Source organism: Emydura macquarii, unplaced genomic scaffold, assembly GCF_026122565.2.
Source record: "Emydura macquarii macquarii isolate MOO-44397 ecotype Brisbane River unplaced genomic scaffold, CSIRO-AGI_Emac_v2 contig_2924, whole genome shotgun sequence".
Taxonomy (NCBI): domain Eukaryota; kingdom Metazoa; phylum Chordata; order Testudines; family Chelidae; genus Emydura; species Emydura macquarii.
This window is the reverse complement of record NW_027133061.1, coordinates 4,263,048-4,330,720: the sequence shown is the minus strand read 5'-3', so window position 1 is coordinate 4,330,720 and position 67,673 is coordinate 4,263,048. Positions and strand designations below refer to the sequence as shown.

The window sequence follows — 67,673 nt, the reverse complement described above, 5'->3', positions numbered from 1 at the left end:
CTGCTTCCACCAACTTCAACAGGAACTTGTGCGGAAGGTTAAAGAATGGGAATTGTAAGCGCTATGGCCCAGATTCTTACTCCTAGGTGCCTAAATACTGGGGTTGTGACATCCCTATTGATGATGTGGTACTAGGTCAATGCGTGTTGAGGACAACCCATAAATCTCCCTCTGCCTCAGTTTCCGCATATGTAAAATGTAGCTAATTCTCAGCTACCTTCCAGGGCGGAGACTGTGAAACTAAATTAATATTTATAAAGTGCTCTGAGATCCTCAGATGGAAGATTTAAAGTACCTATTATCAAATTACTTATATTGTGTATTATTGGTTGGGAATCCCCAGGATTAGTTCCATCAAAGGTTATTGATATTATTTTGTATGGTTGAGGTGCATGAATCCAGAATGAGCTTCATCCAAGGCTGTTAACTTTCCACCCCTTTATGCTCCCACCTTCCATCCCTTTGCTCTCTCCGCCCTATACTCAAGGGAGTGACATGGACGTGTGTATCCATTTTGTCTCTGGCCGAGCCACCAGGCTGCATGAGAAGAGAGGTGATTCTCTTCCTTCTCCTTTGGTGGAACCTATATTGGGGATTCCCAATAAACCTATTTGAGGCATCCATTGTGTTACTTAGGACTGTTCTACATGGGGAACTTACATCATCATAGCTACGTCTCTCTGGGGCATGAAAAATATATACCCAAAAGACATACCTATGCTGGCCTAGTGTAGACAGTGCTAGCTTGATGGAAGAATTCTTCTGTCAACCTAGCTATCACCTCTTGAGAAGGTGAATCACCTACGTTGACAAGAGAAGCCCTCCTGTCGCTGTCGTGTCTACACTGAAGCACTGCAGCTGCGCCACTGTAACAGTTTGAATGTAGACATTTTGTAATATTGGTATCAGTAATATTATAAATGGTCATCCATACCTCAGACAGCATCGCAGATGCAAACCATCATTTCTGTGGGGACTTTTTTAAAGCTGCAAGTGCAACAATTCCACATGGCTTCCAATGAGTGCACATTGCATGTCTGAATGAGTATCGTGCAGACTTGCTGAGGCAATATGAGCAGTCAGGTGATCCAGAGATTGCAGACCATCTTATAGAATTATTGGATGCCACTTGCTGGGCTCGACAGGAGGAAGTGACAGTGGTGCTTGACTTTACACAGTCAAGACTGAAAAGCTGGAGCTTAATTCGTCAACTAGCTGCTGCTCAACGTCCATCTGCACAAAGCAGGCCGGCAGTTACTCCAAATCAGATTGCCATACTTTAGTATCTAATACAGGGATCCCCAAACTATGGCCCAAGACCTGCATCCGACCCACTAACACATTTTGACTGGCCCGCTCCCTCTTCCTGGCCCTGCCTCTCTCCCATGTGGGCCTAGCGGTGCCCTGGCCAGAGCTGCACCAGTCCCGGCCCCAAGCAGAGCTGCATGGCAGCTGCTCCCCCCTCCCGTCCCCGCCCCTACCCCACTCACTCCTATGTAACGTGGGCCCAGCGCCCTGGCCAGGAGCAACTCCTGGCCCCAAGCGGGGCTGTACGGTGGCCGCTCCCCACTCCCGACCCTGCCCTCTCCCCCTGTGACATGGGCCCAGCTGCTCCAGCTCACCATAAAAGCAAGACTGAATGGTGTGGCTCTCGCAGCTGAAAGTTTGGGGACCCCTAATCTAATATTTAAAGGTTTATTCTTAGGGAAAAAGAAATGAGAGAGTTAAAATAGTCAAAGAATCACATACATAACATTTTTACAAAGTTCTTGAGTCAGGTTTTAACAGTGGTGAAATAAACTGCTGATTTGCAAAGTCTCTGGAAATTACCCAAGCAGCTGGGGGTCATCAGGCTTTATTTAAAGCTTCCTTGTTAGAAATCCAGTCCAGAGAAGTGAAGCGGGAAATGAAGACAAGATGGAGATGGTGCAGCTGCCTTATAAACCTTCTCCCATGTGGGTGGATGTCTTCAATCTCAGTTTGTGGAAAATTACAAGCCCAAAATGGATTCCAGGATCACAGGTCCTTGCATGCTTTGTTGAGTCATAGGAGCAGTCAATGTCCATGTTCTGGCTAAAACATGCAAGGAGAGGCCCTTCAGATGGGGACTGGCTTCTGCTATAGTCTATTGTGTCAGTTAAGTATCCTTAAATGGGCCATTAACTTGCATAGCCCTTTCACAATAGGCTGTTTGGCTTCAGTGTAGATTTTATCTGGTGGGTGTGACTCAGAAATGCAGCATCTATGCAGGAGGTCAGTACATAGTCAATATCTATAACTTCAGATACAAAATGATATATGCATATAAACAGGATAATCATACTTAGCAAATCATAACTTTTCCATTGACACTTTATGTGATTTATTTTGCATAGTTTGTTGCAATTGTATAACAGTGGTAGCAACAATGTTATAATGGTTGCATTTCAATCATATAATATCACACCAGTCATCTGTTGAAGATCACCAAAGCTCCTGTTGACAGAATTGTCAAGACAGGTACATGACGAGTGCTGGCATTTCCCTAAAGCGTAATCCAGCCACTAGTAAGATGGAGCCATTTACTAGTCTAGAATTGGATAAAATGCTGAATGATTTAAAAATGGGAACAACTCCTGGATATGATAGAATTGCTCTTGAATTCATGAAACATCTGGATTCTCGTGCTCAGGAATAGCTCGTTCGTTTTTTCAACAGAGTTTTGCGGGAGTCCAGACTGTCTAGAATCTGGCACCAAGCAAAGGTCATTGCCTTGCTGAAATCTGGGAAAGACCCACACTTTCCTTCAAGCCGCAGACCAATTTCACTTCTAAGTGTCTGCTTTAAGGTGCTTGAGCATCTGATTTTGCAAAGAATTTCACCATCAGCGGAAGGCATCTGGCACCAGAGAAGCTGGTTTTCGCCATGGTTGTAATACATGTGATGAAGTTCTGGCACTTACAACTTTCATTGAAAATGGATTCCAACATAAGCTGAAGATTGGTTTGGTTTTCCTTGACCTGACCATGGCATATGATACAATTTGGCACATGAGCCTTTTGGTGAATTGTCTCTAGAACTATGCCAAGTTGGTGAGTATGTGCAATGGCTCTGTTTCTGAGAAACCGCCATTTGTGTGTGCATATTGGTGATAGAGCAAGTGCTTGGAGGCACCAGAAGAATGGCTTCCTGCAAGGATCAGTAGTATCTCCAACATTATTCAATTTATATTCAAATGACCTACCATGTACTGGGTCTCACAAGTCTGTTTATGCAGACAACATATGCCTTGGCATTCAATCAGCCTTGGCATTCTGTTATTCAGTGGCGGAGTATTGCACTCCAGTATGGGCTCGCTTTTCTCACACAAAGATGATTGACGTACAACTTAATTTCACCATGTGTATTATTTCAGGTACACTTAAATCTACTCCTCTACCATGGTTACTGGTTCTCTGCAATATTGCTCTGCCCAGTGTTTGCAGAGAGGAAAGTGTAGCAAAGCTCATGATGAAATTGTGTACTATGCCACATCTACTGCTAATTAAAGACTTGTTTAATCCACCATATGGTTGTCTGCCCTCACGTCACTTGTTGTGGATAAGTTTACCAGATGAGGGATTTATGGTAGAAGACACGTGGCGAGCTTCATGGTCTGCAGACAAGGTGACAAATAATTATCTTGTCTCGGACTCCACTCAACGTCAACCTGGCTTTGATTTACCACAAAGGCAATGGCGCCTTCTGAACCGTTTCATACCAGACATGGAACGTGCTGCAGCGGAATTTCAGTGGCATTTTACAGATGGTCCACTATGTCAATGTGGGCAGCCACAAACCATGATGCATATTGCTGAGGACTGCAAAATGACTCCACTTCCTTGAGGTCTTTGTGTCTTGAACCTCATTGATAAGAATGCTGTGACTTGGCTTGACCGGATTGCATATGCCAAATAAATAAATAATAATTCTAGCTCAAATGCCAGGGGATTGTATTTCAGGAGCAGTAGATCGGAGCTCTGTACTTGCTGCTTCCAAGAATTTACCAGTGGCCATCTTCTGCAGCATTGCTGTAGCTGCAAAACCTATGGATTATTTAAAATAATATTTTTTTCTTCCCAAAATAGTAAAAAAAAAAAAAAAAGTAAAACTCTTTTTGTAATTGATTGAGTAACAAAATAAAAGCTTTTTTGGAGATGACAGATTTATTTTGGTCACTCTCTCGTGAACCGATATAATTTTAAATATCGTATTTCTGTGTTGTCATTTTACAATTATATTAAAGGACCTAAATTTTAAATGAGTAGAATAGTTAATTTTTTGAGTCAATTCAAATCAATGCAAAATAGCTGCACACATTTACTTCAGCATATGTAAGAAATCGAGCACTGTATTACTAAGGAAACATTTTAAAAGATTCATAGACTAGATGGTGATAAAAGCAAAATATTGACTCACTTTATCACCAGCAGTCTTTGTGCCATGACAAGGATCCAGACAAAAGTCCAAAAATCCCCTGGTGAGTGGAAGTCACTTAAACAGGTCCGTTCACTAAGGGCTTGTCTACACTTGAAATGCTATAGTGGCACAGCTGCACCGTTGTAGTGCTTTAGTGTAGACAACACCTATGCCTTCAGTTCTCCTGTCCGCATGGTAATCCACCTCCCTGAAAGGTGGTATCTAGGTCAAGGGAATGCTGTCTACACTGGGGGTTTGGTCATCTTAATTATGCTGCTCAGGGGGGTGTGGATTTTTCATACCCTTGAGCAATGTAGTTAAGCCGATTTAATTTTCTAGTGTAGACCTGGCCTAACTGGTATAAAGCAATAATCCTTTGTAGGCACTGATCACTTTGTTACCATGACAGATTCTTTCCCCCAACCCCATGTGGGATTTCTAATCTTGCTCTTGATTTTTTTTTAAAACATCATAATTAAACAAAAAATCTGTAGCAAACCAGTAAAGTGAATTTAATTACCGAAGGCATGCATGGTGATAACAACACAGTACTGCCTGCTGTCTGCTTGAATGAACCTGTTTGTACTGTAATTGTAGCCAGGATATCTTTTATTGGACCAACTTCTGTTGATGGAGAGAGACAACCTTTTGAGCAGGAATCTATGGTTTTGGGGGAGGGCGTGGCACATCAGTCGTCTAAAGTGGCAGATGTTTTTTATCTGCCACACCTTCAGAAGCTATTTGCATTTGTTTATACACCTTTTGTTTGCAATTACTTACCATACTGTAGCCAAACAAGAATTCAATTAAAAACTCACCCTTCTGCTTCCAGATCTCTCGCTGCTTGTTCTTTGACTCTCTCCAGATTTAAGCTGTCACCTGCTGTTAGTGTATTTCCCTTAAAGTTGGGCACTTCAGCCACAAACATACCAGCTGTGCTTCTGAGCCCATGTCCTTGCATCCCATTGGAATGTGCGTGTGAATGATAGACAGCTCAACATGGAAAGGCCAGGAGGGGAGGGGAGCTGGCAAGGAAGAGAACAGTGAAGCAAATGTATTTTAAAGTAACAAGTTAAAAAAGATCAGTGATCAGATACTACAGTGAGAAATGCTCTGGAAAAATGCCTGACTGACTTTGTCGGCCCTCTGCCTCTGTGGAATATCAGCACGACACCTGCCTCAAACAGTGATACAGCAACAGATCTAACCCTGCTGGCACTGCTGTGCATGCTGCAGTCTCCCTGAAGATTGATTACAATGGTCTGAAAAAAAAAAAAGGGAGCGAGGGAATCTATCATAACCTGGGAGGTGCAACTTTTGTAAAACAGTTCTGCCATCCCTTGTGACCCCCTCCCGCCCACTTTTTAAGCACTGGTGTTATCTGAATCCAGGGGATAAAAGCCCAAGAGACCTGCCCTGAGGTCTCTGCCCTTTTCTTATACATTATTTACCAATCTTCAAAGTTTGTGGTTTAGAAGTCAGATTAGAAAAGTGGGAGTCAGAAAACCTGGGTTCTATCCATGGATTAATTGCAAGACCTAGGGCAAGTCACTTTCTCTCTCTGCACCTGTTTCCTTCTTCTAACTTAAGATAATGTGAGGGTAAATAACTCAACATTTGTGTAAGTGCTGACTAAAACGCTTTGAGATCTACAGACGAAAAGTGCTATATCAGAGCTAGGGATTATCATTACTGTATTATCAATATTGTAAATGAATGTGTGCAAAGCGCTTTGAGATCTTGGGATCCAGGGTATAATTTCTTATCTTAAATAGGAGTTGGCGCCTCACCATGAATGGTCAGCACTGCGAGGAATGAACACTGTGCCAATGTCCTTAATGCTGCTTTGACACGTGTAGCATGGCCAAATGTTTAAAAACCATGAACTGGGCCATAAAAACAAAACAACAATCCCATTAGCTTTAAAATAAGGAGATCATTTAAAATACATACTACTTTTACAATTTGCCTTCTGTTTTTTAAGCATTTAAGGTCACGCTTAGGTCATGTTTCCAAGCTTTTACCTGTAATCATGAGTGTTAAAAATTAGATTTTGGTGTTTTGCTTTGATTAAAGTGGAGCGGCTCACCTAATTGCATGTCACCAGGAACTGGGCTTTAAGAAACACTCCAAAGATGTGACTAGTGATAAAAATCGCAGGAGTTTGAAACACTGTATGTAGGTACAAACCCAAATAGCTACCACCTGCCATGGAGGTGGAGTTATTAAGCCAAGGGGAGAGCTCTCCTGTCGGTTTAGTGTCCCCAGCAGATGTGCTACAGTGGCACAGCTGCACCATATAGATTTGTAGTGTAGACCTGTCCATAGAGTCTCAGGCCAGAACGGCCCATTCAATCGAGTCTGACCTCTTGTATAACACTGGCCAAAAGATGTCACCCACTTACCGCTGATCTTCAGTACTTATATCTTACATACTTACCTGCGCCATAGGAGTCCTGACAGGGAGAAGGGAGAAACGAGTGGGAGGGAACGAAGGAAAGAAATTATTTAAGAGGACAAAAGTGACCCCTGGCCCCACTTCCCCTTCCTCATTGTTATGTGCCCACCTCCATGGGGCTGAGGGGGGGGGTGCGCTGCATTTCAGGGGTGCTGTGCAGATGAAGTCATGGCGCTCGTGGGGCTGAAAGGCGGTAGGTAGAGCAAGCTAAGAGGCCAGGGGGAAGAAATGTATCTCGCTCAGCGGCCTTAGGTCGCAGTGAGAAAGCAGAGGGGGGGAAAGGGGCCTTGTATTTTGCACAGCACCAACAGTGCCCTGGGCACCTGGGAGATAGAGAAGCCCCCAGCAAGTCACGGAGGGAGGGAGGGAGACGGGCAGCAGCCGAAGGAGGCAGAGTGGGAAAGAGTGAGGAGGCGAGAGACAGAGGTGGGGACACTCGGGGCCTGCCTTACGAGTGCGGGGGGTGGCGTGGGCAGGACGCTGGGGAGGGGGCACTGGGAACGCGGCCTGTCCCCAGGCCCACTGGGGGACACTGGGGAGCCGGGCCGGTTCAGGGAGGTGAGAGGAACCTTCCTGTCCCCAGGCAGAGAAGCGAGACGGGGGAAGTGCCCAGCCGGGCTGCACAGGGAACACCAGGACCGGGCCCAGAGCCCGCTGTGAAGTGGAGGAAGCGGTGACGGGTGAGCAGGGCCTGCCCTGCCTCGGCCTCCAGCCCTAAGCCCGCGAGGGGACGTCGGGGAGAGGGCGGCTGCCCAGGCCTGAGGGAGGCACTGGAGGGGGAGGGGCGCGCACAGGCAAGGCGGGGCTCGAGTCGTTGCTAACGTCACCTGCCAGCTCCCCTCCCCCCCCCAACATGGCGGCGCCCCCGAGTCCTCCCTCCCTCCCTTCCCGCTGAGGAGTCACGTGAGCTCTCCTGCACGCCCCACCCAGCCCACGGGGCGGGGTGGCGCGCGGTGGCGGGCGTGGCTGTCTCACTGCGGGGGGGGAGGGGAGGGGCGTGGCTGACCGGAGCCCGGGCCAATGGCAGGGGCCGGGGGCGGAGCCTGGGGGAAGGTAACAGGTTGAGGTGGGGCGGGGAGGGGGTGGAGGAGGGAGAGGAAGAGGTGAGCAGCGAGCGGTCGCGGCGGGCACGGTGAGTGCGGGACCCTCCCCCGGTCTTTATAGGGCGCTGCCTTCCCCTATAGCTACGGTTCCTGTGGGGGCTCTGCTTCCCGGGATCTGCCCTGCCCCTATAGGGCTCTGCCTGTCCCCTATAGCTGTGGTTTCTATGGGGCACTGCCTGTCCACTATAGCTGTGGCTCCTGTAGGGGCTCTCCCACCCTTATAGTGACACCACCTCCTATAATGACTGCCCCTATGGGGACCTTCCTCCCTCTGTAGCGGCTTCCCCTATAGGGACCTCTCTCCTATAGCAGCTGCCCCAATAACAACCCTTTTTCCTGGGTGGTTCCCTCTGTTGGAAACCCCCCCTTCCCTCCCCCAGCTCACACCTTCCCCTGCCCTATAGGGCCCCATTTCCTCTGGTGTGCTCTCCCTCCATAATAACAGACCCCACAAGGCTCCTGCTCCTCTAGGACCCTTCTTAGTAGTGTCCCAGAATAGACCCTGTCCCTATGAAGAGACACCCCCCCTTCTCCTTCCCAAGCCCCAGCTTCCCTCAATTATTCCCTGAGAACCAGCACCATCCACTGAGGTTTCCCCACCCAGAATGGGCTCAGATAAAGTCCTGCTAGAGAGTGTGTGTGGGTGTAACACTACAGGTGTTTTACAAGGCTTATGACAGCAGCTGGGGACTTGGGGGAATTGGCTTGGGGGGAGTGGGAGGTGTCTGGGGCCTTTTTCCCCCGGGTCACCTGCTTGAGGCTGGTAGCGACTAAGAGCTATCCCCATTCAGTGGCTGTGTGTGATGAGTTTACTGGCTTTCGGTCCAGTTCTTAGTGGCCAGGTGCTTAGCCAAGTTTGCATCCTGGATGGCTATAGCAGGCCTCTGTGTCAGTAGCTTCAGCAGAGAGGCTGAATGAGAAAACTTGAGGACCCTCATTGGCAGTGATTCTGACTCAAGCCTCTGCTACTTCCACACAGCCTGGCCCTAGTCAGTGGATAAACAGGCATTTTGGTCTCCAGGTTTGTCATAAGGAAAGAAACAAGCAGCATTAAATCACCATCACCCTAAGCCAAACAAATAGCCCCCCATGCTTTAGAGACCCTCTTTAAACACAGTCCTTAGGACCTGGTTCAATTCCCAACTTTATTGTTGATAGCATGGTTCTGCAAGCGGTGATGAGAATATGGCATGTAGCCCTGTGTGTATCTTTCTCATGCTCAAATATGATGTCTTGTGACACTGACTTGGACACTGGTCACTTTTAAGGGGACCCAGTAAGAACAGCAAGAATCTTTTCCTGTGTCACTGACTACACCTGAAGTGATTAAAATCCAAACAGCTTTTAAAACCGTACATGCATTTTGCTAGTGTTCAGGCTTTCTTTTTTTTTTCCCTCCCTTCCCTTCCTCAAGCTGATGGAAACTAGAGGAAACATTGAAACTCAGTGCTCAGTTTCACTCTCTGGTTCCCAAGCATTAAACAATGCTGCTATGTCTGAGTGGTGTGTGGTGTGTGTGAGATGGAAATACTTTACATCCAAACAAACTGTTTTCACTGAAGATGAAGGAACAAGATTAGGCTTTGTAAAAACTGTTGTGTAAACACAAACCTGTAATGTCTAAGCCTGGTGTACCTCCTGATGGTGTCTTAAAGCAAAAAAAGCTCTCTCAGAAGAATTCTGTATTTATGGCAGTTGCCATCTGAAGCAAATGAGAACTTCTGTTTTAGCTGCTCTAATGGAGGGTGTTTGTAATTAATTATGAGCGGGCAATGAACTTGTTGCACTAGTTATTGTATTGTAAGTGTTTAGTGGTTCAGTTCACACAAAGTGAGTTTCCCACTAATAAGAGCTAATGCCACTGGCCTAGACATAGAAGCTGTGTTAACTGCATGATGTCATAGGAATAGGTTAAAGTTGTCTGGCTTCATCTTTCTGCTTCTAAGAATGAATGGGTCCTCTTTCTACCCCGCTGCCCCCATTCCCCTCCAAAACCCAACCTTGAGTACAAAGTGCTGGGATAATCCTAACTTCACATAAAACAAGACAATGAATATCATGTCAAGACTCCTGGTGGGACCTCAAGTTGCAGGAAGGAGGGGTTAAATCTCTTAAGGGAAGCCTTTATTTGAAAAAGTGTTTTGGACCCAGCAGATTTTGCGAGTTTTGATGTTGAGGCAAAATGACAGTCTTAAAGCACTATAATATGGGATTAAACTCTTTCACCTCCTGTTGTAGAATTTCTGTAATGCAACATCTTTTAAAATTTAATGTGCAGCTTCTTATACTGTTCTGCCCTGCCCTTCTTTCACCTTCATTCTGAAGGATGGTATTTTTAGCAATAGTTTTTCAATCAGAAGAAAAATCTGAGCCCTAGAGGGGTTTTATTTTGTGTTTTTGTTTTTGTTATACGCTCAGCAGCTGTGAATACTATGCTGTGATTTTTTTTTTTTAATTAATTAAAAAAATCCCTCACAAGATTAAAAAATTGCTTCTCGTTGTGTTAATACATACGGTTGCCGAACCTATTCAATGCCTGTATTGTTCTGATACCATATCTTGTGGCATTTATTATGTAGTTATATAAAAAGGTGTTCTGACAGCACACTTTAAAAAATACAATTTGTTCACAAAACATAACAGATACCAATCCTGCATAAACAGACATTCTGCACAAAAGACACCTGTAAACTCCCAAGTGTGTGTTTTCCAAGCTATGATCTATGGGTTACACAGGCTTAAAATTTTGTACTCTTAGAATTTATTGTACTCCGTTTCTCTTAAGAGCCTTCAGTTAGGAAGCTGTGCTAAAGGATGAAATAATCCATCGTGTACTCCGGTTCTGTCTAATTAGACTGCGCCTTTCAGCATGGTATCTGTTTATACACGGTAATTAGGAGGACCTTGTTCTTGCTTACATAATAAAGCAGCATTCCTGTCAAGTATTTTGGTAATGCCACAAACCCTGGCTGATGGCTGGTTGTGGAATCTTTCGCCACCAAGTGCAGAGGGGATGGATGGCTCAAAGATGAGGGCACTGGACGGGATTCGATACATTTGGGTTTAGTTCTTGTTCTGTGACTGACTTTGTGTGTGACAGTGGGAAAGTTGCTTAGTCTTTGTGCATAGGAGCCTCCTGGGGATGATAAGCCTTTTGCTGTCTTGATTGTGAACTCCTTGGTGGAAGGGACTGTCTCTAGGTATATAGATGCACAGTGCGGTTCTGATCTCTGTTGGGACATTGAAGCACTACCATCATAAAACAATAATACTCCTAACATATTTAAAAAACGTGTTTCTCTTTAAAAGAAAAAATACTCCCTAGTCTGCTGTCACATTAGCTGGTACCTAGAGGTCGGGAATGGGATTATGTCATGTGTCATGAGAGGCAGTGTGGCCTAGACTTGGACTGGAATTCAAGAGACTTGGGTTCAGTTCCTGGCTCTGCCACTTGTTTGCTGGGTGATCTTGGGCAAGTCACTTCCTTTCCCTCCCATATCCCCTTTAAAGTGGGGATAATGTTGCTGATCTCTTTTGTAAAGCACTTTGAGAGCTACTGGTGACAAGAGCTATATAAAAGATAGGAATTATCATGATCTAATACCACAATATTATTTCCTGGCTGGGGCCTTTTAATATATAGTCCCAGCCTAGGAATAATGTACAATACTGAAAGCTGATTACACTGTGCTTCATACATGGGCAGCTATTTCAAAGCTGGCATCTCCCTTCGCTTCTTCCCTTTCACTTAATGCTCTTAAATTGGCCTGCGGTATCTGTCTTCAGTAATAACTCTTCATCTTTGGCCTACTTTAGCAATCTTTGTTTTTTAGAATGCATTAAGTTCCTCCTAGGGATTTCTTTTTCTCTTTCTTTTTCTTCCCCCCTCTCTACCACTCCAACCAGTTAGTCTGGTTTTGAATAGGCTCGGTTTCTGTTTAAAGAGTTCTAGTAGATTAAAGTGCTATTTGTATGTCTGGCTATTCCTGCTGACAATTCCTTATCTCCCTTAAGAAGATCCATGATAATTATGGGGCTAAGAGTTACTTGTGGGATCTCTCTTGGGCCTCAAGTGCTTTTATCTTTTTGGAAAAAACTGTAATTGATCTGCATATTAGTCACATTTTATATTTGTGCATGCTCACCATACCTTTAAACTTAATATACATACAATAGTAATTGTGCAGCTCATACCACAATAGGAAGCAAACATAAGGACAGGGAGAGCTTCAGTCTCTACTGCCGGGCACATTGCCAAGTGATTATAAAAATATGTGTATTCTGCTGTGGTGTGAATCACTAAGAGGTGCAGGGCATTGGAGAATAGGGTTCTCCATCATTGTGCCAAAGTGGTTTATAAACCTAGGACCTGGTGCTGAAATCCTTGTTTGATAAATGCAAAGTAATGCACATTGGAAAACATAATCCCAACTATATACTAGCTGCTACTACTCAAGAAAGAGGTCTTGGCGTCATTGCGGATAGTTCTCTGAAAACATCTGATCAATGTGCAACAGCAGTCAAAAAGGCTAACAACGTTAGGAGCCATTAGGAAAGGGATGGGTAGTAAAACAAAACATCATAATGCCAAGGTATGTCCATACCTTGAGTCCTGTGTGTAGTTCTGGGCGCCCCATCTCAAAAAAGATGTATTAGAATGGGGAAAAAGTACAGAGAAGGCAACAAAAATGATTAGGGGGATAAAACAGCTTCTGTATGAGGAGGGTTTAAAAATACTGGGACTGCTCAGATTGGAAAAGAGGTGACTGAGGGGGGGATATGATAGAGGCTTATAAAATCATGAATGGTATAGTATTACAGAAACACAGAATTCTTTTTTCTTTTTGTCACGTTTAGTTTGAACAGTGATGACACAGGACAGGTGTTAGTTTCAGTCTGTGACGCTCATGCACTAGCACAAATGCTGCAGTGTTCGTTTTGGATTGCAGGCTCTTCAGGTGAGGTCTAACTCCAAACAAAAGTGCTTGGAAATGATACAAAGTGCATAATGAAAAAGCTGGGGGAGGGCGAGGGGGGGTTTGGGAGAGGAGGGGACCGAAATACTGTACCTCACATAATTTTAAAGATTATTCTCAGTCTGACTATTTCCCCTAGCTCTGTTTTGCATTTGTTTTAAAACTTGGGGGTTAACTTTCAGAAAGGCCAAATCCTCAAACACCAAACTAGTGATGTGCACATTAATATTCTAAAATCCTTTGGCACTGTACTGGGAGAAACAGCTAGGTGCAGATTCATTACATGTGCTGAGGAGCCGTTCCTCACTCCAGTATTTATGTCCACTATTAAATATTTATTAGTGGCACTGTGTGAATGTGAATAATTGTTTTCAAAAGCATGATTTGATTTGAAACTGACAAATGGGAGTCTGATGTGAGCAGAAGTCTGTGGTAATTTTAACATGATTCATGATTTGTAACAGGTTTTTCTTTTCTTTTACTGTTAAGTTAATGATTTATTTCTAAAATCTGGCATCTCATACGGATCTAGGATGTTGGAATTAGTATTTCTAGCTGCACCTAGCCAGGAAGTATTTGAAGAGACCATTTGGAGTATTAACTGTTTATGGCCCCAGGTCCTATTTGGGCAAAGCCCTTAAGGACGTCGGACTCCTACCAACATTAAAGCTGTACAGGGGCCCAGACCAGGACTGGTTTCATGCCCGTGGTTCTTTTATGCACAAGTGTCTGCAGGATCAGGTCCTAAAGCCAAAAGGAAATCCATGTTTGGTTTTAGAAAATGCAGAGTTTTTAATGTCTTGCAATTCACTGGCACCATGCTGGAGTATCTGAACCCAAAATGTGGAAACAGACAGGTCAATCTTCAGTAGCCAAACTGAATGAAATGCAGAAAGTGGGTAAAAAGAACAAATGGGGACAAGTAAATGGGGTTTCTTAAAAAAGCAACTTTCATAAGGCAGTACGGATTGATTTAAAGTTGGAAAGCCTTGATTTAACTCATACATTTTAATAAACGTTCCCATTTGTACATTGTTTGTTATTTTCTAAAGAAAGGTACAATGGTTGATGATAACCATTTAAAATATGTTGATTTACTACTAAATAGGGCTTTGACACTAGATTTGGAGCAACTTTCTGCTATCCTGGAGGGTGTGCCATAAATATATACACTTATTTAAGCGGTTATCTAGCTTAATATTTTCAGTTTCTTAATTGTACATGTTAGTGTGTTAGAAAATAGTGAATGATATATTTGCGTATCTACTAGATAATTAGCTCTTGCTCATGATTTTGTGTCAAGCTGTATTAGGATGATAACTGTAATTTAAAGAGACACACAACACATTTATCTTTTTATATAAGTGTTTTAAGAGATTATTGTAAGTTTAGGCCTTAATATATTTTGTATTAAATTCAGACAATTTTAGACAGGCTTATTTTTAAAAATAAAACTCTCAACCCCTCTGTCATGGGCACTTTTACATTTTTTTTTATCCTAAGGCCTGTTTTTTGTTTAAAAAGTGACATAGTATGTGTCTACACTGAAGTGGTGCTGCATCTGTAGTGTAGAAGCATGCAATGTTGACAAAGGGGTTTTGCATGGCTGCAGTAAAGTGACCTCCTCAAGAAATGGTAGGTAGATCAATGGAAGAATTCTTCTGTTGGCCCTGGTGTGTCTTCAGCAGGGATTAGGTCAGCCTAACTACGGCACTCATGGAATGAAATTTTTCACAGCCCTGCATGATGTAGATGGGTCAATCTAATTTTTAAGGGTAGACCAGGCCTCAGGCTCTGAAGCGTCACTGAAAGTCAATGGGACTTAGGCCTGGTTTGTGCTTAAAAGTTAGATCGACCTAGCTACGTCACTCCAGGCTATGAAAAATTTTACGCCCTGAGCACTGTAGTTACGTTGACTCATCCCCTGGTTTAGACACATCAAGGTCAACAGAAGAATTCTTACATTGACCTAGCTTCTGCCTTTTGGAGAGATGGATTAACTATGCTGATAGGAAAAACACCTTCCAATGGTGTAGGATGCTTCTATGCTGCAGCACCCATCACTGTGTGCCACTGTAACAGCTATAATATAGACATACCCCCTAGGCTCCTAAATCACTTGGGTCATTTTGAAAATTTAACCCATATTCTAAAATGGTGGTAACGTCTTAGCACCTCTTTTTTTACAATTGATCTATAATTTGTCAGTGTCTTATCCCTACTTTCTTTGGAGGGGGACTTCTCCAGTTTTTCTTAGGGATTGCTTAATACATTATACTGGTATAACTCTTCTTCTGGAATAAGAGGACCTCCTGTCAGTTCATTTCATGTCATTTGGGAAGGGATTTGAACCTAAACTGGGGTGGGGAAAGCCACTTTTCTGGAATAAGTGTGTTCACGTGGTGGATTCTACTGGTAAAACTTTCCTGTGTAGACACTTTCTAAGTGAAACAGAGCTCAAGTCCCATTGACTTCTCAAAGTCACTTAAATCCCTTTGAAAAGTCCCATTCTAAAATACTAGCATATGGTCCACGCTTCCTTGGACACTATTTCGGTGTAAAGAGTGTACCTATTATGGCTTCCTTTAGTAGAGTTTTTATGTGCCTGCCCCTCTTGTAAGGGTTAGCATTTCAATAAGCTTCTTAACCTTTTTATCTTTAATGTAATCATTGAGCTTTTTTTCCCACCTGCTTAATTTATGCACAGGCATAAATAAAACAGTTTGCGGCAAAAACATCTTAACTTGGCTTCTGTATAGAAGAGGGAATGCAGCTGTAGAACAATGTTTTCTGCACTGCAAAATATGTTGTAAAGCTGCTTATACATCTCCTATGTTTGCTGGAATGGTAGGAATTGGTCTTGCTTAATGTGGAATCAAAGACACTTTTCTGGTTTATTAATTGACAATAAAAGTATTACAATTCAATTAGCTGGCTTGTGGGACAGTGTACAGGGAATACTGGAGGTGAAACTAGAGGTTAGGAAACAGTGTTTCCCATTATCTTGTTGGTTGATGATTAACTATGGACTCTTTTTTCTTCCTTGTTTATGGGATGAGAGAGCAGCTTTGTTAGATGCAGGGGAATCTCAAAATGTGTGTAAGCATCTAGTCTCCCCTGCAGATCTCATGCATTTTTTTATAATGTTAGTGTTATCCTCACTTCTCAGATTCGGGGGGGGGGAGGAGTCTACACTGCAGTAAAACACCTGTGGCTGGTCCATGTCAGCTGACTCTGGCTGGAGCTGCGGGGCTATACAATCACAGTGTAGAGGCTGAGAAGGGTCCCAGAGCCCAAGCCCCAGTGTCTACACTGCAGTTTTACAGCCCTGCCGCCTGAGCCCAAGTCAGCTGATGTGGGCCAGGTACAGCTGTTCTAATGCCGAGTAGACCCTACCCTGAGATGCAGAGTGGAAGAGACTCACCCAAGGCCACCCAGCAAGTTGTTGGAGATAGAACCCAAGTCCTGACTCCCAGGCCCGTCGATGCGATCTGCCTTCTAATCTTGTGACAATTAGTGGTTGTTGCAGGAAGAAACAGCTGTGTAGAATTTCTCTTGTCCCCTCCATAGCCATTGGATGTGAAATACAAGGCTCTGTTGAAACGAAACTATACAGCCAGTTTTGGAAGAAACTAGGACTACAAAGAGATGAGTGCCTCTGAAACTATACATCTAATAAGCAATAGTTAATGAGCAGATGTTTCTGTTGCCAAGAAGAAAAATTGGCATATTTTTATTCCTGTGGAATACGTGTCTTGCCTCTTAATCATTATTTACCTTGCACTGCTGAAAGTGGTGCTATGGCTATGAAGTTGGTCATATACCTGAGATTCCAATCTGTCTGCTGCATTTGCAGGCCAATCCTGTATGACGTCAATGCAGGTGTGTTAGTTTCAGGTTTCTCTACGCTGAATCATTTAGAGTACTTATTTTCAAACTGTCGTGGGGTTCTGATCACCTGGCCAACACCAACTTCAAGGAATGGACACAAGATCCAGTCATGCTGGGGCCTGATCCTACAGTGTCTTCCACCTTCTACATTTTAATGCTGTATGTGATGTAGTTTTTCAGCGGCCCTAAGATCACTCAGACCTGTGGAATGAAGGGTGGCTGCTTTTCTGACATCACACCCACTCTGTGCAGGTGGATGTGCTGGCAAAAGGCAGTGCGGAATAGTGCCAGGTCTCACATGATGTGTGTAGACAGTATCCAAACATGTGACAGAAAATTTCAAATGGATTGCAATTCTTGTGGGCGCACGCTGGAAATGGCTTAAAACTTTGTGGAAGGTAACAGGAGGCAATAGTAATGGTTTCTTTCCATTATGCCCTCCTCTTTTAAATACAGTAGAACCTCAGTTACGAACAGCTTGGGAACTGAGGTTGTTCATAACTCTGAAACGTTCATAACTCTGAACGTTGACTTAATACAACTTTGAAACTTTAGTGTGCAGAAAAAAAATGCTGCTTTTAACCGTTTTAATTTAAATGAAACAAGCACAGTTTTCTTGCCTTGTCAAATCTTTTTTAAACTTTATTTTTTAGTTTACTTTTAACACAGTACTGTGCTGTACATTATTTGCTTTTATCGTCTCTGATACCTGATTGTGTACTTCAGATTCCAAATGAGGTGCGTGGTTGACCGGTCAGTTCATAACTCTGGGGTTTGTAACTCTGAGGTTCTATTGTAGCACATCTCAGACCACATTCAGAGTAACATCGCGATCTGGCCAATCCTTTAGACTATTCAGCACTTGAGACTTGTCTTAAACAACATTTCCTGTGTGTGATTCAGTTGTTTCTTCAGTAGCTGTAAGAGCTAAATTACGTACATTGAGCTGTGTGATCATCTAGATGTATTTTCCCATATCTTGCAGATGTTCAGACTCTATATTTCCTTTTTGAATTGAAGATTTTATATGCAACTCTCCACTTTTTTTTTTAATGTTTGTTTTCCGTTCTCTTTCTGCCAGTTGCAAAACACCCTCTTGGGTTAACCTGTTACCAAAGGCACTATTGTGTTGCTATCTGCGTGAACAGAAGTTGGCCTCTTTCCATTAGTAAAACAGTGATTCAACAGCCCAAAGTTGAAGGGCAGGGAAAGACCCCTTAGCTACCTACAGTTGCTCTTCCTGAGTTGCCCATACTTTATCTTAACTCGAGGGGCCAAATTAATCGCTGCGGTATAACCCTGAAACAGCTTGCATGAAATCTGGCATAGGCTTTGGTCCTTCAAGAGCTTCCAGTTGGAGGTACGTCTATACAGCAGCCAGCTGCTGCGTAGATGTGTCCTGAGAGACGGCAGTCCCAAAGTCTATCGTACTTGCAGTACTGCCCAACGCTTGTGCCAAGCCAGTGAGCACTGGAGAGGGTAATGCAGGCCGGAGTTAAGGTGCGGTTGTAATAAAACCCTAGCTTGGCCATGGCTGAGTGAGCAAAGTACTCCGTTTACTGTAACCAGGCATAATGCTCTTCTCTCCCTTCCCCCAACTATTTTTAAAAATCATGTCCTCTTTCCGGTTTGATTTGTACTATCGTGTACACACTAAAATCCCTCCTTTTGGACAGCATTAGTGGCTGGGACACGCTCAGAACGGCGCTTCCCCTTTTTTGTGTGGGAGCAGAGTCCAGATACAGTGTTTCTCAAGCTCCTTTTATCAGCTGAGCTGGAGCACTTCCAGGACTGTAAGAATTCCTGAGAGATTAAACATTTACCCTGGCTCGCCCACCTCCTCTCACGTCCACCTAGGACACGGTGTGACTCGGATGCCGCATTCTTCTCTACTAAGTACATAGGGGTAGCACCTCGGAGCCCCAGTCATGGATCAGGACGCCATTGTACAGAGACCCCCTGCCCAAAGAGCTTACAACCTAAGTAAGCCTATAGTCCCTGCATCTGTCCAAACGTGGCTCCATATGCAACAAACATACGAGCGTTACAAGGTGCAAGCTAGGGAGTTCTGGGGGTGTGGGCTGGAGGCAGTGTGTGTTCCAGAGGGGTGTTTTGCGTGATCAGTTTTCTTGCACTCTCTGGTAGTGATATTACCTCTGCTTCCCCTGGCACTTGTCCCTGGGATCTAGTATCTTCCAACTTTATTGCCTTTCTGCTGCCTGGGTGCTGTCCCAGCACAGCTGATGCATCTCAACTTAAACCAGTTTCTTCTCCCTCTCCCTTACTTTCCTTCGTGAAGTGGCACCTCATGCTCTGTCTGACTGAATCTTGAGGCTAGGGATGGCACCTATGAGCAGGGCAATCCTTGACCTGGCTCGACTCAAGTGGGTTTGACCGTGTCCGTTCCCCCTTGATGTGCTGCTTTCCTTAGACGAATCTGCTCTTTTCCTATTACAAAATCCTCTCACCACCTCCTGTGACCAGCCAAGTTCCTTTTGCTCCTCTCATGCATCAGTTCTTTTTTGGTTGGAGGGTCTTGAAACAGCTGTTCTGAATCCTTGATGCTGTCTTTCCACCGGCACTATCCCACCACTGGGTGTCTCTCACTAGGTGTTTATCCTCAGTTCGGTTTGCAGGGCCTTCTCTCACTGAATGCATAGAAGGAAGTTCTAGGACCAACTGGTGAGATACTTCCACATCTTGTTGATGCTCTGCATTGTCTAGCTTGTCCTGCCTATGGAAATAATAGGATTTGATTCAGGACATTGCTGCCCGCTTGTGATCTGGATATAATACAGACACTAGGGATAAACTCTCCTGGATAAAATCAATCCCATTATCTCAATGCTCTGCAGACTGTTCAGATAACAGGCTCAGGATGCTGGGTATAGAGGAATCTAGGATCGTGACGCTCTGGACATTGCAGGGGGCTAGTTGTCTTGTGGTGGTCAATGTCTGGTATGTGTCATGCTGACGACCTCAGGCTGGATTCAGCAATCTGAAACCAATATGTGTGGAAACAGATGCAACTATGGAGTTACCACATTTATGAGAATATAGACTGGGGATCATTCCCTGTCTCCTCTCTCTCTGCTCCATGCACTTATTTTTAACTAGACCGTGCTCCTCCTTCCACACACCCCGTCCCCCAAGGCACAGTATGGACAGATTTAAGGCTGGATTGCAAACCTTTATTCTGGATTTCCACTGAGGCTGAACCAAACACTGGGTGAGGCTGGGACTGTAATTGGCAGAAAGCTTTCTGCAACTCTTTACTCTTTCCCCAAGCAAGGATTTTTGTTTGTATGGGTGTGGGTAAAGTCCCAGCAGTTAGATAGTGGAGGCAGTGAATTGGGGCTGCCGGGCTCTGTAGTGTGTATCCTTTTAAACAACAGTGAGCCTACTAGTGTTGCCCATTGTGTTCTATGTTTGAAGCTGCAGAACACACACATGGATACAACCGGCTCCCAAGTAACTGTGCTTTTTGAATATACACAAACATGCCCGACCTAGTTACTCACATCCTCCTGCTCTGACTGGCTTCTTCGGCTTCTAAGTATAACACACAGTGAGCACCACTGGAGGGCTCACAAACTACTTAAAGGATCCTACCCTCCACTTCCAGTCCAGCTCTGGACTGGGAACCGTGGTATAGTGGTTAGCTAACTTCTCTGGGAACTGCTCACACTTCAGAGGGGAAGAATCTGCCCCTCTGTGTTGGTTTCTCCACTTGTACAGTAAGTGAAGAGAGGTACAAGGAATAGTACCCACCTTTATAAAGCACTTTGACCCAGTGCAGTGATCTGGGTGATACTGAAATACAAATGAAATGAACAGCACTAGATCAGAAGGGGCGGTGTACGGCATTTTCCTCTTCCCATAACTCTGATAATCCCCTGCACTCTTCATCCCTAGCTTTGACGCGTTTTACAATGGAGGTCAGTATCAGTATCCCCATTTTTACAGATGGGGAAACTGAGGCACAGAATGGGGACATGACTTGCCCAAGGTCACCCAGAAGTTCAGTGGCAAAGCTGGGGATACAACCCAGGTCTGGGGAGTCCTGTTCCAGTGCTCTTCTCTATGAGGCCTCACTGCCCCCCTGCACAGGTGTTTGTATGAGATCTCTCCATAGGTTGCACCCTCTCTGCATGTGCTTGCCTGTCCATGTCTGAGGCACATTCTGATGACTACAGTGACTTCCAGAACTTCTGTAGATCCTTAACCCCAGTAGCCAGAGTTGGCACCTGCATCATGACAGCTTTGTATGGACCGGTCTCTTCTCTTCTAGAATCTGCTCAAATACTTCATTGCCATGACCTGGCTGCATGAGAAAGGAGATCTTTGTGTCTGTCAAAGGTGGATTAATAACCCAAGCAGTTGCTCAGGAATAAGACTCTGCAAAATATTTTAGGCTTTTATCTTTTGTGCCTATTTGGAACAGTGACGATCAGTTGGCAGGTTTTTGTATGACAGAAACCATCCTATATTCCTCTTTCCATTAGGGTCTATGCCCAATTTTTTCCCTCCTTGCTTCTCCTACAGGCTCCCCATCAGACTGAAGATATTTCTGTTGCTTCCAGTCTCAGTTTTGGACCCTAGAAGAAAGTGTGTGTGTGTGTGTGTGTGTGTGTGTGTCTCTCTCTTTCTCTCTCTTTCTCTCTCTTTCTCTCTCTCCATCCCACTGGTTATTCCTGGACAGATTTGTGATGTGCTCTGTATCACCCTAGTTTCTGCTCATGGGCTCTGGGACTGGAGACTCTGCCTCGCTAATAGTGCTTGCTCTGTGGTGGTACCGTAGCCTGCTAGCATGTAGGCTTTTTGTAGGAGGGTTGCTACTCTTCTAGGTGCTTGTACCTCTTATAGGAAAAGCTGGATAACACCTCACTGACAGGAGCTGCTAAATCTTACCAGTGTTTAGACTTTAAATCCTCAGCGGAGAGTAGCCACAGTCCTCCACTTACAGAACAGGGTCTTTCCCCCTGGAGGTAGAGAGGAGGGGGAAAATGATCCCTATATGTGTGAGGTTTTTTGTGTCTTTCCATCACTTCCTCCCCACAACTGATTTGCACATGGAGAATTCAGAGGTCCATCTCTGGGCCCAGTCAAGCAGCGTGCTGGGCACATCAGAGAATCGGGTCCTTTTTATCAGCTCTCTGTGGTGCGTGATGGAAATACCAATTCTTAGCCTTCCTTGCAAGCTTGATAAGCTGAGAGCAAATGGCTTCTTTTCAGCCTTTGGAACAAATAGCTCATCGTGTTCCATATGTGTTCATGTGCATTCTGAAAACCGACTTGTGCCATGAGGACTGTCTTAATCTTAGTGGGGATGGTAAAGACACAAATCTGAAAAGGCTTATTGTAGCTTCAATTAAATCTCTTAAATAATCCAATTCTTTCCGATAGCAGCCACTTAACTGTGTGTGCTGCAGGTGCTGAAATAAGACCAATGTGTCTCTTTTCCTGTGTCACTGTACCTATTGCTAGCCGTTTTTAAATAAGTGATCTGCTGATTAACTTTTAATGGCTTCTCCGTAGCTGAATCTCTTTAAATGGGCTCTTTTTCTTTAGGCCTAGTGTTGCTAAACACTGATGCCAGCTGGTTAGTCTTGACACCAAAGAGTCTTAACGAGTCCTGATTGAAAATACCTTTTTGGTTTAGGAGGCTGCCTTCATTACAGAAGTACCTAGAGGTCCTGATTGCAGTCATCAGGGTCCCATTGTGCCAGGTGCTGCATAGACTGAGTGAAAGAATCCCTGTCCCAAAGAATTCACAGGGTAAACAGACAAAAGGTGAAAGGAAGAGAGTCAGTCATGATCCCACTTTACAGATAGAACTGAGGCCTGGAGAGAGAGGGCAAAGTGACTTGCCCAAGGACACAGAATCAGTGGCAGCCAGGATTAAATTGTGACCCCTTTGAGGGAAGGATTGTCTTTGGTTTGCACAGCACTTAGTGCAATGGGGTCCTGGCCTATGACTGTGTCTCCTAGGTGCTATGATAACTCTGCTTCTGGTGGGGAGCAGATGCTACAAGGTTCAAACTCATCCCTCTTCAAAGGCTTTGTATTTCATAAGACAGCCTGTTTGAAAGGCTCGTAAGCAAGCAAAGGGCAGGGGAATCATTTCAGTAATCAAACAAGGGATGGGGGCCAAATGGTATCTGTGCCTGGTCTGGGGAAGAAGGGGAGACGGCTGCTTCTCAAAAGTATCTAGGCTGGAAATGCAAACTGATGGTGATTTTAAAAAGTCTCCTTTCTGGATTTCCATCATGCACTTAATTAGGATAGCAACCAGGCAGCATCCTTCAGTTAACAGCCGGTGCCTATCGACTGCCTTTTCTCCTGAGCAGTGGTCTTGAGGCAATTTATTTGCAGAAAAATCTAGCATCATCGTGGCTGGAAGGGAGCAGGACTTTGAATGGAAATCCTTCCTGACTTCACAGTGCTAGAAACTCCTCCTCCCCCTTCCACCCCCCCAACAGTGGCACTTGCCAGAGTAATCAGCAGACTCTTTTCTGTCTCCGAGGTCCCTGCCATAGACCTGCAGGAAAACCAGGAGAAAGGTCATGTGCTGCTTAAAGAAACTGACTCAATGCTGTCCTGCAGGGATGCTGCCTGTATGCAGAGGTTGCAAGTAGGGATCTGACTCTGCTTCCTGGGGAAGACTGGGATTTTTGTTACACAAACGGTGCTACATATTCACCCGGGGTTAGTCTATGACATGGGCTTTGGGGAAAAATCCCTCATTGTCCATAGAAGTCAAAGAAACCTGTATTTGATAGCTGTTGCTAATCCATTGCTTCCATAGCACTGAAGAAGGATGGTCAGCGATTAGGCTTTTCCCAGGTCTCCCAAGTGTGAGGGTTCAAGTCCCTGCTCTGCCACAGACTGAGTGACCTTGGTCAAGTCACTTAGCCTCTTTGTGCTTCAATTCCCCATCTGTGCATGGAGGATAATGGCACTGCCCTGCCTCCCAAAGGGTGTTGAGGATAAATACACTAGTGACTTTGAGGTGCTCAGATACTGTGGTAATGAGGCCTGGATCAGTGCTTTCAGGTTGTCCTTAGCCATATTTACCTCCCAGAAATGTAATCCCTGAAGTACCATAATTATTTTGGTAGCAGCCCCTGTCATGAACCAGAGCCCCCTGGGGCTAAGCACTGTACAGAAGCATAAGAGATGTCTTTCAAGTGCCTGGCTCCCAACACATCCCAGTGAGTGGTGAAATGCTGTTGTAGCACCCAGGAGCTCTGGAAATGGACCAGGACCCCATTGTGCTTGGTGCTGTACAAACTGCTGCCATCTCTTTACCCCTGCATGTAATGTATAAACAATGCTGCTTGTGACGTGATCCTCCGAAAACCCATATACAGAGGAGTAAGGAGGCTTTGGGGCCTCACTACCTGAGATTCCTCCTCCGACATTCCCCATGCACCACCACAACAGCGAATACACCCTACCTAAATTGCTAAAAGCAGTGTATGTGTAAGAGAGAGAGAGAAATCACTGGTCACTCTGACAACATAGGGCTGGATGACACTAGAAAATTACACGAACCCAGCCGTGTTGCTCAGGGATGTGAAAAATCCACACCCCTATGCAGCGTAGTTAATCCAACGTAAACCCCTGCGTAGGCAGCCCGAGGCCAATGGCAGAATTCTTCCGTCAACTTAGCTTCTGCTTTTCAAGGAATTGGACTTACTACAGCAGTGGGGAGAACCACTTCTGTCGCTGCAGAAAGCATCTACACTGAAGCGCTGGAGCAGCACAGGTTGCGGTTGTGCTGATGTAGCATTTTAAGTGTAGACATAGCCTTAGGCTAGGATGGCTTTCAGTGATTGCCCAAAACTCTGGGATCTGCTTCACCTGTTTATAGAATGAGGCTGGAGTTGATTGTCCTTCTCCGCCCCGTGTATAACAGTGTCAGGTGCTTAGGCTTTTATCTTGGGGGAGTGCGTGGTGGTGGAATGATTGTTCTCTTCAAGCTGTGGTTGACTGTTACTTTAAGTTGGCTCTGGTCTTTAGCAGTGTGCTCTGACTGCTGGTCAGTTACAAGCTGGAGGGAATTCAGGCAGGCTGTCATTGCCATTATGTGCTGCCGGCCGCCTTCCCCTGCCTACGGTGAAGCAGTCTGTGTAGTTTATGGTAATTGCTCATCTAACGTATTGCAAAAGGAACTGATGCAGTGATGCTCACTGTATCCAATGGGGAGCAAGCAACTCTCCATGCAGGCTGCCTCTGGGACCAATGAGTGTTACATCACTTTTGTGCTCAATATGTCACTGCTAATATCTGTTCCCACCCAAAGGGAGTCTTATGGCTACCGAAGTTCCAGGGACGCTGGCCTGGATCGGACGCCGGTGACCGGGTGTTGTGGCATTCTTATTCGGGTCTCTTATGCGTGTCGGGCTTCTGCTCTCTGACCCAACGAAGGTGCTAACCTTCAATTGCAGTGAGTATGCAGCACTTTGCTAGTATTTCTTAGGCAAGCAAGCCAGAAGAGGTGGGCAGTTTGGGCTTTAGGATTTGCAGCGCCCGTGTGCACGCACACATGATTTCTCTAAGATCTAGTTAGCAGGGAAAGTATCCTACTTCTGTTTTCTACTTTCCCATGGGAGCATGTGCATGTTTGTATTTGCTGACACCACGTATTTTTTAATAAGCGCGTTCAGTCTCTGGTTCCTGAGCTGTACGGCTGAGCAGGATTTTGATCAGAGAAGGAGAATAGGATGGGTTGCATCTGGAATGCCATTGACCCACACGTACTCACTGTCAGGATAACAACCCTTCCTTGTGTGTAAAACTGCTCTGTCCTCTGCTCTCTTGTCTGTCCTATGCTTTTTGTTTTGGTTTCTCCAGCATTTTAACAATGGCATGTTTATCTGCTTTGTGGGGGGTGGGGGAAATTTGAAGGAAGAATGCTGCTTCCAAACTCCGGAAAGCAATTAAACTCTTGCATGGCTAATCCTTGCATGAGATGCATTGCTCTGTGGGACAAGTAAAAAGGAATCTTCAATGTTGTCTAAGGTTCTGCAGTAAAACATCCCCTTCCCCTTCCACCAGATATCGGAAACAACAAAAAAATCTTGCACTTCAGAAGAGTGTGTTAATTTATAAAAGAGGGGGTGTCTGTTGGTTAGAGAAGAAAAAGGAATTGGGACTCCTGGGTTCTATTCCTGGCTCTGTCGCTGACTTGCTGTGTCCTTGGGCAAGTTTCATAGGCCCCAATCTTGGAAGGGTGTCAGCATGGGTGAAGACTGATTTGTGGAGGGAACCCTGCTTCCTTCAGGGGTTTGCTTAGTCCCCGGTCTGGCAAGGGCTCGTTCTATGCTTTGAGAACCTGGCATTTCTCTGGGCCTGCTTTTAAAGGGCCCTGCCCCAGATGCCTTCCACTTGTACGTGTTTTTTCAGTAATAAAAGGAGACGTGTACTAGGAGTGCCGAACTTTAATCTCCTGAACATGGCTCCTTATCTCCAGTGTAAATAAACTCTGTATCGACACAGCATTCCAGATTTTAACAGCATTCAGAGAGAGAGTCTTCCTGGCTTGGTGGGTTATGCTCTGTTTTCACTTAGGTTAATCGCATGCCTTTGAGCTCTCTAACTTAAAAAAAAAAAAAAAAAAAAAAAAGCTTATGGGTGACTTGATTAGTCTACAAGTACCTATGTAGGGAACAAATATTTAGTAGCAGGCTCTTCAGTCTAGCAGTGAAAAGTCTAATGCGATCCAATGGCTGGAAGTTGGAAGCTAGACAAACTCAAACAGGAAATAAGGCGTATCATTTCTAACAGTGAGAGTAACTAACTATTGGAACAATTTATCAAGGCTCGTGGTGAATTCTCCATCACTGGCAACTTTTAAATCCAGATCAGATGTTCTTCAAAAAGATCTGCTCGGTTTTTTTGGGGCAGTTCTCCTGTTGTCCAGGAGGGCCAACTAAATGATCACAACGGTCCCTTTTGGTCTTGGAATCTATAAGTGCGGCTTCCTCAAGCGTACCCCTGCCAGCAGCTGCTCCTTGCTCCCTTCCTAAACCCCGTTGTACTGGTGGCATGAGAGTGCTCTCCTCTTTCCCCTGTAGGTGACTGGAGCGCTCCTAACCCCTGGGAATGGACCGGCATGTGAATGGAGCTATGGCTGAGAAACCAAACCCTGTGGACTATGGGGTTCAGATCCGATTCATAGATGACCTGAAGGAAATGAAGAAGCCCCAAAAGATCAGGCCCAAACATTCCAAGCCAGGCTCCTACGGGGTCGCGGTGAGGGTCCAGGGCATTGACGGCCAGCCCTTCGTGGTCCTCAATAGCGGGGAGAAAGGAGGGGATTCCTTCGGGGTGCAGATCAAAAGCGAGAGTAACTATGGGAACCCCGCTCGGAGCCAGTGGTCTGAGAAGCTGCCCTCTAGCTTCCCCAGGGAAGCCCCGGACTCAATCAGCTCTGATTCCGACCTGCTGGAAAACCCGTATGCGGCCAGACATTCCCAGTACAGCACCTCGGACGAGGAGCAGGGCTCCAAGCGCTATTCAAGAGAGCAGGTGCCTGTCAGCACAGAAGCAGCTAATTCCTACCGCAGCAATGGCTCCTTGTCCCCTCAGAGCAGCTACAGGCCGCCACTGCCCCAGCGGCCTTTTGGGGAGGAGCTGAGGAGGACTCAATCTCACAGCTCTCTCTTAAGCCCCAAGTCAGAGGAGGCCTATGGCCCAAGCCCTGCCAGCAAGCAGATCGGCGGCGCCTACCGATCCCAGTCTCCAGCCAGCAAGAGCAGCAGCACACTGGATATTGCAGGCAGGAAAAGGACTGACCACAACTTGGAATCCCTTGCAGCTTCTGGCCGCAGGGCTGTAGGGAGGCAGCCATCACCGGACCCAGAGTCCTCCGTGCCTCGGCAGTCTGCTGACACGAGCGACATCGACACGAAGCCCCTGTCCTCGGTAGATTCCCTGATTACGAAGTTCGACGGGAAGTCTCAGCAGAGAGGCCGAGCTGCCAGGAGAAGCCGGATTTCCCCGGAGGAGAGGAAGCGGTCGCAGAGTCTCGACAGCCGGGTGTCTTACCACGACACGGCCGATTCCAGAGAGCTGAGCTCCACCCAGCGCCAGGGTCGTGTCGGGGAAGGGCCAAGGGGCTTGGCCGCCCAGCAGCCTAGTGTGGCCAATGCCTCTCGTGCCGGCAGCCTGAACAGAGCACTCCAGGCAGATCTGAAGGAAAACTTGGTCAGCAAGGCCCAGCTGACACGAGACTGGATCAATAAAAGTGTGGAGGAGACTCTGGTTGAGCAGCAGCAGAATAAAGTGCAATCAGAACTGCAGGTAACTCTTTCCCTCCCCCATTAGGGGCTCAGTCCCATGCAATGCCCAGCACGAGTAGTCAATTGGAGTAGCAGCATGCTTGACTTTTTTGCAAGCCCAGCAAAGCACTGGTTGTCGGGGCTCAGGATGGAGCCATAATTCGTTCCCTTGGCCTAGGTGACGCCATTAGTCCCTGATCCAACGGGTACGTCCCCCCTGCAGTCGGGAGGCGTGACTGCTGTAACCATAGCAGTGACGCCACAGCTGCACAGGCTCGTCCCGCACAGCCCCACCTGGCACCCTGGGGACAGAGTCAAGCCGCTACAGCTTGGGCTGCTGAGACTTGGTCGCTGCTGCTGTTCATCTGAGCTAGCTCTGCGCTGCAGTCGCAGTGGAGATGTGGCCGCATGCAGTGCCAGACTCTGCTGGTGGCTGCAGCATTGTAGTTACTCAATCTGAAATCAGCATGCCCCGTCTTCTGCTTCTTCCCATCCCGGTGAGGAAGCTGCTGCTCCTCCTCCTCCTCAAGAAATGCTGTTTCCAGCTGGCCTGTTTCCAAGTGCTTTATGCACTAGAGTTGGATGCCAGCAGCGAAGATCCCAAGGTGTGTTTGACTCGGCGAGTTGGTAGGTGCAGCCCTTAAGCACCTCACTGCACATACATCTAGTTAAAGCGGATCCCAGCCATGTTTGCTTGCACAACTGCTGCTGTTGCCCTCTCCTAATATAGGGAACACTGTGACAATGTCATACATAGACGCAGATCTTCCTGCTTCAGGGCACCAGCCAAGCACTCACTGCCTGGGGTTAAGAAGCAGCTTGTTCTTTGGGTAGGTTATTCCCTAATGGGAGTGAAGGGGCTGGCTTTCCCCTTGCTTTGAATCACCTGGTACTGGCTGCCATCCGGCGGGATACCGGGCTAGATGGGCCTATTGGTCTGATCCAGTCTGGCAGTTCCTACTGCTGTGCAATAAGCATCTGAAGCCTCTTGTTTTGTCTCTTCTTAGCAGTTTAAGACCACTCCAGACCTTCTGAAAGACCAGCAGGAAGTTTCTCCGCCTGGAAGCAGCGAGTACACCAAGGAGCTGATCTACAGTATCCTAAAGGATGGGTGAGTGGTGGATGCCTTGGGCTGATCCTGACATATTTCAGGGAAAGCGTGCTCTTGGGTCCAGTGTTAGACAGTATAGCAGCGTTTGTCATGCAGCTTGCTCTGTTGGAGCACTGGGGACTAGCGGCATTAAACGCTTCACAGTTGTAAACTGTGGGTGACAAGGCGGCGGAGGTGAAACCTTTCATTGGACCAGCTTCTGTTGGTGTGAGAGATGCTTTCGAGCTGTAAGGTCAAAAGCATGCTTCTCACCAACAGACATTCGTCCAATAAAAGATATATTACCTCCCCCACCTTGTCTCTTTAATATCCTGGGGCCGATATGGCTACAACAGCACTGCACAGGGCCCCACATTTCTCTCAATGGGTGGGGGTGTGGTAACAGGGCCCCAGAGCTCTCACTGGGGAGTAGCAGGCAAAACTATCTAATCTATTATACAGGAGGTCAGACTAGCTGATCACGACGGCCCTTTCTGGCCTTAGAATCGGAGTGGAGAAAATCTGGCCCCTAGTGTGCAGGAAAATTAGCCCTTAAATATCCCCCTGTCCCTTGAAGTCCAACTCTGCGGTAGGAGTCTAGAGCCCTGGGCATCTTGCAAGAGTGTACCCTTAGGAACCCTTGAACTACAGCTTAGCCCATGAACTAACAGTTGTAAGCCTCTTGGCTAAGCTCTAATGATGCCAGAAAGAGATGCAAATTGTGCTCATGCAAACCTTTGAGCCAACAAGGGGAATTCACTCCTAGTGTGGTGGCTTTCAGTTTTAAATCTCTCGAATGTGGGTATTGTGTCTGTTCTCTGGGAAGTCTCCAGTTGGGTGGAAGCGCAAGGCAAATAAGGCAGCTGATCCGGTGAACTTACTGACTAAAGGGATTCTGGATGGGAAAGCTAGAGTTTAAAGACGACCTCTCTTCTCTTCTTGTCGTCTCTTCTTCTTCCCCATCCCTCGCCCACTTCCTTGCAGACAGTTGGCTGGAACGCTAGTCTTTCAGACTGAAATCAGTCTTTCAGATTTTCACTTGAGTGGTTTCTTGTAAAGAGTAACTTACCCCTTTTACCTTCAATTTATAAATTATGGACCTCATGGACTGCTGCAGGGTGATAGAACTTTTCCTCTAACTTGCCTCCCAAATACGCTCATCTTAAGTGTTACCTGCAACAACATTAAATTAAAAATCCAAACAGAAGTGTGTGTGTCTCTCTCTCAAGTACTTACCTGGCCCCTGTTACCAAAATACCTGAGCACTTCACAATCTTTAATGTATTTCATCCCCACAACGTCCCTGTGAGGCAGTGCAGAGCAATTATCCCCCTTGCACAAATGTGGAAACTGAGGCATGGAGGGGCTAAGTGACTTGCCCAAGGTCACACAGGAAGCCTGTGATAGAGCAGGGACTCAAACCTAAGTCTCCAGAGTCATTAGGAAGTGCCTTATGCACTACTCCTGCTTTTTTTTCCCTCTTGTGGCTGTGTCCCTTTTAACCGGAATGAATCTTTGTTTGGATTTGCTTGTTTCTCTTTCAGGAGCAAAGAGAGCGAAAGTTCACTGAAGAGAAAAACCAACCTGATGTTTGAGAAGATCCAAGCACTCACTGTAAGTTGCAGGACGTCTCTGTACCGCCCTCCCCTTGATTTGCAAAGAGTGACGTTCATCCTGGGCAGAGACCAGGGCAGGAGCCTGTGAGACAGAAGTGGCAATTGGCTCTCGGCAGAAGGGTGAATTTTTCACTCTGTGTTATCAAGCCAGGGTGGTACTGATAGGCCAGGATGATGGCCTTCTCTTAAGGTCCACCTACACTGCAGATGGAAGTGCAATTCCCAGCTCGGGGAGAGATGCACCCACTAGCTCGGATCAAAGTAGTGCACTAAAAATAGCAGCGTTGCCACAGCAATGCAAGTGGCAGGACAGGAGAGCCACCCCAAGAAGAGTCTCATGTGAAACACTAGCTAAGTACTGGGGTGGTTTTAGCTAGTGTTTCACAGGAGACTCTTCTTGGGGTGGCTCGCCTGTCCTGCCACTTGCATTGCTGTGGCAACGCTGCTATTTTTAGTGTACCCACTCAGTCCATGCAAGCACAGGTATGTTGACTGGAGCTGCAAACTTATAGCTCTAGTGTAGACATTCCTGCTGCCTCCCAGTTACCCTGTTTCTTCTGACCGGTACCAATGTGTTGAGTATCTCAGTTAAGCCAGTTAGTTCATTGCAGTGATGCAAATCTGTAGCAGGAATGGACCTGCTGAACCCTGGGGAAGGCCGACTTTTCGCCCTTCTGAATTGTTGCAGCTCAGTGCATCCTGCTGAAAGAACACCCCCTCTACCCATTTCTGGGCAACATTGGCAAAATCACAGTCTGCTTATAGCTTCATGCAGTGTATAGCCCACTTACGGAAGGCCCTGCTGCAGGAGGGAGCTGTACTGTGTCTGCATTTGTGTAAAGAGGGCTGCATATCCTAGTCTTGTGAGTGTTAAATATTCATGCCCATGCACGTTAACATGAAGAGTCAAATCTTGTACTTGAGGGTTTAAATTGGCTGTCCATTGCAGGGTCAAGAAGGATGCTTCTCTTTCTCTTCCCCACATGTTAAGCCATCAGCTATTGGGGCCCCAATTGGAGCTTGGACTCCAGGCTTGAGAAGCTGGTGATCTGACAAATGCTTTGCTCTCTACAGCTCAATTTTGTGTGTGTGTATGTGTGTGTGTTAGATTATCCCATTAGCTGGAAGAGGTCAGTTTCTCCCTTTTCTCCTGCTGTGGCCCTGGAATTGTTTGTTTTTTAAAGGTCATCTTCTCCAGGGAAGCAGACAGAAATGAGGACGTGGTGGGAGACAAGCTTCTCTTTAATGCTTAGACTTATCTGTATATGAAAGCAGCATGCCTTCCTTTCAGGATTCTGCTCTGATGCTGTTGGAGCTGTTAATTTAATGGAGAGTGTGTTCATTTAATGGGGACTGCATTAATACTTTTTTTTTTTTTTTAAGTATTAAAAGGGATGTGAACCCATTTTGCTGACTCCACCATTATCCCAGCTTGCCTGATGCTGGCTGCTTCATGCTGTGAGCACAGCGTGCCTGAAATGACAGTGTTCTTTATTAAAATTGGCATTTCAGAGCCTCCTGTTTGATGTCCCACATACCCCTGGCAGGAGCAGTATCATTTGATGTTGGCATCAGAGGGCTGCTTGCTAATGTCAGGTTAAAAACAACTGCTGCTGAGAATGTGACTGGTATTTTTTTTCTCCCTTTAACTCAAGGGAAGCTTAAAATTGGTAGCCTGAACTACTTGGGCACTGAGGGAGAAGGATGGTCTAGTGGGTAGAACACTGGATTGGCACTCAGGAGGTCTGGGTTCCGTTCATGGCTCTGCCACAGGCTGCGGGTATGACCTTGGGCAAGTCCTCTTGCTGTGATGTGCTTCAGTTTCCCCATATGTAGAATGGGGATAATAGCCTTGCCCTGTCTCACAGGGAGGTTTGTGAGGATCAGCCCAAATTCTGAGGTGATTGCAGGGGGGAGGGGGGATGTAAAAGAACCTAGCTATAACTAAAGGGACCTCTGTCAGCAGTAAGAGGAGAAAGAGCCCCATTGTGCTAGGTGCTGTACAGACGCATGGTCCTTGAAATGAAGCACTTCTAATCTACATAGAAAAGAGAAAGGAAGGGTCCTGGGTACTTAAGTGGCCGCCATCACCATAGTATCAAGCACCACGCATTCTTCAATGAAGTCATCCTCCGAAGACCCAGAAGGTGGGGCGGGGCTGTTGTGCCTCAGTTCTTCATCTGTACAATGGGGACAAGAGACTTGCCAAGGGTCACGTAGGGACCAGAGACCCAGCCCAGTCACTGTCATAGCCACAAGACTGTCCTTCCTCGCCAGTAATTGACTTCAGACAGCATCTCCTGTGTGTATTAAACAAAGCGGGGACTCTGTCTGTTCACAGGTGGCGCCTCCTGAGGACGTGGGAGCCTCTGTTTCCCAGAACAGTGAGCTGAAGAAGAAGGTGAAGGAGCTGCAGCAGAAACTAGATGAAGAGACAAAGGTGAGGCCAGAGCCCGGTCGGTCAGAGGCACTGGATGGTAACCCTGGTTGTGACTCCCCTGCTTTGCCGGGAGGGCCAGGGAAGGCTGTGGAGTTGTCGCCCTCTCCACACACCCCAGCATGGAGTCGGGGGAGGACTGAGGGAGAGAGGCAGCGACTTGGCCAGTGACTCTGTAATTATACTGGTCCGGTGGCCATAGGTACCGTGTAGGGTTGCAGCCTTTACTCCTGGTCTGGAACAGCAACTGTAGGGCTGCCCTGTGGGTTGGGTTCTATTTCTTCCCACCCCCTTAACCAGTTCCCTGCTCAAACTCATCCCCTTCCTCCCTCCTCTCCCTGAATTAGGAGTGAGGTGCCTAATCCCCTTAGGGCCAGATCCTCAGTTGGTCTGCTGGCCAGTTCTGTTGAAGCCAATGGGCTGACTTACACCAGCTGAAGATCTGTTAGTGGGGTGCCACGAGAAACCGGCCTTCTCTGCAGCTAGCTGGTGGCAGCATCCCTTTAATGCCTCACCGGTAACTCTCTGTTCTCCCCGCTCACAGCTTCGCCAGAAAGCGGAGCAGGCAAGAGAGCATCCCAGGAGCGGCACCGCTCGGAGCCTGGAGAGCCGGCTGGAGGAGGCGCAGGAACAGTGCAAGCTCCTCAAGGGAGCCTTGGAGAAGAAGACCCAGGAGCTGCAAAGCCGCTTGCAAGAGTAGGAGCTGTTTCTCAGCCTGGGATGGGCTAGGCGGGCCTGGCAGAGCACTAACGAGCCTCGCTCTGGATATCCTGCTCTCCACCCTTAACAAGTCCTCGCAGCCCCTGAGTCAGGTTAGGGGCACCCCTGTTTTATAGATGGAGAAACTGAGGCACAGAGGAGGATGTGACCTACCTTATCTAGCTGGTCCTAACTGCCTCAAGCCCATCAATGGCTCTGTCCTCTCACCCCCTGCTTGAGATATTATTCCCATTCTACAGCTGGGGAACTGAGGCACAGGGTAGGTGGAACAATTTGCCCACAGTCCCACAGGAAGTCTGGCTGAGCTGGGAATTGAACTCTGGTCTTCTGATGCCCAGCCCAGAGCCATACCCACTAGGCCACCTGGCCCCCAAGGGGTGACAGTGAGCTGGTGCCTGGGCTGGAATTGTGGCTCTGGCTGTGCTGTGTTGAGACCAGGCCCCTCCCTGGCTGGCTGTGAACTGGCTCGTACCATCTCCTCTAGGCTGACGGAAGTGAAAGCTGCCAGAGAGCAGGCAGAGGACAAACTCGGAGACCTGGAGGAGCAGCTCATGGGGATGCACGAGGAGCTGGACCAGCTGCGAAAGCTCTCGGGGGACTTTGCAGACAGAGATGCGCTCCTGAAGGTATGTGACTCTCGCCATCTGATTACACGCTTTGGATCCGGACGGCACTGTGGGTCTCAGCCAGCGTAAATGGTTGTGGCTGTTTGAAGCCAATGGTGCTGCACTGAATTGCCCCCACTGGGGTAGCTGGCCCTTTCACGGACTCAGCATTTCAACAATAATTCCTAGCTCTTTTATATAGCACCCTTCACCTCTCCACACTGGACACAGGAGATCGGTCTCATTATCCCCATTGTACAGATGGGGAAACTGAGGCACAGGGGGCAGTGACTTGCCCAAGGTCACCCAGTGGCAGAACTGGGAATGGAACACAGATTGCTTGAATCCCAGTCCAGTGCTTTAGCCACTAGGCCAGACTGCCTCTACAACACACTTCTAGAAATGTCTAATGTAGCTCGAGGTGGTGAAAGCGTCCCTGCCCTCCCCCCAGGAGCTGCTGGAAACCAGAGAGGCGCTGGAGGAGGTCCTAAACACCAAACAGAAGCAAGAAGAACATCTGCGGCTACGGGAGCGGGAGCTGACGGCGCTGAAAGGCGCTCTGAAGGAGGAGGTGGCAAATCACGATAAGGAGCTGGACCGGGTGACGCAGCAGTACCAGCGCGACATGGACCAGCTGAGGCGAAACATGGAGGACGTGTCTCAGGTAAAGCCACAGACATGTGAAATGGGAGCATAAAGCGAACACCTCGGGGAATGGCCGGTGTCTGATCGGAGATGAAGGCTTGCTGCTTTTATGGACTGAATTTATAAGCCATAGAAAGTCACACAGTGGCCAGCTTCCTTAAATCCCAAGGTTTTCGGCTGGTTATGACCTTCTCTTCCTGTCCTAAACTATCTTGGTGGGCCAGTGTGGCAATGGGCACTGCATTTCCCTGCTCATCGATAGTGAGGCTCTGGACAATACCAGAAAATTGCACCAGTTTTAACTTAAGGTGTGATCTCATCTCTTTTAAACAGTTTTCTAACCAGTTCAGATGGCTGTATGGATGCTCGTTTTGGTCAGAACCTGATTTATTTCTGCTCTGCACTGATTCAACGAAATCTGGTTTAAAAGAGATCCTAGCTTAACTTCATCTGAGACGTTGCCCCAGTTTATGCCTTGGTCCATGTGTTCAAAGCACTGAGAGTCTCGGGAGAAAAGGGGCAACATACTTAGCTCCTTCTCCTCTTCCTCCCCCCTCACTGAACTTCTGACTAAGCGCTACATGTAGGTGCTCAAATCACTTGCTTAAGTGATGATTTGAATACGTGTCTTTGTGGTGCTGAATTCTGCTGTGTTCTGCTGGTATCCAGCTGGAAGCTCTCCCTAGATTTCAGAGAAGCTACTTCAGATGACCCTGGTGTAACGAAGGACAGAATCTGGGCTGTGTGTAGTTTCAGGAAGCATCCCTCGAGTGCACCAGGAACCCCCATGTAAATCTTGCCCAGGTTTCTACCAAGGCGTTACCTTCCCCAGCCTGCTTGCAATAAATGCATCTGACCTGAGCGCCAGTGCTTGACCGCTGTGTTCATGTCTCTAGGACCAAGCCAGTCTAGAGACCGAGAGGCAGAAAATCAACTCGCTGGTGAGGAGCCTCCAGAAGGAGTTGGAGGAGAGCCAGGAGGAGGCAGGCCACTGGAGGGAGATGTTCCAGAAGAATAAGGAGGAGCTGCGCAGCGCCAAGCAGGAGTGAGCTCTCTCAGATGCGCTGGGTCTGCCCCCGGATTGCCGCTGCAGTGGTGACTGGGCATGGTTGGCTAGAGCCGATCTCCCCTAGGCTAGAGTGGCCCTAAAGGGTTCGGCTGCTCTAATTCATCCAGTGAAACGTCTTTCCTGTAAATCCAGGAAAGACAACTGAGTGGGTGATGGGGGATGTCCCCCGACCTGTCTCCAGGGTGTCATTCCAGGTAGGATCGAGGCAGGAGTCCTGCCCTAGGTTCACTATCGGAAGCTGTGATGTGGCTGGTGGACAGGCTTACCGCTGCAGAGCATGGCTGACACCGAGCCCAGCAAGGAGGTGCCTGGTGCCTGTCTCTGATCAAATCAGTGTTCTTCAAGGGAGGACCTGGGGTTGTGTAGCTCAGGCTTAGCTGGCAGTGTGCCCTGGGCATGCCAGCCATCTGCGCCTCCATGCAGCCCTCGTGGTGACCTTCGTAGTCTTTCTTCCCACTCAGCCCAGCTTCCCCCACGGGCAAACTCTCCGCAGTTCTCCCCCGGGGCAATGAGCAGCCCACTTTACCCTTTTCTTCCTGCATGCAGGCTAATGCAGGTGAAACTGGAGCGGGAGGAGTCCGAGGAGGAGCTGCAGGAGTTGCGGGAGCGGTTCTCGGCCATGCGGGTGGAAGTGGACCAGGCCAGGAACAGCGCCGTAGACGCCAGCCAAGCAGAAGTCCTGAAGAAGGTATGAAGGGCAGGGCGTGGTGAGAAGGAAAGTGGCTCTTGGCTCCTAGAAACAACTTCGCTCTGAAAAGCACCTAAGCTTATTCTAAAAAGGCTTTGAAGGGAGGTCACAATCAGAATTCAATGTTCCTTGACCTGATCTCAAATCTTTCAATTTGTCATGCGTGAAAGTTCTCGACTTTGACTTGCTGTCCCAAATGGGGACAGGGAAAAACCCCTTCCTGCCCAGGCCTAGTTACCACGACACAATGGCCTTAAAGGGGCGCACTGCTATGCTGAGCATGCTCGCTGAGGGCACCGTTCCCTCTCTGTTAGACCGCTGGCTATCTCGTGAGCCCCTCCTGGGCTCCCAGAGTTTGGTGAATGCATTCAATGCTCTTTAAAGCCTGTCAACAACTCTCCTCCTTCTTCTTAAGCAGGAGCTGCGTGAAACCCAAGAGGAGCTGAGGGAGCTGGCTTCAGAGAAGCAAGCCCAGGATGAGTTGGTTCACCAGAGGGAGCGGGAGCTGGCTGCCCTGAAGGGGGCGCTCCAAGAAGAGGTGGCCAGCCGTGACAGGGAGGTAGAACAGCTGAAGCAGCAGTTCCAGAAGAACCTGCAGCAGCTCACGAAAGACTACGATGAAGCTACCAAGGCAAGAGCCCAGGGTCTATAGCAGAGGACCCCTGGGAATGCTGGTCCCTGCGTGATCTCAAGACAAAGTGTGCTGAAGTTTGCATGCCTGAGTAGCTGGCGCCGGTGGGCAGTGACTAAAGCAGCTCACGGGAGGCGGGGGGTACCCAGGCCACAGATATAGGGTCCCTCCAGTACAGCTTGCACTGCTGCACTCTCCACCCTGATACCAACCTTCTACCACTGTGACGGCAGCAAACCTCTGAGCCCACACTTCCCCTTCACCCCGCCCTTCTGCGTGTCTAGCTGTGTGCTGCCTCCATCTCCTTGACGTTCCATCACGTGCTTCATCCCCCCTCGCCCCCCGCCTCCTTTCACCTCCCGTTGACCCGACCAAACAAGAGTGGCCTCTTCTTACAGATGCCCACTCACTGCGTGAGCCACCGCTGGGGTTGCCACAGCGGAACGGGCAACCTCTATCCAAAAATCTGCACCTGCGAGCATGTCTGCCCTCTGCTGGGCAGAAGCCTTTAGAGACCAGCTCCTCTGAGCGCTGGCCTCCCACGTGCCAGCGTCCTGATCTCACCATCTCGCCCCAGACTCACCTGTGCATGTTTCTTGCAGGGGAAGGTGGTTGTGGAGAGCGAGAAGGAGGCCACAGAGCAGATGAGGAAGACTGTGGAGTCCGCTCTCCGGGAGACGCAGGAGGAGAACGACGACTTGAGGAGGAAGATCCTAGGCCTGGAGATGCAGCTCAAGGAGTACAGGCACTTCTCCGAGAACTGGGAGGGCTCGGAGGCGAGGCTCAGGGAGAAGATCGCCAAGCTGGAGGTACACCAGGGCCGCAGCACTGCCCCACTCACAGACCCACCTCCTTCCCCAGCTTCCTCCATGGAGTAGTCCCTTGCAGACCCCATGGTGCCAGGCGCTGCACAGACCTAGAGAGAGACAGTGCCTTGGTGAGCTTACAGCCCACACAGAGAGGGGAAGGGGCTTGCCCAAGATCACCCCTTCTGAGTCCCAGCCCAGTGCTCTATCCGCTGGACCATGCTGCCATGTCCAGACTGAAATATTCAGATAGCTCACCCCTAGCGTTCCCTGGGGCTGTGTGTTTCTCTAAGCGCTCCTCCCTTTCCAGGCTGATCGCAGACAGATGGAAGAATCCTTGGAGGAGGCTGCAGAACAAGAGCAGGTGCTGCTGATGGCCAAGAGATCTCTGGAGAGCCGCCTGGAAGAGGCGCAGCGGAGCCTCGGCCGACTGTCTCAGGAGCACCAGAATCTGAACGCCAGTCACCAGGAGGAGATGAAGCAGAAGGAGCAGCTGAGGAGGACGAAGAATGAGCTGGAGGAACAGAAGCGGCTGCTGGATAAGACCACGGAGAAGCTGACCAGAGAGGTATGCGAGGCTCCTCCCACTCCCCAGCTGATGTCACTGGCTTAGATGTTGCGTGGCTCGTCGAGGGAGGGCATTGCAAACTCACCCAGTAGAGTCACTGGAGCTGCCCTGCAAAACTAGCTGAAATACAGAGCCATCCAGAAGGTGCTGAGCCATCCAGCTGTGGAGGATATTAGCAGACAAGCTTGTCTCTTGCCCTCTGAAAATGTCTTGCTAGTCTCCATAAAACCCACTGTGTCTTCCAGGTTCACTAGAAACCCCTGTGCATGCAGCATCCTGGAATGTCCCAGGTGCTAGAAGATTTGGGAGTTTTTAGGGTGAACTGTGGTAGCCAGGGTGACTCTTTCTACAGCCCTCTGGCCCCGCCACCAGGCTGGCTGATGAAATTCACTGGAGGATGAGCTCTGGTGCTTGAATTACCCCAGTGATAGGTGCTGTATAAATCTAAGCTATGCTGCTGGATGACCTGCAAGACCTTTTCTGAAATGCTTGACCCCGCTGCGTTATCAGCTGTGCTTGAGGCATTTCTGGGCTAGCTCTCTGCTTTGAGTTCAACTTCGCAGGTTTCCTTCGAATGTCCGTGTCGTTCCTAGCAGCCTCGTCTCGATCTTTCAAATCAAATATCTGGGAGAAACCGGGATTGCAGGGACACTCTCTTATTTCCTTCTCTTCCTCTTCATGGTGATTCTAAAACTTCTGGGTCTCTCTTCCCTCCGCACCCATTGAAGTTTTGTTCAACATCTTCATTAATGATCTGGAGGATGGGGTAGATTGCACCCTCAGCAAGTTTGTAGATACCCTGGAAGGTAGGGATAGGATACAGAAGGACCTAAACAAACTGGAGGATTGGGCCAAAAGAAATCTGATGAGGTTCAGCAAGGACAAGTGCAGAGTCCTGCACTTTGGATGGAAGAATCCCATGCACAGCTATAGACTGGGGACCGACAAGCTAGGCAGCAGTTCTACAGAAAAGGACCTGGGGGTAACAATGGATAAGAAGCTGAATATGAGTCAGCAGTGTGCCCTGGTTGCCAAGAAGGCTAATAGCATATTGGGCTGCATTAGTAGGAGCATTGCCAGCAGATCGCGGGAAGTGATTATTCCCCTCTATTTGGCATTGGTGAGGCCGCATTTGGAGTATTGTCCAGTTTTGGGCCCCCCACTACAAAAAGGATGTGGAGAAGTTAGAGAGAGTCCAGTGGAGGGCAACAAAAATGCTGAGGGGGCTGGAGCACAGGACTTATGAGGAGAGGCTGAGGGAACTAAGCTTGTTTAGTCTGCAGAAGAGAAGAATGAGGGGAGCTTTGATAGCAGCTTTTAACTACCTGAAAGGGGGTTCCAGGGAGGATGGGGCTAGGCTGTTCTCAATGGTGGCAGATGACAGAACAAGGAGCAACAGTCTCAAGTTGCAGTGGGGGAGGTCTAAGTTGGACATTAGGAAAAAGTTTTTCACTAGGAGGGTGGTGAAGCACTGGAATGGGTTACCCAGGGAGGTAGTGGAATCTCCATCTTTAGAGGTTTTTAAGCTGCAGCTTGACAAAGCCCTGGCTGGGATTATTTGGCTGAGGTTAGTCCTGCTTTGAGCAGGGGGTTGGACTAGACAACCTCCTGAGGTCCCTTCCAATTCTATGATTCTATGATAAGTTAACTGGGGTCTCCCATGTGGCTCCAATGGCATCATTTATCCCCATCTGGTCCAGGGGCGGGCGTTGCTCATGGGCAGTAATGGTGGGTTCCTAAGTACTCCATCCCCTCTGCTCTAGCTGGACCAGATGGCCCAGGAGTCTCAGAGCTCACTGGCCTTGCTGCAGTCACAGCTGGAGGAGTACAAAGAGAGGTCACGAAAGGAGATCACGGATTCCCAGAAGCAGGCCAAAGACCGTAGCGCGGAGGTGGAGAAGATGCAGTTCACCATGGGCCGGCTGCAGGACGAGGTAGGCCGCCGGCTCTCAAGCAGTTCGCCTTGCTCGCAACCTGCCAGGGGCTGTCTTCCGAGAGGGCATCTACAATGGTGGCCAGAAATCGCTAATGCTGGGGAGATGCGGACGTCCCTCATCCATTTTTAAATTACCTAGTGTAACCGAGTCGCGTCTCTTCCCTGCCTCAGGCAAACTGCCTGCTCAGCTCGGGGCCTGGCCTGAAGGGGAGCGTAGCCCTGTTGGAACACAGGAGTGGCAGCCAGATGGCACAAGAGCTCCTTTCCTCCCAGTTCCAGCAGAAGAGGCTGCGCTATTGACCTACCTGGGACCGGTCAGTTTGTGGCCTGGAAGTCCGCTCTGCTCAAGGGCATCGCAGGGGCTGTATCACGAGCAATCGCGCAGATCAGATCTGCTCAGTAGACAAGCAGCATCTGTAATCATAAGTGCCAGCAGGGGCTGGAGTCAGGCTGGGCGCTCTCTGGCTCCCACATGGCCAGCAATAAAGATCCTGCCGTCAGAACTTAGTGAGTCTATTGTGTGAGCTGGGAAAGAATCTGCCTCTCTCTTGCAGAGCTGGGGGAAGTACTGGGGACAGACTCTGGCTCCCTCCCCTGGAGCTGAGATGGCCCTCCAGGGCTAGGGAGGTTAAGGGAGATTCCACTACCCATTAGTTCAGACAGTCCGCTGCTCCACCCTGACCGGGAGCACAGACTGCACAGATCGAAGCTGGAGTGATCCTCGCTTTCAGAGTGAAATTGCAGCATCTCCGCCTGCCTGAGACCAGAAACCTCCAAGGTGCTTCCTGCCCAGTTACTCTGAATCCAGCTGCTGAGAGCCCTTGGCGCACAGAGGAAAGCTCTGCTGCGGCTAAGCTTTGTCAGCTGTAGCATCACCAGCTCCGGGTCAGGGCACTGGCAGGCTGCAGCGTTGTGTGAAGCGCGGTCCCCTCCTGGGCGCGTTCGGGGGTAGCCCAGAGCCATTTCAGTCTCTCTCCTGCAGGCTGGCTGCTCTCCAGAGAGCACTCGCTATCTGAAGAGTGTAGCTTGGTCATCTCTGGCCCCTCCTAAATCTGTTAATACCCTGATGGCAGAACTGGGCGTGCTCAGCTACGGCTCCCTAGTGCTGCAGGGAGATCACTGGCACTAATGCATGGGTACCCAGGTGTGTCCTTAGACCAGAACCTGCTGGGGCGGGAGGGTTTCTGCTCTTGCCAAACAGTGCAGAAGTGTGGGCTGTTGGTCTTCTCTCTCCCTCTCCTCCAGCCGAAACAGGTTGGCTGTGGCTGTCTGCAGGTTAGCTAGCGCTGCAAGCATCAGCCAGACCGTGTCACCAGAGGCCACGAGGTGGGTCATTCCAGGGTTGGCATGTGCCACTTCTGCATCACACTGGTCCTATCTGGCCCAGCCTCTGCTTCTCCCGTGCCCCATGATCTTTGCTTTGTTGGGCTGCTACACCTGTGAGCCAACCTGTGTGGTCACTGGGAGAGATCTGCACATCCCAGGCATATTCAGCTTTCTGCATGCCCTAAGGAAATGCCTGGGTAGCATGGTCGCGCTCTGACGCCCTCTCTTCCCACAGATGGCACGGCTGAAGCAAGCGCTGCAGGACAGCCAGGCCGAGCGGGACAGCACCATGCTGGATAAGGAAGTGCTGTCCCAGCGCCTGCAGAACCTGGAGCAGGAGATGGAGTCCAAGAAACGCTCCCAGGACGATCGCTCTCGGCAGGTCAAAGCGCTGGAGGTTCGTTTGCTAAGAGTCTCAGTGGCGTACTGAGGGGCGAGCGGGCGTGGGGAAGAGCCATGCCCCCAGGCGCTGGCCTGGGGAGGGGTGCCAGCCAGGCCCTCCTCCTCGGAGCCACCCCCCCCTTGTCACAGGCAGCCAGGGCAGCCTCCCAGCTCCTCTGCCCCTGGACTGGGTGCAAGGAGGGAGCCGCAGGGACCAGAGTCCATCACAGCTGGGGGAGAGCGGGACACGGGCCTGCAGACGCGCCCCCTCCCCATGGGGTGCTGCCAACTGGGGGGGGGAGGGCACCAATGTAAGTATGGCCCCCGGGCACTGGAGACCCATGATATGCCACTGAAGAGTCTTTATGACCAAGTCCCCATCTCACCTGGCCTCCTTGCTGTGATCTCAGCAGAGGCACCAAGGAGTGACCGGGTCATGGAGACCAAACCCCCTTCTCACCCTGATGGGGGTTCTACGAGGATAGGGCTGAGCTACACCGCCCCTCCCCCCCCACCTGGAATATGCCCTGCTGCAGCCTGGGTCATGCCGGGTCTGCACCTTCTTCCTCCAGAACGTCTCAGCAGCACAAAGTCCCTGTGCACGGAACGTAGCATCGTTCTCTGTCCTGCTGCAAAGCGGGTGTGACAGTGAAACTAGCTAGCTCCTGGAGCAGTGCAGCAAACCCCAGCCCTGGCACCCTTCCTGAGACCCCAGCAATGCTCCAGTGATTCGACTGCAGTGACCCCTGGGTATCAGTGCTGCCTCCCCTGCTTGCAGCCCCAGTAATGGCATATCTGGGACAAAAAGGCCCATGGTCTCATCCATGCGTGTGCAGTGAGTGGGGGCTGTATTGCTGGATCTGGCTGCATTCCCCTAAGTCTGAGCCTCTGGACTGGCCTGCTTTGGTGCTGAGCTATGCACGTCTTCTCCCCAAGAGCACCTATAAGCACAGGTCTGCTCTCTCCTCCAGCGGGTCCAAACAGCAGGTTGGCTAACTCGGATTGCTGAGATTCTGGAGCAATAGGGCAGAAAGAGCCTTGGCACTCGAGCCTGATTTGCCTTTTCTTAGGCAAAACTCCCACTGACTGCAAGTAGGGGGGCCTTTTATGACCCTTAACCCATCCCCCTCCCCATAGTGGTCATGAGATCGTCAGAGTTAGTAGTGCCCAGATGTTCAGCTACTTTAAAAATGACTCTTTCGGCTCCGTATCCGAGCGTGTGGGGCTCAGAATAGATACTCGAGAAAAATAATCACACCCGCATGCAACAGCCATGGGCTTCATGCTATTAAAAGCAATTGCGAACAAGCAAATGTGTCTGCTTTACCTGGGATTTTAAAACCCAAACTTTTGTAGATGTTAGAATAAAAGCAACCAAGTAAGTTTTGAAGAGTGGCCTGTTGGTGCATCTGTGTAATGGTGAAACAAATCAGCAGGGAGCTAGAGCAGGAGCTGCCTGGCTAGAAATGACAAGGACTGTTCTGAGAGAGAGAGATGAGGGTTTACCTCAATGTTTTGCCCCCCTCTAACAGCAAGTAAGACAGCATGCAGCCAGCCCGGGAGAGTAGCTACCTCTGTCAGTGGCACAAAGCCTGCTTGTAACAGCAGAGGGCAGAGTTGTCTTCAGAGTCTCTCATTCACTTGGAAACAGGACTTTTTGTAACACTCCCCCCGCCCCTTAATTGCCAAATAACTGATTTAGTTTCAGCTCTTTCAAACATGGCAGCAGAATTGTCTAGGGGAGAGGCGTGTTCTGTTCTGAGGTTCTCGATTTGTGCATTTATAAAGCAGCTCTCTTGAGCTGAATGCCAACTTCAGGCTTGGGATTCTTTGTGCAGCTCTGTAGTGACCCGGTAGAACTTAAATCTCTTTGGCTCAAATCCCCATCCTCGTTCACCAGGACGTTAAAAGGGGGAGCTCCCAGGCAGATCCAGCCCAACCCAATGTATGAGAAAAATCAAGTGGCTTTTGCTGCTTGGAACTGAGCAGAGCCGGCATAATCCAAGCAGCCTCGGCCACGATATCTAGAGATCAGGCTTTCCAAGCCATGGCTGAGCCCGCCTTCTGGAAAGGCGTCAAATGCACTTTAACCTTCGCACTGTTCATGCAAATTATATGGTTCAAAACCAACATAGCGGCAATAAAACTTAACTAGGGATCAAACCTTATTTCTGAGCCTGGTTCAGATCCCATGACAGACTGGTCCTCAAGCTGCTTAATTGGCTCTGTGCTACAGTCTGCATTGAAATCTCCCATTGCACTGCAGAACTGCGAGCCTGTTAAAGCACTTGAAGAAAAAATGTCCCTGCCCCGAGAAGGGCTTTCACGAGGTGACTCTCTCTCCAGGTGGGCTGACAAATGCCTCCCTTCAGCAAGTCTAAATTGTAAGATCATGTCTGGCCTCAGAGAATAAATCTATAGCCCTTCTTCCTTCTCCCAGATCTGACCTGCAGGAGTCCTAAGAAAGTTGCAGCCCTCTCAAGGAGGATTAAATGGCCTGGGGTCAGTGCTCGGGAAGGGCGTTTACCAGTGAACCGGGCGTTACAGCTGCCCAGTCAAAATTAAAATGGCCACCACTCTTTTTGGTTGTCTGACCTGAGGCACCTTGCTCAGCCCCTCTGGAAGGAGTGAGGTCCACCTGCCGCCGGCTCCTGTTGGCGTTCTGGAAATTCAGGCACCGGTGTCTCCTGTTGGGTGCCTGCAATTGGTGGCCCCTTTTTGGAAAGGGGGGGTCGGCGTCTCCTTCCTGCAGACGGTTCTGCAGGGACTGCCCCTCGCGCTGCCAGAGCCCTGTGGCAGGCAGTGAGGGTCCGCACAGGCCCAGGGAGCAGCTTGTGCGGATTACCTTTTGGGAGCAGGGTTTTGGGGTCCAGCTGAGCTCTCCCACTGAATCCCAGTCACGCTTATATCCGGACTCCAGCACTTTCAGTGCTACCAGTCTAGCATCCCCGCTTCTGGCCACGCTAAGGTCTTAGTGATCAGGAGCCCATCACTCCTGGGAATGCCACAGCGCTCTGCGCCCAAGCCGAGGTTGGGGCAGGGGGTGTTAGTGTCCCATTAACACTCCTTTCTTCCTCCCCCCCCCCCCCCCCCCCCGAATCCGAAGCTGGACTAACAAGGGCTGTACTCGCAGGACAAATCCAAGCGCCTCGAGGTGGAACTGGACGAGGAGAGGAACACGGTGGAGCTGTTGACTGATCGCATTAACCGTAGCAGAGACCAGGTAGGAGAGTGTGTTGCAAAGGGAAGGATTTGAATTCCTTACCGTAGCCAGGCTTCATCTGATGGGTTAATGGAGGCCTGGTACGGTGGGGGGAGGTGGAAATGGGAGGGGGGGCACAGAGTCCCTGCAGTGGGGGAGAAACTGAGGGACCCTGATAGGGGGGCATAAAGGGAGTTGGGGGAAGAGGGGCATGGAGGGATGCACGGAGCCTCTGTAGCTTTGTACAGAAAGCTACAAAGTGTCATCCTTGTTAGTCTAAGTAATCTGTGTGGGAAGCTTTCTGGAGCAGGAGCCGTCTTTGTTCTGTGTCTGTACAGCACCAAGCACAATGAGGTCCTGGCCCATGCCTGGGGCTTCTAGTGGCTACTGCAATGTGAATAATTACTAAATAACTCCTCCCTTTGCAGATGGGGAAAGTGAGGCACAGAGGTAGGGACTTGCCCAGGAGTCCTGGTGCTCCAACACCTAGACAACACCCGGTTATGCTGATCCTCATTTCTAATGGCTCAGCACTCCATTCCGAGCTAGCATCTAACACAGCACGAAGCCTGCAGGGCGCAGAAGGCAGCACTTAGCCTTGCTGAGTTTAACGGAACTGAGTTCTGGAAGCTCTCTGCAATTGTTAGACTTGCCAGTGGAGCAGGGGCATAGCTGTCTTGCTCTTGGGGTTTTTCTGCTATGCCAGTGAAGCCCCATGTCAGCATGTGGCCGAGGTGGACGCGCTGTAGTTTCAGCTTTTTCCATGAAAGAAACTGAAGCAGAACTTCCCTCACTGGGACTGACCCATCACCCACTCTCATACAGGCATGCCATCCATACCCAGTAGGTGCCATTATTTTTGCAGCGCATTCCTGTTCAGACACCATGATTTAGGGGCTAGTACACCCAGGCATCAGGAGACCTGGCTCCTTTTTCTTAGCTCGTGGCCGAATGCACTGTGCGATCTTGAACGAATCCGAGCCCCTGCCCTTTTACCTCAGTTTCTCCATCTGCATAACAGATGGTGGTGGAGAATCTGGCTATGTCTATTCATGTCTAAACTATGTTTCATCCTCCGCAGCAACCTCTGACCAGGAGCGACTGCAGCTTGGCGGTTCCTAGAAACATTTGCTCTAAGCTAACTTCTTTTTTTTTTTTTCTTCTTCTGATTTTCCTCTCCTTGCCAAATAGGCAGATACAGCAACAACTTAGGGAAAATATTCCTCATTCTTACGGGGCTTTCCTGCTCCACAAATGTGCTCCTGGCTATTCCATGTTGATGGAGATCCTCTGAGCTCCTGCCAAAACAAAGCATGGTCTTTATTGCTTTCCATCTGGCAATCTTAGCATCTCCTAATGGTGCTCTGAAAACATTTTTGTACCTGGAATCCCTGTAGTAACAAAATCCTCTAAAGTGTGCATGAAACATAAGAGAAGATGGAAAAACAGGCCTCTTAAAAATAGAAAAAGCTCATTAGAAGCGCCAGCTGCCATCAGATGCTGCTCATCTGCATTTTTGCAAACTGGCATAAGCAGGCTAATTATAATGGCTTGAATTATCGGTTCCTGCCGTACCTCGTTTCTCTGGTGACCTTCCTACAGCTCCCATCTCTACCTGCGTTGCTATTTTCTGAATCTAAATTGCGTGACCTTACTGAGGCTGAAAGTGTGTTTTGAATTGCTGTAATGGTTATTTTAATGGCACAGAGAGAACGGGTTATGTACAGGTGGAATGGCTTTCTTGGCATTTAAATTCTCTGAACAGAATTCTCCTTTTTGTCTGTGGCTTATTAACTCTTATTAGAGCCAGACCTGGCAGTGCTGCGAAGGGTCCATATTTTTAAATTGCAATCTATATCTTGTCTGCTGCCAACTTGCCGGTGCATGCAATCTGAAAGCCAGTTGTTGGTCTTGCTCCAGCCACTCAGTCATGCCAAGCCATTAGTGGTCTATGGAGAAGCTGCAAAAAAGAGTTTGGGAGCTGTCTGCGTTAGAATTAAACTGTGTGCTTCTTAGAGACAGTTAGTTGCAACCGTGGTGTACTCTCGAAATAGCGAAAGTTATTCAATCTCTAAAGAGCTGTTATTGACTGGTTCTAAATTCTCCATCACGTGCAGTTTAAGCCAAGACTGGATATCCCTTTCTCAAAAATCTGCTCTAGCTCAGACAGAAGCCCTGGACTTAGTGCGGAAGTTATTGGGTGGTGATCTCTGGCCAGCGTTCATGTACGACATCAGGCTAGATCATAATGGTCTCTTCTGGCCTTACAATTGACTAATCTGGGCGCTTAGTGCTTTCAAAGTCTGAGCTCCATGTTTTCCGACAGGGGAAAGTAAGGCACAGAAATGACTACCTGGTTTGTAAGCTCTTTGGGGCAGGCACTTTTCTTTGTTTTTTGTACAGTGCCTAGCACCATGGGGGTCACAGCCCAGGACCAGCGGTCCGAGACATGACTGCAGTTCAAATAATAGCTCTGCTAATGCCCCATGGATCACTGCTGTCTTAAGAGTATCTCTACATGCGCTACAGCAGTAAGCGCGTATCTTCTCCAGCCAGGTCTTACAGGATGTGTCTACGCTGCAGCTGGGACAGACTCGTGCTAGCGGGGCACGGCCACTGCACTAAAAAATAGTAGTGTGGACATTGTGGCACTGGCAGAGGCTTGGGCTAGCCATCCAAGCTCAGACACCAGGGCTAGTGTCTGCCATGTCCACACAGCCATTTGTAGCAGACCAATAGGAGTCGGTAATTCCCAGCTGCAGTGTAGACCTCCCCGCGGTGGTCTTGGCTCTGGTCAGTTAAAACGCCCCTCGGTTCTGCTATCCAGACTGATCCGCACCCAACCTTGCCTGGCAATGGGGAGGACGCTGTTGACTGGGGGCTGGCAGGGTGTCTAGCGCCTGACCTTGGCTAACGTTAAGAAAATAAAAACGATCTATCTGGCTGCTGAACAAACAATAACCTAATCTCGCTGGGGATGAAACCTGCTGCTGCCTCTGCACCGTGTCTCATGCACAATTAACCAGCATCATGGGCTCTGCCAAGCCGTGACTCAAGCTGGGCCGTACCCTGCCGTACATGCACCTCTTCCAGCTCCCTGGGTGTTCATGTTGTCTCTACCTCACTGAACCCAGCTGCCGCAACGGAGGAACCGCGTGCTTATGCCAGCCACGGGCAATGGAAGGCAGCTGAAAACAGTTTCCCCTTCTAGCGCTGCTTTGTTCTGTCCCTGCTGCAGGTCACCAGTGCGCTCATCAAAGATTTATCCCCCTGTTGATGACCCAGGAGTGCTCGCAGTCACAGCCTGCAGCGGTGTGAACTGGAATTGCCTTAAATTGTCTCCCAGTTCTCAGCAAGTGTCCATTGAAGACATAGCACCTAGCAGTGTCTTAAGCAGGGTACATCCTCCATGTCCTGGCCTCATGGCTAGTCTAAAGCAACCTACTATAGCTCGGCCTTCTAGTCTGTGTGTAAAATAGGGATAATCCTTTTGTCTTGCCTGCTCACGTTGTGAACTGTGTGGGGGACTTCCCCTTGCTACGTACAATACCTAGCACAGGGCCCCTGATCTTGGCTGAGTCCCCCCCCGGCTGTCATACAGAGAATTGGAATCTCAGTTCAAAGCTTTCAACTCCCACTGACTCCATATTCATGTAATTGGACACACGCAGTGAGCACTGTTGTTCCGATTTATGGGCCAGGCTGTTCCACTCCCGACTGACACTGGTGTGACTCCCTTGATCACAAGGGCTGAGAAAAGACGCGCCAGTTTGACTAGAAACAACCCCTAACAAAATCAACCTTCCTTCCTCCAGATTGACCAGCTGCGCGCGGAGCTGCTGCAGGAGCGCTCCAGCCCGCAGGACCTGGAGTGCGACAAGATCTCCCTGGAGAGGCAGGTAAGGCTGTGACCGGGGACATCTCTTTCGGCACTGGCTGATGCACGAGTCTGACCCTCTTGGAGCTGGCCCTGCTGTCTGCTTGGGTAGCTGATGATGGCTCTTGTGGCCGCTTGCAAATGCGGAGATGTCAAGGAGTTGCAAGTTTGCCTCCTCACCCCAGTGACTAGGTTAGAAAATGCCTTTAAACCAGCCTGCCCTTGCGACCTGGTAGGTCATCTTGCTCTGATGGTGGAAAAGCCTCCTGACCGTGAGCTCTGTCTGGCCGTGGAACAGTCTCCAAAGGAGAGGTTGTGGAAGTCCCATTTGCTTGGGAGTTTTACAAGTAGACTGGAGAGGATGCTACAGATTGTGTCCCACAGGGAATGACCCTGCGCTGGCTGGGAAATGGGGGTCAACTGGAGCAGTAGGTCTGCCCCATTGCTACTTCCTACAGTCTGATGGTCTTAGCTCTCTGCCAGTCTAGTTAGTCTATGCAAGACGCTCCCCTGGTGCTGCTTGTCTGTTTTTATCAACAAATGTCCCCCCTCCTCCTTTGGCGCTTTCTCCCATGCCACCCGCTGCCACAATTAATAAAGCTGTCACCTTTCATTAGCACCCTCAAAACCTGCCTCTGCAGTGACACCTTCCAAATGGCTCCTGTCTGGCGCTCGCTAGACAAGCCAGGACTCCTGTGAAACTGCTCATTCTGTTTTAATCTCCCCTTGTGTCCCTTTCATCCGACGCTGAAAAAGATTTGGGGGACGTGAAGGATAATCAGCTGAACCTGAGCTTCCCAAGGTGCTGCTGTCGCCCAAGGGCTAATGTGAGCCTGGGATGCCTAAACAGGGGAATCTGTTAAGAGCAGAGAGATTATTTTACCTCTGTATCTGGCATCAGTGCGACCGTTGCTGGAATCCTGCGTCCGGTTCCGGTGCCTGCAGTTCAGGAAGTCTGTAGGTGATAAATTGGAGAGTGTTTAGAGACGAGCCAGGCAAATAATTAAACTATTTATCGCTGTGGGCCGCACATGCAGCTCTCTGTGTGTTATGTGAGCCGCATCCACATAACATAGATATGACCTGTGAGGCCCTGAGGCTGTCACATGGGCCGCAGTTGTGTGCTGATTGGGCTGCAGGTTGAGACCCCTGGATCGAAGCATTAGAAAACCTGCCTTTATAGTGATAGACTCAAAGAGCTCACGCTATTGATTTAACAAAGATGTTAAGCTGTGACTTGATTAGTCTCAGTACCGACATGGGGAACAAATCGCTTCAGTCTAGCAGAGAAAAGTCTAACACGATCCAATGGCTTGGAAGTTGGAGCTAGGCAAATTCAGACTGAATTACAGTGTAAATTTTTAACAGGTGAGCAATTGACCATTGGAACAATTTCCCGAGGGTCCTGGCAGAGTCTTCATCACCGACACTTTTTAAATCAAGGCTGGATGTTTTTCTAACAGATCTGCTCTAGGAATTATTTTGGGGCAGGTCTCTGGCCTGTGTTACCCAGGAGGTCAGACTAGATGATCAGAGTGATCCCTTCAATCTGTGAACTTCTTGTGTCCTGCTTGCTCTCTGTCCCAAGCTTTCTGGGGAAGGGATTGTCTGTCTGCCTTCCTCGTCTGCCCAGCATCTAACCCAAAAGGCCCCTGAGACTTGACCAGGCTTCCTGTGTTACGATAATGGAAACAATAAATATAAACCATTCACAGTCTATCTATGAAAAGAAGAATCTGTCTCCTTGTCACCTCTTTCCCCCTCCTTGATCTGCACCCTAAAGTATGACTGTAAGCTCTCTGTGCCAGATGCTCCACGGCCCTGCTCAGATTCGTTTGGTGTCGCTGGGGTCTGCTTGAATACCAACAGCAAAATGCTGGGCATGGCTGAAGTATTTAAGCTCCTCTCCAAGCCCGCACTGAGCCCGAGATCCTCTGGATTTCTTCTGGCGGCATCACTGTGCCTCTTCCCAGCGGCGTTCCAGAGGCGGCCAGTATAATCAGAGGTGTCTCTTCCCTAATCCTCACTCATCATTTTCAGTTTATTGAACACACCCATCTCGGGGGGGCCCCCAGGCGCGTTGCACCTTGTTAAGGGAGCTCTTAATGGAGGTGATTTGCTAATCCCTTGGAACATTGGCTTGGCAGGGCTCCCGTAAACCCCTCCCTAGCCGCAGGGCGGTGAGGCTAGCAGTGTGCCTGGGAGGCTGAGAACCTTTGGGCTCGGCCTGATTCTTAAAGGGGAGGAGGAAGTTCTAGGCAAAATGAGGTGTGGGGGGAGCCCTAGATGGCAAAGCCGAGGGGCAGATTTCTGAGACCACCACAAAGCTAAACGGTCCCGGGGCCAAGCTCTGAACCGATGCCCCTAACTGAGAGCGAGAGCCACGCCTGACTGGCTACATCCTGGCTTCCAGAACATCCGCACTGCAGTGGGGAGGGAGCCTCCTCGGCTGGGCAGCCAGACTGGGGCTAGCGCCGCTTGGGCTAGCATGCTATAAATAGCCGCGTGGACAGGGCGGCGGCTCCTGCTTAGCCCCCTGAGCTCCCACCCAGGGGTCAGCCGGGCGTGGACTCAAGCGGCTAGCGCAAGATGTCACGACGTCCACATCTCTGTTTGTAGCACGCGAGCAGAGCTATTACAGGTCTGTCTGCCCAGCCTGGGAGACTCGCTTCTCCCCTGCAGCGTAGACCAACCCCAAATGGCCGTCCGTGGAGAACTCTGCAGCGATCCACAGGGGTGTAGTACTCGCACGTGCCACATGGGCCTGCTAGAGAGCAACCGTGTGTGCCCTGCCCTTACGGCTGAAAATACCCATCAGCCGTGCTCTGTCCAGCGCTGTGATCCCCCAGGTCCCTGCCTGCCCCGTGCCTGTGAGCTAGGGCATCGGGCTAGTGTGGCTAGAACCAGAGCACCCTCCAGCAGGGCTCAGCTTTAAGCAGTCTGGGTTTGTTCTGAACTGGTTACCAGGCTGCAGCTAGCTCTTGTTACAGGTTCTTGGGTCTCTGGGCTCGTGGATCGTTACGGGAGATGGGGCCTTTATGGGCAGGCTGGTGCCCTTTGCCCATCCAGGAGAAGGGAGGCCCTGAGCTGTTGGAGTGCAAGAGACCACTCGATCCTGCCATCCCAGAATGCTGACTGTACTGCCAGAATCCAAGTGCCGTTCCTGAAGGCTGAGCATTTGGGGAAAAGGAAGGCCTGGCCTGCAGCCCTCAGGAAACCCTTGGAGTTCTGAGCCTGGAGCCTGGGACCCGGCTCTGCACAGCCCTGGAGTGGAGGCTGGGGTGCTGGTGGCTTTGTGCCTCTTCCAGATATGCAGGCTACCGGAGCTGAAGCTGCACCCAGGGCGGCTCTAACCTACGCATTGGCTGCAAGGGGACCCCAAGAGTCCACGTAGGAATAGCCGGAGGACAGAGCTCTCTGCTCATGCCCCTTTCCTTTCTTAGACGTTTCCTGTGCAGAGTGGGGGGGGAAATGTCACTGAGCCTCTCCACCCATCTTACACCGGGGTAATCGGCAGTGGGGCTGGGAGGAAACACAGAACTGGGGCCCACATCTTCAGGGTCCGAATGTAGCCCCTATCTGCAGACTTGAACTGACTCGTGTTTCAAATCCATTCTGAGCCAGAACTCGTTGACCCGCACTTTACACGAACCAGCCGATTAAGGACTGGTCTGTAATGACTTGGAATCACTCCCCATGCCTCCTAGATGGCTTTCCCTGCATTGGTTTCTGTGATGCTCTTTTAATTTGTAGATGGGCTCTAACACCACGGGTTTTTTTAACTTGGGAATGAAACTACAGCCCGGGCTGCTGTGAACACGCAGCAGCTGCCTGCCCAGACTTGTGTTACTGAATACTCTGTTACCCAAGTGTGTGCTGGCTTTAAAAAAAAAAAAAAAAAAAATCCTTCTAGCTGTTCTTGTTCTCCGCGTGTAATTAACAAGGACAAAACAACAACTTGGCATGAACTGCTGACAGAAGGTGGTGCAAAAAGTCACAGAGGTCCCTGCGGTGCATTGATCTCATTCTTCAAAAGTTTTCATCCTAGATTTCTCCTTCTTGGCCGTTGCCCGTTAACAAGGCATGTTTAATGTTGGCCTGGGGTCTCTGCTGTCACTCCTATGGAACAGATTGGAGGAGCTTTGATGGCTCTTGGAGAACCAGGTAAATCAGGCAAATTTAGCTTTTTGGGCCGAGGAAGCTATTAAATACACTGGCCGTTAATAGCTGAATTCTGCATTGGATTGTGTCCTGGTCAGGAGGTCTTTTGGCTCGAAGGACCTTGCTGCTAAACCTGAATCTGTACAGGACTGTGGGCATGTAAGTGCCATTCTGTGCGGATGTGTGCAGTTTTTCCTGCCGATAGCAATGGAGCGTTGGGAGGCCAGGTCTAAATGGAGATGCAAGCTATTCCCTGGCAATGGAGCCGTTAGGCGCCGTGATGCCCAGCCAGCATGTTCGGACAGCATCGACTTTGCTGTCTTCACCTGTTTTTAGAACTTGGATTCCTCACACGGTTTTAAAATACACCCAATTGGCAACGTTTTTAATGCAGGAAAAATAATTGCCATTATATAACCCAGCTAATTAAACTTCCTATTTGGGAAAGGGATTTTGCAGAGCTTGACTCACTGCCGGAATTAACACAACACTCCGTTCCTTCTGCGTTTGTTTATAACTCCAACTGTCTTGCTCAGCTGCTGGCTGTTGGTTGGTTTTTTGGGAGGGTGATTAATCAGGTATAATTTCTCCCACCAGAACAAAGACCTGAAAAGCCGACTGGCCAGTTCGGAAGGCTTGCAGAAACCCAGTGCCAGTTTGTCTCAGCTAGAGTCGCGGATCCAAGAACTGCAGGATAAGCTGCAGGCAGAAGAGAGGTAAAAAGATGTAATTGAGCCTGGCCCTGTCTGGCAGAAGATCACACTAGGGGTTGCACCAGTATAACCATATCCATAACAATTCACCCCCAAACTGACCCCTAGGCCTGGTTTACACTGGAAAGTTTTTACCAGCATAAGTGTCTCAGCCCATCTGCACAGAGATGGAGGGAATCGCTACCTCCAGTTTAGAGATGGGTAAACTGAGGCATGCAGCAGGCATGTGACTCCTCAGATGTCGGTGGCAGGGCTGGTAATGGAATGCAGGAATGCTTACCCCCACCCCATGTGCACAGGACTGGGGTCACAGGGGTGGGCCTGAGTTCTAGGCCCCTCTGTGCCCCGATCTTGTTATACAGCTTCAGGAAGGGTTGTAGTTCTGTAGTACTGGTGCTGGTCTGTGGGCCTTAACTGCAGAAGATGGAGAGGATTCTGGATGTGAAGTCCCATTTCTCTCCCCCATACCCCTTTGTTAAAATGGACCTAATCCTCCTAGGGAAGCACTTACCTGTGCTTCTGGCTGGGATTGAATTACCACAGCGGCACGAGGCAGAATAAACAGGTGGGCCTCAGCAGCAAGAGCAACCGTTGCCAGGTTCCAAAAATCCTGAAAAGAAAACCAGCTATGCAGTGGTCACACTCTGTTAACCCCAATTTTTAAACTGATTTTAGCTAAACTGCTTCAAACTCTCCTGTGGACACCCCAGTTTCAGTTTAAGAACATTCCCCAAAGTAAATAAACTAAAAATTGAAATTTGTGTCCTTTTAGGTAACCGATTTAACAGAAGTTGGTTTAAAACGGTCCCCGAAATGCACCTTTCCCATGTAGACAAGCCACTAAAGACTGTGGGGGTGGAAAAATACATCATCCAGGGAATGTGGCACTGATCGTTGCTGTCTAAAAGGGGGCAGAGAGACTCTCAGCCATCTGCGGGCAGCTCTTTGCCAACCTGGGCTGGAAGATGTCAGAGCCATCTCCCTCCGATGGTTACCCGTGTGGACAATTGGCTTGACATAGTCCAGTTGCGAGTGCTCGGTGTTGCTTAAGCTGCCCTCTTAATAAACTTGGTTGGCAGTGTTTGGGGGAAGCGTGCCCGGTGCTCTCTGCTGCGGGGCTGTCCCTGTGTCGTAAATAAATGGGGTGTCTGGTTCCAGGGCTGTCAGCTTGGCGCTTTGCACCAGAAATAAATACTCTTGCACCGCTGTAGTTTTTTTTTTTTTGTTTGTTTGTTTGTTTTTTTTTTTTTTTTTTTTAAGACGAATCTAATTGGAGGTAGCTCGTTCCAGGTCAGTGTGGGTGCCACCCATGCTGCCTTCAAAGAGCAGAGTGAAGGTGATTAGGGCGCTGCCTTGGGACTCGGGGGTTGTGGGTTCAAATCCCAGCTCTGCCTCTGACTGCTTGTGTGAGCTGGGGCTAGGTGCTTCATCTTTCTGGGTCTCGGTTTCCCATCTGGTAAACAGTCAGAGATCATGTGTGTGTCTGAGCAGAGCTGCAGCTGAGCTGTGCATCTCGTGTGGTTTCAGGGAGAAGAATGTCCTTGTGTCCTCGAACCGCAAACTGGAAAGGAAAGTGAAGGAGCTGACGATCCAGATTGACGACGAAAGGCAGCATGTGAATGACCAGAAGGACCAGGTGTGTAGCAGAATGTCCTCTTTCTTCCCCGCCCGCTCCCCTGGGGCATTGCTCCCATCCCTCCTTTCTTTTCTTCCAATTTTTATCATCCAATTATTATTCATTTAAATGGCTTCCATAGCCTCTGGCATTTGCTTGGCAGACAAATGGGGAAACCTCAGCCAACCTGACTATTTGCAGCCGGAGAGCTGTGCGTGTGTGTGTGCGCGCGCGCGAGAGAGAGAGAGATATCGACCCTTTCCACAGCTGATTCCAGGCTGCTCTTGGATAGCATGGACCTCAGAACATCAGCTAAGGGGGGGGTGTGTGTGTCTGCACTTTCATATCAGGCTGGGACAGTGACTGGCTCCAGTTTGAGACTGACTCTCCTACAGGCCAATGCAATCGGGGTACCAATGGAAACAACGGGCCAGACCCATGGGTCTGGTCTCAGCTTATCTCACACACATCTCCTCTCGGCTCCTTTTACGCAGCACGTTTCTCCTCTTGGTGCAGGAGCTGCCCCCCCTCCAGCTGCAGCCACCTTTAATCTCTCTGTCCCATTGACCTTGTCCTATCCCTGATTACAGCCAAATGCTTCGGTGTCTCTGCCTCGCGGTTCCTCATAGACTCTTAGGTCAGAAGGGACCAATATAATCATATAGTCTGACCTCTTGCACAACACAGGCCACAGAACCTCACCCACCCACTCCTGTAATAGAGCCCTAGCCTATGGCTAAGTTAAAGTCCTCAAATCCTGGTTTAAAGACTTTAAGGTACAGAGAATCCACCAGCAAGAGAGCCATGCCCCATGCTGCAGAGGAAGGTCCTGTTAGAGCGTGTTGGGGAAAGACCCCCTGCCGAATAGTCTTGTCAAAGCCTTTTGAGAATCCACTGGCCCCGTCTCACTAGCCATCCCTCGTCTTCAACTTCCTGTTCTTGCCTCTGTTACCGCTCCGTCTCGCCTCATTACAGCAGCTCTGCCATCAGATCTCCCTTGCCTGGCCTTCGGGGTCCGTTCCCTGCTCCTGCTGGCCTTCCTGAGCTCCTCTCTTGGTGTTGTGGGGCTGATCCTTTGGGTTCTCTTGACCGCACCTCCCCGTGGTTCACCGAGAACAAAACATCTGGAAACAAAAAACCCCTTCTTGCTGCTTAACCAATCTGAGCCACCCGCTAGCACAGATGTGCCTGATTACAGCATCTTTTGGGTGGCATTCCCAGAGCTGGAGGCTTCCACAGATAATGCTTTGGCCTGGGTCTGTCCGATCACTACTGGGAAACGATGCAGCTGTATGCTCAAGACAGGAGTGTGCATCTTCTCCACCTGGACTCCTGAGGGAGAAAATCCTAAGCGTGCCCGGCTTCCTAAAGCTGGGGCTGTTGCATGTGGTACGATGGGGGGCAGATGGGTCTGTGGGAGTGTAAGGAGATAGGCTCCATCCATGAGGAATCCTGCATATGTACAGTAGTGTACAAGACTGACTGAACTCTGATCAGTATCTGAGCATCTTTATGCCCCCCGCCCCTCCGTGCACCCCCCAAAAATGTTAACTGTTCACTCCATGCTCTAACAAAAACCCTTCACTCCCATCCAGCCTGTCTTCTCTGCCGAGCCATCCTGGGCCCTTAGCCAGGTGTTCCCCCCACAAAACCTTCTCACCCAAGCCTGGGGCTTGTAACCCAGGTAGGGGTGCGGATGAGGGCCCGGGTTCCACTTTTTTATTCTCAGGCCCACTTTTGAAACAAGGATGCCGGCGCTACCCTGGCTAGTGTTGACGGTCCTCCAGCGCCTTCCCACAATTCCCCCCCCGTGGGCCCAGAAGGCCAGACAAGTTCTCCCACAACTCACTGGGAAAGGATCCTAGAGCGGCTCAGTTCACTGCAGCGCTAAGAACCATGGGATGTGCCCCCTCCCCCCCCCACACACACACGTGTCCTAGCGTCTCTAGGCTCTTATCCTCCGCCCAGCCCCCTCCAGAGCAGCCTGGGCATGGCCGTTTCCCGGCTTGCTCTGACCCTCTTCAGCTCCAGGACGCGGCTGTGCCTGCGAACAGCTCGTGATGCAAACAGAGGCCCCGAGTATCCTAGGGCAGGAGGAGAGGGGGAGGGCTGGGTGAGATCTCCCCAGTGCTGGCTGGGTGTCTGGCTCTAGGGGGCATCCTCCCAGCATCACAAACCAATGTGCCCCTCCCTTTACCCTCTTCCCCGGACAGCTGAGCCTGCGCGTCAAGGCGCTCAAGCGCCAGATGGACGAGGCGGAGGAGGAGATTGAGCGCCTGGAAAGCGCCAGGAAGAAGGCGCAGCGGGAGCTGGAGGAGCAGCACGAACTCAACGAGCAGCTGCAGAACCGCGTCAAGACCCTGGAGAAAGAGGCCTGGTAGGGAATGTGGGGGGGCTGGGGTCTCCCAACTCCGTGCTGCAGAATTCCCTCCAGCGCCATAGCCAAGGGGCTCCCATCTGCGTCTTAGACGGCGCTGCTCCCTATCAGTCTTCCTAGGCGGCTGGCAGAAGCCCTCGTTAGCCTGATGGTGGAAATGTGGCAGTAGAAAACTCCCCCTGCCTGTCCCCTCCCCTCCGTCCAGCCCTGTGGCCACGCGTGTTTCTGCGCATCAAGGAAGATCTGCTCTTGGAGAGCAGGACTCTGATCTAAGCGACCTCCCCGAAGCAGAGCGGTAGCATGCCGGTAACCCGGGCTCCAGGCCGTGCCCTTGCTAGGGTGGTTCACGCTGAGTCCGTCAGCAAGGGAGGTCCCTAGTGCACTGGGCGGGGATAAGCCGACGATCCTGCCCCAGTCCCACTGGGTGTCAAACGAAGGCTGGACACGGCCCTCCCACAGGCTCCTTGGAAGTCCCGGCGTCAGCCTCGGCCCAGCAGGCTTCTCACTGTTGCTGTTTGGACTTTCATTGATCTCTGCTCCTCATTGCTTCACCCTATCGCAGTGTGCGGGGTGCAAGGTGTCTGACCCCTGAGTGAGCAGGGCTGTGAGCAGATGGAGGCTCCTTCCTCAGAGCAGGGGTCTCCCCACTGCTTTTAGGCCCTGGTGGGAATCTGCCACCTGGGGCCAGAGTGTAGGACCGGATAAGCCCCGCTGCTCGGTGCAGCTATCAACTGGCTCCTCTCCCTGATCCAGGCGCAAGGCCACTCGCTCGGCAGCAGAGGCCTCCCTGAACGACGACCACTTGAGCTCGGACGAGGAGTTCGACAGCGCCTATGGCCCGTCTTCCATCGCCTCGCTGCTGACAGAGGGGAACCTGCAGACTAGCTCGTGCTAGCAGCTGCCTGCGCAGGGCGCTACCTGGCTCCTGGGGTGCGTGCTTTTTCCCGCCGTCCGAACTGGTTCGGGATCTTTCAGAGACCAGTGCCGGGTGTCCTTCCATGGGGAGCGCCCTCCTGCCTGCTGATGTTCCCGTCGCTTTAGGAGGAAAAATACCGTCCTAGAGGCAAGCGATCCTCAGATTGGAGTCTGTTGACGCATGCGTCCGTTCCACAAAGCAGCTACTACAGCTGAACCGGAGAGGAACCAGCAGCAGAAGAACTGAGAACCTTCTCTAATAACAAGGGGAAGGAGGGTTTTTTTGCTTAAATTGTGAGGGAGGGTGGTGCGGAATTTGGTGTTAAGTACCCCCAGAAAATTCTATTTAATCTGTCTTTCTCTATGTGGTTCTCAGGGCACTGCTTAAATTCCAGATATTTCATTTCTTAACCAAATGTTTGTGTGTATACAAGGGTGTGTGCGCGCGCATGTGCCCAAACAGACGTGCAATAAGGTAGGATGATACTTTGTGGATCATAAACAAGAGGTGAATCTGTCTTTTCAGCCACAGCTGGAGTTTGTTTTTCTCCTCCAGAAGGGGAAGCATGGAAGGTTACAGTCCGCAACTAGAGTCTGAGGAGACAGCCTTGGGTATGGAGATGGGGGGAGGGGGGGCGGACGGACAGCGGTGTTCTGCTTGGAGAGTCTTTTTAATGTCTGTAGAAACCCTCTTGGGTCCTTGGTATAAAATCCGGCTGCTTCTTTTTCCAGGACTTAGAACTACAGTTGCCATTTCTTCACCCTTGTGAAAGAAAGAAAGATGTATATTTATATCCTGCCCCACCCATCAATCCATATGGCCTATATACTACTCTTGCCTTAATTCTTTTTGAGCACATTTGCTTTGCTGAAAAAAGGATCTGACTTTGTAACAATGGGGAATGGGAGACTCTGCCCGGCCAAACTCTACTGGCCTAGTGTGCTTGGACAGGTGATTCTTGTGTCACTTGGTTGGCCCTTCCTGTTGGCCGTGCTGTGGGGAAGGAGGCCATGGAGCGGCTGAGCCTAGGATGGTACATGGCCACAACCTAGCAGGATTGGGATGTAGGATGGGAAAGGTTTGAGATGGCCCAGGTTGACCGTGACTCCAAAGGTTCATGGCATGTGTGAGAGGAACCTGGTGGGTCTCGGTCTAATCCCCAGCTGTCAGTGACATTACACATCCCCATCGCAGCTGGCCCGTGGAGGAAGAAGTAACAGGTTTTGGAATAGCTGCGACTTTATCTGACACAAGATCACTTCGCTGTTGAGGCCAATGAGAATGAGAGCTTGCTCCAACTTGGGCTGAGCCAAGAGATCAACCATGAAATGAGGATCCATTCAGGGCAGGGCTGCCTGGCTGTCCTGCTGCGCACACTGTGCTGTGCTATATAAAGGGACATCCAGCCTCCAGGGCTGCCTCCAAGACAGAGTTAACAGGGGGCCCCTCCTATCTTGTACGTCTCCAGCAATTTCTGGCTGCTGTTTTTTGACAATAAACCAGTCTGGGAAAGCAAACCCCTGTGGGTGGAAGGACACGCTCTGAGGAAGAAGTTCCTGCTTTTCCATGAACATCCACTAGATCGGCCTTGATGGGACAAGCAGCCAAATTCTCTTGCCTCCGAGCTCCATGTCCCCCAGTGCTCCTGCTTCGCTCACTGATGACAGGCATGGTCAACGGCGTGTGAGCGGGGCTGGGCTGTAATGCATCCAGGCTGTTCCGAGGGGAAAGAACAACCCTCCAGCTAGCCCTGCCTGTGATTGTTAAACAGGAGACCTGCATGTCCTTGAAACACAAACCTGCCTTTCACTCCCAGTGAGCTTCGTTTGCAGCAGAATTTGCACCTGTTCAGAAAGTGCCAATAGAAATTGGGAACATATGGTGGGTGGGGGGAATCCACAAGTATGTGACCCCCTGTTTTTGCTCCTCAGTCTGCCTCGGTTACCTTTTAAACTTCATCAGCCTAGGGGTTTCAGACCAACCTGCAGGTCAGGCCTTGACCATTGTGCCTTAATGCGCTGTGATAATCTGCCCACGGGGGGGAACTTGGTCCAGTTAATTTTTGATTGGAAGTGGACTGGGGGTGGAACATTTAATCATGCCTCTGTTTTAAAATAACCTACTTGATTTCACACACACATACCTCTGTTCCTGAGGCAGTGAGACACTGGAGCAGGAGCAGGGAGGTGATAAATACAGCTTGATGCTCAGTCTGAGCTCAAGGACTCACAAATCCCCAGTGCCAAAATAGATCCGTTGTCTTGCATGATTTCAGCTTCCACGAATGTTCACGCCCTTCTGTTTCCAACAGTGGCCTTATCTCTGGACTCTGCTTTGCTTGGCATGGTGCACTAGAACAGGTCTCGTAATCCTGCAGATGAGGCTGACATGCAAAAAATGTTTTTGGCCTGATGTTTGGTCTGAATGTTTGCAGCGAGGGGCAAGGCAGTTAACAAAATGCCACGGGAACAGCAAGTCCTCTGAATTCTTAGCTGCTCCACGGCCACGTGCTGATTGCAGAGCACAGAGCGCTAATCTGAGAGGCTTTCCTGGACCATTTAAATATCTGCCTCGAAGCGGAAACTCCCCAAGCTGCTGATCCAGCTATAAAATGTGTTTTGGCTCTAACGCAGGCCAAAGATACGTTCTGCAGGATGCATCTCAGCTCAGTTAACCAGCCAGCTGCAGCCAGCGCCATCACTGTCTCCTGGGACAGTCTGGTTGAGAGGTACCTTTGCAATCTCTCACGGGATCCCAACCAGCTCTGGTTCTACGTGTAACTTCGGGGAGGAATCTACCTCTGGAGCCCAGCTTTTGTTTCTAGGGTAAGGAAAAGCAGGCAGTGACTTAAGAATCGAAGGCCAGATTGTCAGCTGGGGTGAAGGGAAGTGGAACGGTGCAAATCTGTCCCAGCTGAGGATCTAGCCCCAACTTTCAAACAGCTGGATTTTCAAACAGCTGGATTTTGGTGGCTTGGGTCTCTGGTGGGGGGTTTTAATTGGAACTCTTCACATTGGGCACTTAATTAAAACAAAGATTCCTTGTTAAAACTCCCAAAGAGGGACAGGAAGAATCCTTCTCTTCCCCCCTTCTCCACTCCAAAAGAAGCCATGGACGAATGCGGCTGTATCAGAACGGTGGCCTTGAACCTCTGATGCTTGTAAGAATGTGCCCCTGGCAAAGACTTTGCTGGAGCGAAGGTTCCACTACGCAGATTGCCGTCTGCACCTTTTTGGGAGGCTGTCCTGTTTCGCTCTCCATCTGAAGGGACCGTGTCAGTTTCGTTGCAGGCAGCCTCTGGCTTCGCTTCTGATGCGGAGGAGCTGCAGAGGAAACTAGCCAGGAGCATCTCTCAAGAGCTTGCCAGCCTCTGAGTCCCAGGGAGGTCTCCCTAGACAGCAGACATCTCATCAGGGCTCTGCCGATGGGCGCAGAGCACACCCCAGCAGTGTTATGGGCAAGCTGCTCTGTGAAGTAGCAGCTTCACAAGGGAGGTTTTCTAGGGGTGGGACGATGGGGTGGAATTTAAGGTTCCCTGGCCGGCCCCCCCCCCCCCCCCCCGCCTTCGACAAGCTGTGTGGCTAATGGGGCAGGAAGAGGCTCCCCCAGCAGAGCTGTGAGGTGTGTGTTTTTGAGCTGTATTGTGGCTCCCATTTCAGGAACCTGATGGGAGCCAGCCCTGCTTCCGAACCACTTAGGGACCCACGGCCACTCATTACAGACCCCGAGCGGCATGGCTGGTTGGAGCGAGCGACTCTGGGCTGGGACGAGCCCAGCACTGGCATTTTCCCCTCTTCCCTGCTCTAAATGCAAAGCAACCGCCCAGAAGTGAGTGACGCTTCTCCCAGGGCTGTGCTAGGGTAACAGGTCCGAACTTGGCCTGTTCCCTTCGTACAGCAGTGAGAGCCAAGGAGCTGCAAAATTATATGGTTCGATTGTCACCCCACAATGTGCATGGGGCGGGCAGCCTGCAGCATCTTCCCCTCTTGGGCTGTAGAGTGAAGGCCGTTTAGGAGCAGAGCTGAGCAGGGCACTGGGGTACCTTCCCTTTGGCTGTGTGGCACTCTAAACCAAGAGGACACTGTGGTGCTGGGCTTACGAATTTTCCTGCGGGCCCCAGGCTTTGCCCTCTGGCAGTAGCAGCAGAGACACAGGCCACCTGCACCTCCCCCAAGAAACGCAAAGATCAGCCTGGCTTATGGGTGGTCTTCAAACACAGCTCTGCAGAGGGCTGGGCCTGGGAGAGAGGGGGGGATTCTCGCTGAGATCTCCTGCAGGGAGAACTTGCTTATTAACAAAATAAAACTGATGAAACAGGAATTTGAGAGAAGGGAGGGGAAGTTTGATTTTAAACCCAGTGCTAATAGCGATCGCTGCAGCATGGCTTTCGTGTACCAATGATGCTGATGACTTGTATAGCAGCATATGAAAGAGATGATCTGATTATTATGTAACTGTTTTCCTCTTACATATGCCCATAAACTTACTTTTTAAAATTAAAAAGTTTATACACGTTGAAGCTAATTTCATGGCAGTTTTCTCCTGCATCACTTATTTATTTGTGTTGTGCTCGGAGCCCTGGTCTTGGACCAAGATCGCATGGCGCTAGGTGCTGTACAAACACAGAAAAAAAAGATGGTCGCTAACCGCAATAGCTCACAACCAAAGTATAAAATGAGACAACAGAGGGAGATGGATAAATGAGGGAGCACAAGGACATGAATATCTTCAGCCTTGCCACATGAACGTTAAAACAATTCTACTGTAACGTGGTCTAATAAAAGCCATTTCCAAAGGTCTGATGCTTAAACTAGACATACACCTCTCCTGTAAAACTGACCCTTGCAAACCACTGCTGGCACATGCTAACTTCAACTGGAATTCTGCAACTACTGAAGCATGTGCAAAAGTGGTGCCCGGATCGGGGCCTCTGGGACATGCATAGATGTAATTGAGATTTTGAAGCGGCCTCGGTGTGTTCTTTCACTGTTGGCGTTGTGCTTCCCGAACTGCAGAACTTTGGAGCCGTCTAAAAGACGCCCACTGGGTGCTGTAGGCACACCACCTTTGGGCACTGACTGTCCGGTGCGTGTGGCTCGGTTTCTGCCCCTAACCCTCAGTGGTCGAAGAGTAAAAGGTTGCGGAGGAGCGGGAGCTGTCGGCAGCGTGAGGCTTCACCCTGCTTGTCTGGATCTCGGATTGAGAAATCGCAACGCGCTTCCACCCAGAGAGGAGAAATTGTTGTTTGCCTAGCACCAGGTGGGAGGCTGTTTTGTGTCCCAGTGAGCTTTCTCCAGGGCCGGAGAGAGGTGCTTATTAGCATTTATTATTTGTGGGGGTTGCCAAGTGCTAATTAACTGATCCGATCTGAATGGCAGGTATTTGCGGACGTGGAGGATTGAGCTCCAATCAAACACATCCAGGCCAGTTTATCCCTGGTGTAACTGCACTGACTTTAAGGGACTTCCAGCAGGGACTTGTCACGTACAGAGCTGAATTGGGCCCGTAACTGGGGAAACAAAACTTACCTGAATGCCAAAGAAGTAATGAGCCAATTCCCTGTGGTTACATTCCATCAGTAACCAAACCTCCACCCTGAAAATAACAGTTCTCTACCCCTCTGCTCTCACTGGAGGATCTTTGGTGGTATAGGGAGAGCGCCTAGGAATCCCTGTCATGGACCAGGACCCAGTTGTGCTAGGTGCGGTACAACCACAGAAAAAGACCATCCCAGTCCCCAAGAGCTTCCAGTCTCCTTGTGTTCAGAGCAATCTAAGTAGTCACGTTTGGCAGCTGGGGACGCGGGTGCAAGGCTGGTCTGCAGTGCAGGAGTTAGTTCCAGTGACTCCACTCCAGGGAGTGCAAGCCTCATTCCTACGAAACCATTCTGGAGCCAGGCAGAGTGAGCAGCTGATGAGTCATGGTAACTCCAGCTGTCGCCTGTAGCAGGAGCCCCCCTGCCTCACCTAGCTTGAGCCCCTGCAGCATCAGAGCTTCAGCCAACCTCCCTTGGAGCGCCAGCTAGCTGGAGTTTAAAGGGCCACTTCAGTTGAGCTCAAAACAGGGGCAACGTTGGAGCTGAATCTCGAGCAAAGGTTGGTGCAGACAAGCCTGCAGAAGGGAAGTGACTTGCGGAAGGTGGAGCGAAGCGTTTTTCTCTTCTCTTGGTTACAACAGCGTGTAGGAACCCCAGTCAGGGCCCTGTGATGATGCACAGACAAAGACTTCCAATAACCCACATGGGGTTAGTGTTGCTAAATTCAGCAATGTTCTCCTTTGCCCCATTTCTGTATTATTTGTGCAAATCTTGAACTCCCTGTTTTACAGAATTACACTTTTACTCCATCACGCAGATCTTGGACATGTAAAAGCTTAACTCAAACTCCACTGCATACCCAATTCTCCCTGTAGAGAGTCGGAGAGATCAAACAGCCTATGACAGCTGTTAATGACCTCTCTCGTTACCCAACTACAGTGCCGAGAGCCAGATAAGAACTCCTGTAGAACAGTCTTCAACTCCCAGAGTTGTGCTTTCACCCTATGTCTGCCCTTCTTCGGGCTAGCAAAGGAAGCCAGAAACTGGACTTCATCTGAAGACGGATGGGTCGGGAAAGAAGATTCAAAGTGTTTAATGCTTACACTCTACCTCCATTAAGGAGAGACGTAACCCTACAGCCACGATGCCACAGATGTGGGAAAATGGGTAAGGAAGGTTGTGTTCGTTTAACCAGCATTTTTCCAAAGGGTGATGTGCTTTACTTGAGATAATCGCCCATATTTCTTAGGCACAAATACAGCCATCAGTTTCGCTCTGTGCAGAAATGTTCATTTTTCCCCTTTTAGAAAACCACCCTCCCCTCATGAGAAGAGAATTGCAGTGGGACAGCACTGACGTCAACCTTTCTGTTCCCCCCTCCATGGGAGAAATTGCAGCTGTTTTTCCATAGCCTTAGTGCCGCCATTGATGATGATGATCTCATTAATTGCAGAACAAACCCTGTGTGCTTTTCCGCAGGTGTGTGTGGCTTGGTTTTGTTTTTTCGTTGCCAGGGGCCTTTTATAGCAGCCAGCAGTTAAGGTTTAGCACAGACCATCCTCTGAATGCTTAAACTCTGTTGCATTGATTGGGTGGAGACGGTGCAGAGAATTAAGTTAATTGTCAATTCATAAATCCCCTAGTGTGATGATAGGGTAAATTTGTAGGCCCAAAGTGTAAGACCAATTGCAAAAAGTACATTAAAGTTCAAAGGTGTTACAATAACCCACTCCAAGAAACGCTGATGGGAAGGAGGTCCAGGTTGTTTTCCCTAAGGAATGTTTTAAGCAAGTGAAAGAACCAGACAGACTAGATTAGAGCAGGCCATGTTGATATAATTCAAGAACTATGTTGAAATCATGCTTGGTAAAAAACGGGAAGATGTGGAACTGGAAGTTTAATGAACCAAAATTGGTGTGTTGGATATTAGGCTTAATTGGTGAACAAAATAATGACAGGCTGGGCTGTTCCATACACTGGGTGCTTAAAGAAATGCCAGAAGAAAGATAAAAGAACAAACGGGCTATTTGAAGTGAGCTTTGCTAGCGTGGCTGCCGCCCCCACCATCTCCTGAGACCACAGGCATTCGTTCTGATCATGAGCTGTCCTGATCAGCAGGGGGCAGAAAGAGGGATCCAGATGACATCGCCACCCGTCCAGCTCCCACTGAATCTCCGACACCGCCTGAAATGAAAAGGGATTGGACGTTAGCAGCAGCAACAACAAAAGCTCCAGACCTATCTCAATGAAAAACTTCGTCTCTTCCCCAGAAGGACAGTTACTGCCATCTTTGAGACCAGCTAAGAGACTGTTGGAGCAGGGCCTTTTTTCCTCTCAAACTCCAGCTCAAGGGAACTAAAATATATTGGTAAAATGGAAGCCTTACTACATTTCAAACGTAGAAAAGTGTTTCCCTTTCTGCATCTCTAATAAAAGGTTTAAAGGGGTTTAACGGTGCGCTTGCCATGGGCCAAAGCGGCCTGAGTCTCTGTAAAACAAGATGTGGGGTCTGGTAATCACGGTTCGGTGTTGCACAGTGACTGGGTTACGTCAGCATCTTTGGCCCTCGGTTCCGTCTCACTTACTGCAGCACCTCGGTTTCTTC

The 67,673-nt window shown here is 49.4% G+C and overlaps 1 protein-coding gene across 1 annotated transcript; it reads left to right on the top strand.

The window, feature by feature from the left end:
* Window positions 1-7,975: 7,975 nt before the first annotated feature.
* Window positions 7,976-64,051, top strand: CGN (cingulin). The gene is made up of 21 exons (XM_067569707.1): window positions 7,976-8,027; window positions 26,948-28,175; window positions 29,161-29,264; window positions 30,788-30,857; window positions 33,201-33,299; window positions 33,841-33,992; window positions 34,501-34,642; window positions 35,073-35,285; window positions 36,163-36,311; window positions 36,882-37,023; window positions 37,442-37,654; window positions 38,257-38,463; window positions 38,771-39,028; window positions 40,792-40,962; window positions 42,526-42,687; window positions 45,805-45,894; window positions 49,689-49,772; window positions 54,509-54,627; window positions 56,152-56,260; window positions 58,453-58,616; window positions 59,370-64,051. The coding sequence occupies exons 2-21, from the start codon at window positions 26,976-26,978 to the stop codon at window positions 59,509-59,511; spliced, it is 3,990 nt and encodes a 1,329-aa protein (XP_067425808.1). The 5' UTR covers window positions 7,976-8,027; window positions 26,948-26,975; the 3' UTR covers window positions 59,512-64,051.
* Window positions 64,052-67,673: the final 3,622 nt, after the last annotated feature.

Coding starts and splice junctions, on each gene's coding strand:
- CGN (XM_067569707.1), top strand. CDS start 26,976: ATGGACCGGCATGTGAATGGAGCTATGGCTGAGAAACCAAACCCTGTG. Junction 37,655..38,256: donor ACTACGATGAAGCTACCAAG/GCAAGAGCCCAG, acceptor TGTTTCTTGCAG/GGGAAGGTGGTTGTGGAGAG. Junction 54,628..56,151: donor AAGCTGCAGGCAGAAGAGAG/GTAAAAAGATGT, acceptor GTGTGGTTTCAG/GGAGAAGAATGTCCTTGTGT.